At 37.5% G+C, this 72,089-nt stretch overlaps 1 protein-coding gene across 2 annotated transcripts; it reads left to right on the top strand.

Moving 5' to 3' along the window:
• The first annotated feature begins 19,527 nt into the window (after nucleotides 1-19,527).
• On the top strand, nucleotides 19,528-60,817 carry LOC121322035 (probable E3 ubiquitin-protein ligase HECTD2). 2 transcript variants are annotated; one of them, XM_041261477.1, is made up of 21 exons: nucleotides 19,528-20,178; nucleotides 27,048-27,174; nucleotides 29,243-29,381; nucleotides 30,321-30,423; nucleotides 30,820-30,909; nucleotides 31,497-31,561; nucleotides 32,601-32,646; nucleotides 34,541-34,650; nucleotides 36,511-36,659; nucleotides 37,925-38,048; nucleotides 43,245-43,341; nucleotides 43,966-44,073; nucleotides 45,084-45,216; nucleotides 45,557-45,645; nucleotides 48,217-48,375; nucleotides 49,701-49,775; nucleotides 51,238-51,325; nucleotides 51,753-51,859; nucleotides 55,461-55,576; nucleotides 56,335-56,478; nucleotides 58,691-60,817. In XM_041261477.1, exons 1-21 carry the CDS (start codon nucleotides 20,092-20,094, stop codon nucleotides 58,809-58,811), a joined length of 2,277 nt encoding a protein of 758 aa, XP_041117411.1. In that variant the 5' UTR covers nucleotides 19,528-20,091; the 3' UTR covers nucleotides 58,812-60,817. The 2 variants fall into 2 exon arrangements, with proteins under 2 accessions (XP_041117411.1, XP_041117409.1); XM_041261475.1 differs by having other exon boundaries at nucleotides 27,045-27,174.
• The last annotated feature ends 11,272 nt before the right edge of the window (nucleotides 60,818-72,089 follow it).

Genomic DNA, 72,089 nt, shown 5'->3' with positions numbered 1-72,089 from the left:
CATATTGTTTTCAGTGGATTTTTTGGTCTTCAAGACTTACTTTATCTCTAACAAAGTGTATAATTCCTATAACAACGCTTACTCATGTGTTACAGGGACTAGGCCAAAATGAGTCTTACACTGTAATTCTATGTTGTATATAAAACTATACTTACTGTGTTGTAGATGGAAAATCAGACCTAGTCAAAATCTACAAGAAAATAATATGGCACAGAAGGTTGCTATGGAATTTTTTTAAAAGCTGTGGTTTTACACTTTACCTTATTTTAAAGTGTATTGGTATGTTTTTCTGGTCTGGCCATCGAAACAAAGCTAAAAAAAAAAACTCCTCATTAACTTTGATATTATTGACCACCAGATTATCCTGAAGCATCTCAAAAAATCTGGTGAATGTAATGGGATGGCTCTGTTCATATTCATCAGATCCAATACATGTCCTATGATGGTCATAATTCTACCATTACTCGCTTTATTCATGGAGTTCAGGGTTCCGTCCTTGGTCCTCTTCTTTTTAACATTTATATGCTGCCACTGGGTGATATTATTCAAAAGCATGGGGTTCAGGTCCATTCTCTTGCAGATGATACACAGATCTGTTTTTAAAAAATCTAACACTGATATAGTCCTATCTGCTTGTTTGGCAGATAGTCAAACCTGGATGTCAAATAATTATTTGAAATTGAAAGCTAGTAAAACTGAACTATTGGTCACTGGATCTAATACCCAGCTTTGTTCTTTTGCTGGGTTTTCATGCTCTTTTGGTGATTGCTTTGAGAGTTCAACTTGACTCAAAGCTTTTATTTGAAAAACATTACTCTTCAGTGGTGAAGACAGGGTTTTATAACTTAAAGAAAATGTGTGATCTTTTCTGTCTCCTAGGGATGCTGAGATTCGCGTTCATGCATTTGTTGCGTCTCGTTAGGATTATTGCAATGCTCTTTTAGTTAATCTTCCTGTTCGCTCTTTACATCGATTGCAGATGGTGCAAAATGCAACAGCAAGGGTTCTTACTGGTACCAAGCAGACAGAACCTGGTCCTTAAGCGCTTGCATTGGCTTCCTATCCAGTCCCGTGTTTCCTTTAAAATATTGCTGCTGACCAACAATGCTTTGTACAGTCAGGGTCTTAGTTATATAATAGACCTTCTTAGCCCTTACATCCCTGGGAGTTAGCTAGACCCTCTAACTCTGGACCGTTAAAATGCATGGATCTAAAACGTGTTATGCTTGGATGGTGTAGTTTTAGTTGTGTTGCTCCTTTTCTTTTGAACACACTACCAACCTTTATTAGAGAATCCATAACAGTACCCACTGCTTTTATTAAACTCTTTCTTTACTGCAGTCTGCAATGCTTTTTTTTTTTTTTTTAATAATATATTGTACTTTGATAAATTGATTTTATTTTGATTTTATCTATTTTACTTTATTTTATTTATTTATGTATTTATATAATTTTTTTTAATGATTGCTATTTGATTGTTTTGTACAGCGCCTTGAGACACCTTGGTGTGAAAGGCAAAGCATACATTCAAATTATTATTATTATTATTATTATTATTATTATTATTATTTATTATTATTTATATTTATTTATTTATTTATTTATTTATTTATTTATTTTTTTTATTCCATCCTTATTAGTAGCATGACAGCTTCTAAGAATGTTGAACAACGGGATTCTTCAAAGAATCTCTATGGCTAAAAAATCTGTTTGTTTTTTTTAACTTTATTTAAAGTGTGAGCACCATAAATGTATAACATATTGTATAAATCATCTGTCTAAATTGAGGTCAGTGACTAATGCATCAGTATTTCTACAGCATGATCACAATGTTGGAGTGGTTCTTCCCTCCTATTGCAGGATCCTCAAATTCAAAGTCTAAAGAGCTGTGCCAACTTTAGTGTAACTAAAATGAGCAGAGCAAGTTGAGTAACAAGACGGTTATGGAGCTGCTGAGTTTATCACACAAGGGAAAACAAAAGTAAATCAGGCTATACCCATAGCCTGTAGGTAAGAATGAAATAACTTCTCACAATTAAACTTCCCAGCCCTTCCAGCTAACAAGAGGATTTTAAAAACAGGTAAAACTGTGCAAGTTCTACAGCCAGTGGAAATCGTTGCAAGATCTCTGCCTGTGTCGCCGCATGCGTCAGGTGCTGGAAAATTGTCTTCTGATTGGTTGCTATCCTCTGACTAAACAGTCAATTGAAATCTTATACCAGTATACACAGAGTGCTGTCCTGCTAGTACCACATAATAATAAAACCAGCATAAACTTGTATATTTAAGTTATCATGTTTAATATGTAGGCACATTTAGACTCAAGGTAGCATAGCAATCCTAATGATTTTGCTGTGTCTTGTGATAGCATTTTCAGTAGCTCTAGTATAATGTATTACATTAGGTTTTGTATACGTTTGTGGTTTTCAGGTTCAAACATAAATGGAGACTATATTCCATTATTGCAACCAATCTCATTTGAGTCTTATAACTATGAGCCTTAACCTTAGACTCTGCAATATAAAACAGCAGCTTTTTCAGTACAGAAACATGAGAACCAGTGCCAGAAATACGAAATTTCTCCAAATGAATGACTTTAAACATTTAGAGCCTAGAGATGCAAACATGTCTCTGACAACGTGAGGTACAAGTGGTTTTCAGTATTGTGTTTGATATTTTAATATTTTGAAGCTGATCATACCCTGTGAAATTCTCACAGTAAAGTAGGTAGTGACATCACACCCTTTTTTAAATGACATACCTGCTCTACTTTGAAGTTTCTTTCTCTCAGTATGTCTAGTAAATATGTCAGCTATTACTGCAGTCCTGGAATTTAATGGTGTGTAATCTGAGTTTTGAGATACAGAGGATTTATTTTACTATAAAGACCACCTGACACAGATACAAGCTTTGCATCAGCAGCAGGTGCATCTCTTTAAATAGCTGGTGACAGGAACTGACAAGGGGAGGGGATTTGTACTGTTTCTTTAAAGACTATCTGCCGTGGACAGCTGTTATAAACGTGTAACAAGATTTCATCATGCTGCTTGAAATAAAATGGACAGGCTGCTTGCTGTTTTAAATATGTTTTTGTTATACATTGGAAAAAGTCCACTGCTCTTTATGATGCAAAGAAAATATAATTTTACATTTCTTTATGCAAAAAAAAAATAAAATACACCTGTTATTTAAATTACCAGTGCTAGACTGGAATGTTGTGTGTATACAGTAACCTATACAAAAAAAAAACAAACTTGGTTGGTTTGTATACCACTTTAGGTTGAGCTGTTTATTAAATATTAAACCAATTAAAAAATAAAAATCTTGAGGTTCTATGGGAAAAATAAATGCTTTATTATACAAAAATCCATTCCCATGTAATTACCTTTTTGAGAGGCATTTCTAGTAAGTTAATTGTTTTTAGATTAGCCTCCATTTAACCTTTCTATTACCGGAGTGAAAATGCATGGTTAACGTTTAATTGAATCTGTATTCTTGAATTGATAAATGTTTATGGGTATTATTGGACCAAACTGTGGAGCAGTTTATATGCATAAGCTATAATGTAAGCAGAGGTGCACAAGTTGGTGATGTCACAAAGGAGCAGCTACCTGCACAGCTGGGCTTACAGTTGCTCTGAGTAGCTGTCACTGCATAACCAATGACCTCTAATGGAAAACAAACAAACTAACAATACAGTGTTGTTTGTTAGTTCTCAGAATTTAAAGAAAGGCCTGCAAATGTTAAAATAAGTTACATTGACCGTCCAGTTTTTACAAGTGTGGACCACTTTTAATATCAGACTATCTGGTTGATTCTAGATAAACTTTTGAATTCCATTTAAATTAAATACTAGTATCATCATACTTGTAAAATCAGATTACTGTACAGAAACAGGTTCCATTTATCACAATTTACCAGACAGAAGTTCTTCACTGTTCTAATTTTAAATGTACCGTTTTTAATATGGACAGTAGGTACTTATTGATATGATTTATAATAAAGTGTGCAGGTTTGTATTGATCTTATGTTACTCACCATTGTTTATTATAGCTGGGTTGAATTCATATTGTTTGTTGTCAGATAAGAAATGGAATGGATTGGTATCCATTTCTTGTGTATTAAAATGTTTCCTGCTACCTCCCTAACTACTAAACACGTTAAAGGGTAATAAGTTTTCAAGTACCTAATATATCCCATTGATAAATGAATTATTTTATTCATAACTTCAGCACTTATTGATACATTTAGAGGTAAGACTTTGAGTAGAAGTTAGCTAATGTTTTTTTGTGCCCCTGCGCTGTTGTTTATATCTTAGAGTAATAGAGCATGACATGCAGCTCTTGATTCTTGCAGCATTAAGTAGCATAGCCAGCTGATAGACAAGAACTCACTCTACATTCTAAACTTGGGTCTGCGTGTACAGAACAGCGGTGGTATGTCATTACAGCATGTATGTACAGCATCTGGTGAATCAGGCGTAGGGATAATATTTCATTGTATAAATGACTCTGTGTGTGTGTGTGTGTGTGTGTGTGTGTGTGCTGGCAGTGGTAGTAAATTCAGCACCACCTGAAGCAAAATAACTAGAAAAAAATGGAAATGAAGATATGATGCGACTAAAAGTCTTTTATGAATCTATTTTGTTTGGTTTCTTTTAGTATTTCAAAATGGTATTTTATAGTGATGGAAATATAAAATATATATCAGCTGTACAAATCTAATCAAACTATGTTTTGGTTTTTTGTTTTTTTAATATACTTTATAAGAACGATGCTATCTAATTAAGTGGTCTTTTACCTGGTAAAGTATTTGTAAATGATATACAAGATATATAGGTCACCTGGGGTATATCCACACAAGCTGCATTGTGCTTCATTTCTGACAGTTTAGGTACTGTATATCTAACTGACATCAGATTGTGTCTGCTTTCACTATTACTAAATCAAAAACAAAAAATGTAAGCTTTAGCAATGAGTGGAATTCTGTTATAATACCAGTGTGTCTATTCAGAGTGTTACTTTTAGCTGAGTAACTTTTTAGATAAACTGAATACAGCTCGGCAGATCAAAGTCTCCTCTTATAAACATGGTCTGCTGGTCATGTCAAAGTTATTTCCATTGTAGTTTCTTTGGAGTTGTTGCTCCACCTGCAACTCAAAGCTGTTTCCACAGCCTTCTTGGTACAATGCCAAGTCCTGTTCACAGCCACAGATTGAATCTGAAGTTGGGAGGCAGCCATGATTTTTTTTAATGGTAGCCTCTGCCTCTTCTCAGGGGTATCCTTCAGACTGACCTCATCTATCTTGTTGACAGTTCTGAGGTGTTTTGTCACCTACACAGCTGACCAAAATGAGCACATATCAGGTAGCTTAAAAAAGACACTTTGGAGGACTGTGATAAAGCTGTGGAGAAAGTAAGACAGACTTGCATAACCTTTAGCAGCAGCCATATAAAACACAACCATGCCAACTACAATATTTCAGATATTACAAATGATTTATTTCTTTTGGAGACCATGCTTCCTATTCTCCCTCCCAGGTCTTATTTATCCCCAGACTTCATTTCAAATTCCAGCTCTCAGAAGTAGCCTTCTTTACCCACAAAATATTCAGTTAGTGCATAAAGAAACAAATTATGATTAAGTACATAGATAATCAATACAAAATTGTAAGTTGAATATATAATAGGACACAAGACACACCGCTATGAAATGGCTCCTTTCAGAATATCTCCCAGAAAAATCATTAATTTATTCCGTTTAGTTTCTTGCAGAATATTTGAACTCTGTGGGATCATGTTGCCTTGGATGCGCCATTTCCATGATTACTTACAACTGTCAGTAAAAATTTAAGTCCAATATCACTGTTCTGTTTGCAGTGCCAACCACGTCCCCCTCTTCCTAGTGGTCTACTGCTGCTACCTGCCAAGTGTTACTGCTCTTTGGCGCACAGCCCTGGCATCTCTGTGCACTGGTCCAGTAAAGACATGGATGAGTAATGTTTTATGGCCATGTGTGTGCTATTTGCATGAAACGGACAAGCGGAAGTAACAGTGCCAATTAAACTTTCCGATGTTTCTCCAGGATTTTTTCCAAGAGAATTATTTTACAGTATTTTGGAATCACAATTGCTTTTCCATTTCTGCAATGAGTGGGACAATTTAGAAAAAATAAATCCAACATTTTAAACCATCATTGTGTGTTGCAGGATAATGATGTATGCGAGATTAACGATAAAGATTAGGGTTTTATTTCATCGATTGAAAAAAAAAGGACAATACACTATTCTCCCTATTTGTTTTGATGGCTGCAGTGGAAATGCCAGTCCTATTGGCTTAAGAACGGAATTGAAACTTTAAATGGTAAACTAGCCATTGAGTCTGTTCTAAGACTTGGAAAAACAGTGTTAAGGGATACTCTGTAGGCGTTTGTTGGAAAGAGTTCAATTTTTTATTTTATTTTTGGGAAACTGGTAAACCGTTTGTATTGTGAGTCTGTTCCTGTGAATGTACCCTTGCACGCTAGTTTTTTAAAATTATTTAAATGAAAAAAATTTCAAAAAATTAAAAAACCCTCATTTTTTGTATTCTTTAATGAAATTGGAGTCATTGCAAATTTAAGAAATTGTTGATGACATAAAGTATCCCATTAAGGTTAACACAGCTTACTGTTGTATCACATTAGCTCACAGTTTAGTTACCTAACACTATTGACATATTAACCCTAAGTAGCTAAGAAGTGCTGACAGGGTAATAGAAGGACATGGTAGCAGATTGAACTTTACTCTTTAAGCGTCAAGCTGTTGAAATCAGTTCTAAATAGTTTGTAGCTCTGTCATTGCTAGAACCTGCAGCCTTGTTCTATCTATAGCGTCTCTGTATCTCAGATTACCAGGCGGGGGTCTGTAAAGTGAATGTCGTGATTATATATGGGGGGTGCTGTGCATATTCATAAACCTGTTCCCGTAAACCTGCTTACCGATGTGAAATGAAAATAACTGGTAAAAATATGAAAACAATCACAATTATGTTGAACAAGATATTGCAGGAATACATACAATAAAGCAGGAAACTAGGAAAAGTAATGCGTTGGTTTTAAACCCTACAGGCTGTTCAGTAACACTTTAATCCAGTTGCTTTCCTAAGAATTTCATAGCAAGACGAAAATGAATTACAGAACGAAGGTATAAATGTACTGTTACTGGTAAATGAAAGTTGGACTTCCTTGTAAATGCATTGCTTTAAATTAACCATTCTCTTTTATTTCTTTTGACACTTTAAAACCTGGAAATAAAAACAATGTGGTGGTGGATAGCCACTGTTAAATTAATACATTGAAAGAGGAATCCAAACATATGTATTTGTATTTACAAGTACATAATATAAGAGGGAACAGCTGCTCAATTGTTTTTGTTTCACTAACCCCTTCCTCTCGAAACGCTATCCACCCACAAAAAAAAAAGTATCAAAATGAGTGCATGCCACTCAGAAGAATAATATTGAAAGGTGAGCATGTCAGTGCTTATGTGCTTACTGTAATAACTGTGTCCTGGAAACAGGTATATGAGCTGTCTTCTGGGAAAAGTCTAAAGGCTAGAAATTCAGCCCAAGCCGGAAGCCTGGCTGCTTCTTGATGTGGAGCAACCTGGCAGACAGTCCATTATTTTGGGAAACTAGTTGTGCTACAGTACATTCACTTATGATCTAGTTCTAGGGCAAAATGACATGAATCCAGTTCAAGTCAGGCTTAAAGGTTATAAAAGCAATGCATATTCCTTGTTAGTTAGGTATTCCAGTCAATAGCATTTACAGCATCCATCTTAAACACTGTTACATTTTTACTTCATAATTGCCTTTGCCTTTTTCAGTTGGTACTTTGAAAGGGGAAATACTGACTTTTACAGTATGTCAAAAATCCTCTATAAAGTCATTGGCTCAGGCATGATGTATAGTTTCTGTTCAGACCCTACCAGTTTGTTGAAATTCCTCCACTGATTGTCAATGATTGGTCTCACATTGGTACCGGTCATTCTCATTAGTGCAGTCTTTCTGACTCAAAGTTGTGCTTTTTATCCACTATTTTAAACACACAACCATGAAATATTCAGTAAAGTTTTCTTCAAATAATACTTTCCACAATTACATTTGACAGCCGATATATTATAAGTAGCACAGAACATCATACAGCTGAAATATAACTAGATATATACACAGTATTTAATACAACTTTAGATATATACCACTGTCTATTGATCATGTGCATTTGGAATTGTAAAAGAGAACAATGGTAAGTAGCTTGAAATGTGAAACTAAAAGTGTCTGATATAGAACAACAGATTCGCTGCGCCATATAAGATGAGTTCGTTTACAACTGGGAGTCTTTCGTGTGCCATTGAACCACATTTACAATAAACAAATGCTGAGACATTAATAGGTGCTCAAATGCCAAATTGGGTTTACAGGATGTCAAATTGAAAGACAGTAGGAAACAAATGTTCCAGATACCAAAAAAACCCCCAAAAAACTAAAAAACATTCACTGTCTGAGACTGGTGTATAAGGTAATGATTACCCTCTATAACATACTTTCAGAATTAGTCAGGACTGATGTGTTTCCCATTGTGAACTGGTGCGCACCAGGGAAATGTAGCTTTTAAATATTATATCATAAAAGGATGGCTCTGCATATAAAATAATTAGACTTGTGAGGGACAGTTACACAAGTCCCCTATAATAACCAAATAATGATTATAAATATAAATACATTTTATTATTTTATTCTGCATTCTTCCCCAGTAAAGAGTATATTTGTGCATTTATAACAAATTCCCCAGTTGTAATAATTACTAATGATTTTTTTCTTTGTACACAGTTTCATGTTCTCTCAGTCACCTCAGTATTGCTGTTACACTAGAGTGTAAGAATGCCTTAGTTCAACAGTAAGAGGCTTTAAAATACATACGTTCTTATTTTTTATTTGTGTGTTAAGGTGCTTTGACTATTTCAGGAGCAGCTTTTCAGTTCCCATTGCCTGCCATAGACAAATGTACAGTAATGTGGGTTAGATGAATCCAAGTGTCTTTCTATTAGTAAGTAAGCACCAGTACCTAAATTAAACTAAAATTGTTTTGGAAGTGATGCTCACTTCTATAAAGGCAGCTAACCTACCTAGGTACCATGGGTAATACTTTAAATTAAGTGTATGTAATTCCAATGTAACAAACACATGATTTCCTACTGATTTCAAATGAAATTCCTATTGAATTCAAAAGTTACATGCATTCAGTTCATGGCATACTTTTCATGACTTCATAACATTTCCCTTAATACACATGAAATAATCATGAACAGACACTTATTTTTAAGTGTTAGCATTACATGTATCTGTGGCAGACAAATATAACTGAAGAGACACTCCTGAACTTAGGTGGAAGTTACTCTACTCAGATTTATCAAAAATAAATAAATACATATTTGGGCAATTAGAACCAGTTACAATAATTGCAAACAGCATGAAAAGTTTAGGAGGAGTAAGACTAAATATATTTCAGTACTCAAAGAACATTTGCATGTGTGCGGCACACTCATTAAATAGTTTTACTGCAATTTAACAGGTAATTCTCATGAAAACAGTTATGAGCAAATGCTTCTCTTTTGTATTATGGAACTGAGAAAATTCTAAGCAACTTTTAAAAAGCATTGCTTTGTTTTGTAACAGTTAAGAGGGATTAATGTAGCTTTCATAAGAGTTTTCTTTAAATTGTACTTTTCTAATCAGTTTTTTTAAATGTACTAAATAAATTCAAGTGCCATAGAACAGATACATTTATCTCATGAAGCTTTGAAGTTAGTCTTTTGAAATAATATCAGCAGTAAAGCATAAATTATCAAATCAGCATTCTTATGTCTTTCTATCTGTAAACATTTCAAACTGTATCTGTGAAAAATACCCCTGACCTCAGTAGAAACCCACTATGCCATTTATTTGTTCTTCTATTCACTGAATAAATCCTTTTGTTCATTCCTGCTCCCAGTGGGAGTGAATATTGTATTGTGTGTGTGTGTGTGTGTGTGTGTGTGTGTGTGTGTGTGTGTGTGTGTGTGTGTGTGTATCTGTCTGTGTGTGTATAAATTAACAAATTTAAAAATAATTTGATCGCAGAGAACATTCTAAGAGCACACGTGAGATAGCACCACCTGTTGGTTATTGCCATGTATTATTGTCATCTTGAGATATTAATCTTCTTGTGTATCTATTTTAAAAACACAGATGACAAAACCTACCAGGATCCTTTCTGTTTGTTTTTATTTATTACAACTGTTAGCATAGCTTAAAGATGAATGCCCTTATAAATGTATATTAATCTTGGGTACAAAAGCCAGTTTACTTTTTTAATGCTCTTTTGTGATGTATGTGCTGTAAATAAAGTTGGGAGGAAAAAAACCCCAACGTACTTACTGCCTTTCAATCTCTCCTCAGACTTTGATTGGCTTAGCATAACTGTTTACTATCGTAACCAAAGCAACAGATTTTAGAGCCAGTGCCAAAAAGAAGAACACATTGCTATCTAATAAGATTGATTTTCCTTTGGAATGTAGTTGTTTAAAATGTTTGTTTATTTAGAAGTATGCAGACAAAGAAGGGACATCAGAAAACTAAAACTAAAGGTAAATGTGGTGAAGAAAAAAAAGGATATTTGAGCAATGTAATAATGCAATTGTGACTCACTGTAGGAAATACAGCTTTATGTGACAAAAGTAAGAAATCTATTGCTTTATTCTCACCATTCCCTCTCATTCTTTTACTGTTCTTTTTATCGTGTTTTCCCTACATTTTAATTTGATTCACACAGAACACTCCCTAGATGCTCAGGCACCCACATTTGTTGTCATCTTAGGCCTAACAGATTGCAGTTTTGACTACGGGACGAATGCATTTTCAATTTTACAGACCACTTAGAATCTCAACAGTAGGACAGTGAGGATACCCAGCTGACTTGTGAAAACACCCAATAAACAGTTGTATTAATGACTTCCTTTTCAATTAACTAACTTTGTGTGCTCAATACCTGTTGCTGTCAGAAAATGTGTAAAGAGCAAAATGGAAAAGCATTGTTCTAATCAAGCTCTGCTGAATAACATTGTATTTCCTGCAGGGTGACTCAAAACGAAAACCATCACAAAGTGATAATCCATTGCAATAAATAAACCTGGTTGTAAATTTCCAAGAAACCATCTACAGCTAGGCTTAATTTAATGTTGACAGCATGAGCTATTTCACAGTGGATCATATCCTGAGCTGGAAGGTGCCATTGCCACCTGAGACTTCTCCTGAGCTGGAGCCTTTGCCTAAGACTAAAGCTTCCGTTACTGTCAGGAATCCTCCTGCTACTTACTGGATTCCCTGAAGAGACCTGATATGGTAAAAGCAAACGCTCACAATGCACCCAGTGCCCTGTCAAGCCTGTCCTCAAATTAATCAATCATGATGTCAGGATTCGGAACATGAAGTCACATGTAACAGAAACACTGAATCATACTTATTGTCAGCTCAGAAATGTCCTTGTGACATCATTATTTTTAACTGCATGTCAGGTGGTGAAATGTATTTATTAGACACAGACTCGAGACACCAGACCCAGCATTGGGTAACTTTTTACTGAGGTTGTTATTATATAGTCCATTTTTAACCCACCAGCCTGTGTGGATAGGTTTTAATACTATAATTGGCTGTTACCTTTTCAATGCTAACTCAAAGTCATGGCTTCATGAAAGCCATCAGTATGGGGGGGTAACTCTTTGCTGCAATATATCAATTGAGTGATGCATTACTAAGGTTGGACAAATACTAAAATAATTTAAAAAAAAACACCTGCAATTAGTAACACACTTTTTGTATAGTTGGGCTTTCCTTTGCAGCATATATAGCTACAACTGTTATATAAACAGTTGTTTTAACTCCCTTTACATTTTTGCTTTTTCTTTTTCTGTAATATTGAAGGGATTTTTTTGTTTGTTTTTTTAAAATATATTAACATCTGCTTCAGGGTAAAGCACAGTATCAGGTGGAGTCAGTACAACAGAGCTGAGAGTTATTTCAAACATGAAAAGTTAAGGGAAGGGTAAAACTTTGCCTTTGCAGCTATTGGTCTTTTAAAACAACTTGCTTCCTAGCCAGGTAGACATTTATTTTGTAATATATAGAAGGTCCAGGCTGGAAGACAATTGAAGTGATTTAGACAGCAGATAGGACAGGCTGATAAGTAGGCTTATGGAGATAAACAATTACTATGCATGTTTCACAGGGGAACCGCCTATCTATGTGAAATTCTGTAGAACAGACTTTATTACCCACATCCAACTTCCATTTAAGCAATTCCTGAGGAATGATATTGTCACTCTAAAGCATTTTAAACCCCTTGAAAACTTGTTAGGCCAAACAGTATAGTCCTGGCTGCCAATGATGGCCCTACACTCTATAGCTTTGCTGGTAATCTTTTGTATATTTTTGGTAAACTTTTATTTTATTTTTTAAATCATTACCCCTTTTTACTTCCAAACTTAGTGCTCAGAACTTATTGCAATTGTATGCAAAAAATGTATCAAATGGTGTGTGTGAAATGTTTGTAAAATGAATTACATTTAAAATTAAAGTAATATTTTATGGAAATCTTAGAAGGGGGCATTATAGATTATTTCCATTGTCATGGCTTACCAAGTCCAGTTGACACCTGTACAGTTTATTACAGGGTCTAGGACCTTTGCTGAAACCAGACACTTGTGTTTTCGTTTTGTTTTTTTTTTAACCACAGTTAGGGTGTTTATACTCATGTGCTGACCACTATCGCCATCTGTTGGCATTTAATGCAATTAATTGTCATTGGACAAGGCAATGTTTTAAGTCAAAGGGGGATAATTCGTGCATTATCTTTGCTTGCAAACCCCCATAATGTGGCCGTAAATTGTGTTTAACAGCCATAAAGTCTGATTTTAGTGGCAGCTAAAAATCTGCGTATGTAAAGAATGGTGTTCACATGGCGTTCTGCCCAGCTATCAAATGTGCACTTTGTCATCATTAATCCATTCAAATCATATTGAAATGCATTCAAATGAAGAAACGAGCATGGAATTGGGTGGGATTGTACTATTGTAAAGTACAATAAAATCAGTAGCAAACGATCAACTTCAAATAAGAGTCAAAAATAGAGAATACAGTAAATAAGTACATGTAAGAGTGGGTTCAATGAAGAGCAGTTAACTTATGTTAAAACTGTTTACTTATACGAGTAAAGTCCAGTATGAGCATGTAAGTACCATGGATGGGTGAGAATGATTTAAAATACAAAAAACATGAATACAGATATCTCTAAGAGTAAAGTCAAGTACAAGATACAGGAAGTACTTATAATTAAGAGCAGTAGTAGAATTGAAGCAAGGTAGGGAGCAAGAGGGGGTGTAGGAGGAATGATAGTCTGGTCAAGACAGCGATAGGCGGGTATAAGAATTTTGAATTAGGTGTGAGCAGCTATAGGGAGCCAGTGCAGAGAGCGGAGCAGTGGTGTAGTGTGGGAGAAATGAGGAAGGGAAAAGACAAGGCGAGCAGAGGAGTTTTGGATGAGCTGGAGCAGATGGATGGCAAAGGCATGGAGGCCGGTCAGGAAGGAGTTGCAGTTATCAAGACGGGACAGTACCAGCGCCTGAACTAGGAACTGCGTAGCGTAGTCATTGAGGAAAGGGAGAATTCTGTGTATGTTGCTGAGGAAGAAGCGACAGGATCGTGTCAGAGTAGAGATGTGTTGAGAGTAAGAGAGGAAGGGGTCGAGGGTGAGGAAGAGTGGGGAAGAAAAGGAGGTCTGACTTGGGGAGGTTGAGTTTGAGATGATGAAAGTGCATCCAGCAAAAGATGGCCGAGAGGCAGGTCGAGTTTCAGGAGGAAATGTCGGGGTCGGGGGGGGGGGGGGGGGGGGAAGATCCTGCCCTCATGAGAACTACCACAGTGTAGACTACCTGCCCTTTGGTGATAAGGCCCTCTGGTGAGCTGGTTGAGAGCTGGGTGCTGCAGACAACTGATTGCAAATTATTCTAAATCCAGTCAGCTGCGCACTGTGCAAGCTAGTCGATTTTTACACCTACACAACTCGCTCATGCTGCAACCTCAACTGATCATCATTCACTTTACAAATTAAATAATATTTACTTACAGAGCGTTCTGATCTGTCGACTGCTAGCCTTCTTGCAGTGTTGCTATCATACACCTAATAGCTGAATTGAGGGATAACCTAGACCCCAGTGTCAAGCTAGGGTCCACTATCCCTACACATGTGAAACTGCTGTATTCTCTGCACTACCTAACCTCTGGTTCCTTTCAGACCACCGTTGGAATGTCTGAAGGGATCGCCCAATATACCTTTTCCAGAGTTCTAGGCAAATTTCATATCATTTCCATAGGATACTGGCATAACTGATGTTGACTGAGGCTTCTCCAGACAAGTTCGTTTCATGCTGAGTGACATCAGCCATAAGGACTCCTCTCAGAAAGCTATTATTTTCTTTGTCATGAGCCAAAAGGACTTTGCTGCCGTTCATCTGACATACTTTTCTTTTGGTTTCTATTATTGTGCTCCACAAATGTCACAACGCCTTCACCTCTGGGCTGCAAGTGTGGCCGCTAAATAGATCGATGCGCTCATTGAGACCCTCGTTGTCATAATTTGCTTTAATTTTCTCTCTCTCTCTCTCTCTCTCTCTCTCTCTCTCTCTCTCTCTCTCTCTCTCTCTCTCTCTCTCTCTCTCTCTCTCTCTCTCTCATTTGTTTGTTCGTTCGTTCCCTCTCGTTCTCATCTCCAAAGCACTCCACCTCGAACAGGGAGAGTGGCAGGCTTTTATAATGGTGATCATCTCCTATTTAGCAAAAAAATAATCAATTAATTACAATTGGTCGACAGCAGCTCTGTTTATAATTAATCCGCTGCCGACCATGCATTGTCACTGAGACGTCTGGCAGGAAAAAACTTCTAACAATCTGCCCTGTCAGACCACATCCAAACCAACAATAACAAAAAATTGTGTTGTAAATAAACCACACACACTAACTTCCCCAGTTTAAATAACCCACCAGACAATACATTAGTTTTAAATAATAATACAATACACCACAGTCATTAATTAAATCACCCGTTCTAAAATAAGCAAACAATACATTTAAACAGCAGGGCTTTTCTCTGCCCCCTCTTGTATGTGCAGGGCTCTCTCCTACTGCCCTGTCACACTCCTTTTTTGTGGAATGGTATTACGTTTGCAATTCTCCAGTCTGTCGGTACAACCCCTGTCTCAGGTGACTATTGCATGATCTTAGTTAGCGGTTTGTAAATAACTTCTTTCATTTCTTTGAGTAATATTGGGAGGATCTCATCCAGCCCAGGGGATTTGTTTATTTTAAGAGCTCCTAGACCCTTTAACACTTCGGCCTCGGTTATGGTAAAGTTATTTAAAACTGTTTAGGAACTGGATGACATGTGAGGTATGCTGTCCATATACCCCTTTGTAAAAACTTGTGAAAAGTAATTATTTAATATATTTGCTATTTTTTTCTCTTCATCTATGATGCTGCCATTTGTATCTCTTAGACATTTTACTTCCTGCTTGAATGTCATTTTGCTGTTATGATATTGGAAAAACTTTGTGAAATTAGATTTAGCCCCCTTGGCAATGTTTATTTCTATCTCTCTCATGACCTTTCTAACTTCCTTTTTGATTTGTGCTTGCAATTTCAAGTACTCTTTCTGTGTACTTTGTTCTTGGTCCCTTTTAAAGGCTCTGTAAAGTGCCTTTTTCTGTGAGTATTTTTTAATTGATCTATTAAACCATTTTGGCCATTTTGTTTTAGATTTCGATTTGTCTACTTTTGGGATGTATTTGTTTTGCGCCTCTAGTACTTCATTTTTGAAAAACATTCCTTTTTCCATGGATGTTTTCTTTATTTCACTCCAATCTAATTCTTTTAGTTTCTGTTTCATTCCTTCATAGTTTGCCTTTTTAAAATTGTAAACCTTAGCTTTAATAGTTGCTTTTTGGGTGTAAAAAGCACTTCAAATGAGACTTCAAAAAAAACTAAATCAAAGCATGCCCTCCCCTCTAGTTGATGCCTTGAAAAATTATGTTAGGAAGTAGTCAACCATTTCAATTTTGGCTGTCATACTCCCCACCGGGTTTTCCCATTTTATATGGGTGAAGTTGAAATCCCCCATTAGTATGGCTTCTCCTTTGCTACAAGCATTTCTAATGTCATTGTATAACAGATTATTTTGCTTGGTGTCTGAATTTGGCGGTCTATAGCATGCCCCTATTATTATGCCCTTTTAATTTTTGTGCATTATTCTGACCCATATTGATTCTGTGTTGTTTTTTTCTTCCAGATTTAACACCTGGGCTTTAAAACTATTTTTATAGTATAGAAATTAGAGCAAGTTCCGAAATGAGAAATCTCTGTGTTATTTTTGATCCTCGCCTAACTTTCGAAGCTCAAGCTCAAACTGTTACAAAGGTGTCTTCCATCTGTGTAACACAGCCCGCTTAAGACCTGTTCTCTTTTTACCTGATGCAGAGAGACTCGTGCATGCCTTCGTCTCCTCCCAACTCGACTACTGTAATGCATTGTTTGCTGGCGCCTCTAGACGTGTTATTAATAGGCTACAATACGTTCATAACTCGGCTGCTCAAGTCCTAACAAGGTCTAAATCTTTTGAACATATTACACCTGTCCTGGCATCTCTGCATTGGCTTCCTGTTAAGTCCAGGATTGTGTTTAAATTACTACTGTTAACATATAAGGGCTTGAATGGTTTGGCTGCTAGCTATATCTCTGATTTGTTAACTGTATATTCTCCTGTGCGAAACCTGAGATCTGCAGATGCTGGGCTCTTAACAGTGTCAAAATCCAGGCTTCGGTCTATGGCAGAGAGGGCCTTCAGTTGCTATGAACCCAAGCTCTGGAATTCTCTCCCACAGAAAATAAAAGATTCAAATACTGTTGATATTTTTAAAAAGCAACTAAAAACACTTTTTTTTTTTTAAATGGCATTTGAGTCTGTGTAGGGCTGGCTGTTTATGTGTTGTACAGTACTGGTGCTGTGTGTCCTCTGTTTCTGGGCTAAACTTTTTGTGTGTCCTTGTTTTAGTGGGTAACCTGCTCTGTGTCCATTTTTAATATCACTGTGTATTGTTTTAAACTGTAAAGCACTTTGAGATGTGCTGTATGAATTGCACTAGAAAAATAAAAATAATTATTATATTATTATTATTATAGCGCTACCCCTCCGCCTCTTATGTCCTGCCTGTCTTTCCTATACAGTGCATACCCACTACTATTATATTTGTCTCCATCACTCTCGGATAACCAAGTTTCTGTAACACATATCACATCGTAGTTACTGATTAGTGCAGTAGCTTCAAGTTCTAACATTTTGTTTTTTGAGACTTCTAGCATTTAATTAAATACATTTAATGGCTATCTTAACTAAGTTGTTGCCCATGTTTTGATGTAGTCTTCCTTTCTTGTTAAAATGCTTCTGAACCTCCTTGAGAATCCTTTCTTCAAGTAGGTTGGTTCCCTTTTTATTTAAGTGCAGTCCGTCCCTCCTTTATAGATAGTCCTTGTTGTAGTGTGCGGTCCAACGTTCAAGGAATTTGAAGCCTTCCTGTGTGCACCACAATTTCAGCCATGCATTTAGATTATTTATTTCCAGCTGTACGTATGGTCCTTTGCAAGGTGCCGGCATTATCCCAGAAAATCTGACAGTTTTGGTCTTTTAATTTCCTTCCTATCTCTCTGAATTAGTTTTGCAGGGATCTTGGTCTGTCTCTTCCAATGTTGTTTGTACCGATGTGGATGACTACTACCGGGTTGTTCTAGCAGCCTGTCCATGTTCTCAGTGATGTGTGTGGCAAAGGCTCCCGGAAGGTTCCACACAACAATACCAATCCATGGTGTGGTACAGAACAGAAAAGCCAGAGCACTTGTTTTTATGCATTTCTTTTTTTTTTTTGTTTTATCGCTTTTCCTGCAGTGATTTAGAGGACAGATCTCAAACCCCAGTGCAGTGGAGCAGCCAGTTTGAAAAGAGCTTTGAAACAGTTTAAAGTTTTAAGTGTAAAAAGTTGTTGGGATGTTAACAATGAAAAGAAAAATTACAGGTACATTATTTAAACAGTCGTAGCAACACATGGGAATGTATAACGCTATATTTTTCGGAACCCTGTATTATAAGTGTTGTACCCCTTACAGTTTTTAATAAATAACTTTCTAATAGTGTGTAATGGCAGGCTGTTGTTATCCAATGAATTCACAGTTAAAAAACATTATCTGCCCCCAGGCTCTGCCTAAACCTCTTAGCACAATAAGCAGTAATTGTGGCTTTTAACACCACACAGTTGTTAGTGCCCTGGCTTAAATTAAAGTACAGTAGTGAATCAAGGGGTTAAACAAACTATTATTAATAGATACCCATTAATCGTATATTTTGTGTAAAACAACATAATGATGGACCTAGGAATTTAAGTCAATTTTAGGAATCATGTGTGTGTGTGTGTGTGTGTGTGTGTGTGTGTGTGTGTGTGTGTGTGTGTGTGTGTGTGTGTGTGTATATATAATTTATAATATATTATATATATATATATATAATTATTATTATTATTAAACACAATGGCTCTCTTCAAAGGCAGGTGTAGGTCCCCTGAGCTACAGTCTGTGTAATGCAAATTATAAAGTCTGTGTAATGCAAATATACACATCACTCATTTTTTATCTGCAAAAGCCATATGCGGCTAATGCGATAATAATTTAAAAGAAAATAAAAAAATCAATATAACGGTTCCGGTAAGAGCTAATTCGGGATAGTTCATAATATTGTGCTGTCATATGATTTATTTAATTTATTTGTTTATTGTCATTACAGTGAAGTAAAATAGTAGAGAATATGAGCTAATTGATTTGTCTTTTCCAAAATGAGCCTGCCCTAAGTAAGTGGATGCCCCCCACAGCGTTATTAAACACAATGGCTCTCTGCAAAGGCAGGTGTAGGTCCCCTGAGCTACAGTCTGTGTAATGCAAATTATAATTGTTGGTATGTTTTCAAGCCTCTTTGGTTTAATGTTGGTCGCTTTAATATTAAGGCTAAACCAAGCAGATGTATAAAGCCTACACAAACGGCACTGAAAGAGCATTATATTTAGTTTTGTTCGTTAGGCATATAGATATAATTGGTTTCATTATTGTAATATAGGTGAAAATTATTCAGATAGAAATGATGTTCTCTTCTCATGAACAAAGACATGAAAGCAACGGCAACTACAAAGCAAACACAGCTGCAAACGTAATGCATGTACCAAAGAAGTCCCGTGTACTCTAATAACAAATCACATTATCACTGGCGGCGCAACGATGTCTACTGATATTCACGAAACACTGGTAGGCAAAGTGGTTAAAATTCACTCTACAGAAACACCCCAGTTACCGTTTGCGCACAAACATCTTGCCTTATGTGAGATCGTTTCTCTGAACCTTCTGTAATCAACATGGCGCCACAGTTTGCAGCTGTAGGGGGATAGAGACTAGAAAAACACACATTGAGCAGTAGTTTCTTTATTATTATTTTTTTTTATTTAATTACTATTTCAGACTGCAATGAGAGAGAACCGGGCATTCTGCATAGCATTTTTTTCTGCAAGCATTCTAGGTTGTAGTAAGTATTACCGCGTCGGTGCAGTCGAATCTTTAGAATAGAGCTACCAGACTTGCGATGACAGGTTACTCACCTGTTATGACGAGGAAGTTATTCTGATGATAGAGCTGTCTGCGATGACAGGTTACTCACCTGTTATGACGAGGAAGTTATTCTGATGATAGAGCTGTCTGAAGTGACTCCTAGGAAAAATAAAGAACAGCTTGATGTCTAGAGAGGAAACCAACTCCAGATACAACAAGTGTTATGGAGAACAGCATGTGCATTACCATTAGGCATAGTTTCATATAACGCTTGTCCTCGGGGACACATGAAGCAAGATATCTAATTTATTATTAAGAAATAAGTTCCAAAATGAACGAAGACAATTTTTCTTCCCATCCGCAAGAAGAGAAAGAAAGAGAAAAACTTCCTCCAATATCGACAACTTCTGCATCTGGGGTAAGTGAAAAAAAATGATTTCTTTATTGGGTTATTTATTCTTTCTACTAGTTTAAGTAACTTAACAATGTGTTAAATGTAAGTTGTGTGTAATATTTGGAAGGCTGCAGAGTACAACCTATGTTAATTTATGAGGAATTAAAAAGAAGTCATAGAGGTTTTTGTTTGTTTGTTTGTTTGCAGATTAGCAGATGGTAGTTAATTAATTAAATAATATTATACTTTACATTTATAAACAATTATTTTATTTATTTATGTATTTTTTTTATTTATTTAAAAAGATGATTGACAGGGGGAAATGTTAATTTATCATGCCGTTGTCTGGAGGGAGACAAACAGGATGTAAAATATAAAAATTGCAAAGTACAAGTTGTTTCAGACTGTGAAGAGTTACACTAACTGTGCCATGTGTGTATTCCATATGCTTTTCAAATTCTGACCTGAAAGCGGACACTTTCCGTCGCCAGATCTTTCCTTCAGATCTGTTTACAGCATGCGTTGTTTTTCACGTTCACCGTTATGAGAAAGCCATTTTCCACCAGACCCATTTTGTCCTAGAGCAGTTTATCACATCACACAAAGAACGGCCACTGCTTCAGCTGGGAAAACCAGTTTGAATTTCTGTTTTGAAGTTTTGAAGTTCTGTGCGCTCAACACCCACAGGCACGCTTAAAAAACAGATATATCACTGGCAGGAGTGTCTGAACCAGGGGGATCTGGGTCTCTGGCCCAGAGGTATGGAGTTAAATAAAAATAAACACAGGAGGGTTGTCTAACTTTTTTGTATTTAAGCCTTTTTAAGGTTTCTACAAGCCAATAATGGTTCAATATTTATAGCATTATTTTGTCAGATGTTGAATGTGCAAAGGAAATTTAAAACCATTTTAGCCCAGAGAGCAACCTGTTTACTGTATATGAACCATTTTATGTAGCTAGCTGCAATGTCCAGATTTCTTGCATTTACCAGTACTGTCTGTATTATGCAATTCAGATTCTCAAAGGTTTTCACAGAAGCCTGCAAAGATAATTGTTGGCACTCAGCTGCAAACAGATGGTGGTAGATACACCTTCAGTTTCTCAGCTTTTTTGTACATGGGTTGGTCACCATTATTCGATAGACCTGCTGAAGTAACTCATTTATCGATTCGGTGGATTGTTTAAAAAAACAGGACTGATTCACTAATCTATTGTGTTGAGTAATGCTTTTTTTACCCAAACCTCTTTAGAGGTAAGAAATATTGAGTTAAAAAAAAAAAAAAAAAACATTTTTCTGAACTAATTATCATTGTTTTGTACTTTAATTTCCCATCTAATTAAAATGAAAACCCAAGGATAAAAGCATCACTAATTTCCAGTGGAGCTTGCTGTTATTTTTAAACAAATCCTTTGCTTGTGGTACAGTAATAAGTTATCAGCTGCCAATCATTCAGTTATAAATATTAACATTCTAAATATTGAAGCCTTTTCTGACTCTTAATTGAATGTTGTTTACTTTGTAAAGGCTGATAACTGACTTGTGGCAGATGAGGCTGATTTTTTTTGAAAACCTCTAGTCAATGAAAAACGTTATTGCCTATTTTGGAATATACCTTACACTCTGTAAAAGAACAATTTATGTATGTCTTTTCTGTTTGCCTGCATCACATCATATTTGAAGTACAGTAGACTTGTATTATATAATAACAGTTACCCAATAACATTAGGGTACCATACTTGTATGTGTAAAAGGCTGGAGCGCAAACCATTAATTTTGTGGTTCTCAAAAAAGTGTCTTGCACAAAAAGAATCACTCTCCCATGAGAAGTGTTTATTTTATTTTATTTTGAACTTGTATAATTTTGGAGATATCTCTCAGAATCTATTTTAAAAAGGAAAGTGTAAACTACTTGTTTTCCAAGAATAGAGGCAAGCAGTTACATGTAAGAAAATTGCTAGTTTTGGCAAACATTTGACCTTTTACAAGATAATGAAAAAGAGAGTTGCATTGCTGATTTGAGCCAACAGAAAGGCAATTATGTAATCCAGAGCCTAATAGCCACATCAAACCCAGTAATTCAGAACACTGACAAACCAAGGAGACAGTGTGGAGCAGTACAGTGCAGTGCAGAAAATCAGAGCAGAAGACATATGTTTTTTAATGAATTGAAGATGCTTTTTCTGACGAGAACAGATCATTAGTATTGTTAGTCAACTCATTGCAGCAACCAGAAATGTTACACACAGATTAAGTAAAGAATGTGGGGAAATACAGTTTTAATATGCTGTGCAAAAACACACCCCTTGAAAATGACAGATGTATTATGAATTTCTCAGTAGTCCTTGGGTGCTAGGTTGTCTGTATCTTGAAGTAGCAGTTTAAGTGTCCTTACTGTATACAGTGCCTATAGAAAGTCTACACCTCCTTTAAACATTTTCACATTGTGTTGCCTTATAGCCTGGAATTAAAATGCATTAAAATAGTGTTTTTTTTTTTCATTTATCTACACATCCTACCCCACAACTTCCAAGTGAAAAAAATATTCTAGAAATTTGTAGAAAATTAATTAAAAATAAAAACTGAAATAGCTTGGTTCGATAAGTGTCCACCCCCCTTGTCATAGCAATCCTAAATTAGTTCAGGTGTAACCAATCACCTTCAAAATCACACACCAAGTTAAGTGGCCTCCACCTGTGTTAAATTGTAATGATTCACATGATTTCAGGATAAGTTCAGCAGTTCCTGTAGGTTCCCTCTGCTGGGTAATGCATTTCAAAGCAAAGACTCAACCATGAGCACCAAGGCATTTTCAAAAGAATTCTGGCACAAAGTTGTTGAAAGACACAGATCAGGGGATGGGTATAAAAAATATCAAAGGCCTTGAATATTCCTTGGAGCACGGTCAAGACGATTATTAAGAAGTGGAAGGTGTATGGCACCACCAAGACCCTGCCTAGATCAGGCTGTCCCTCCAAACTGGATAGCAAGCGAGAAGGAGACTGATCAGAGAGGCTACCAAGAGGCCAATGGCAACTTTGCAAGAGCTACAGGCTTTTACGACCAAGACTTGTCAAAGTGTGTATGTCATAACAATATGCCAAGGACTCCACAAATCTGGCCTGTATGGTAGGGTGGCAAGAAGGAAGCCATTATTCAAAAAAGCCCACCTTGAATTCCGTTTGAAGTACGCAAAAAAACACTTGGGATATTCTGTAGCCATGTGGCAAAAAGTTTAGTGGTCTGACGAAACTAAAATGTAACTTTTTGGCCTAAATACAAAATGTTATGTTTGGCGCAAACCCAACACAGCTATTCACCCAAAGAACACCATCCCTGCTATGAAGAATTGTGGTGGCAGCATCATGTTATGGGGATGTTTCTCATCGGCAGGGACTGGGGCACTTGTCAGGATAGAAGGGAAAATGAATGGAGCAAAGTACAGAGAAGTCCTTGAGGAAAACCTGCTGCCCTCTGCAAAAAAGCTGAAACTGGGATGGAAGTTCACCTTTCAGCATGACAACGACTCAAAGCACACAACCAAAGCTACACTGGAGTGGCTAAGGAACAAAAAGGTAAATGTCCTTGAGTGGCCCAGGCAGAGCCCCGACCTAGGTGTGCAAGAGTTGCTAGAGATCTATCCCAACAGACTCACAGCTGTAATTGATGCAAAATGTGCTTACACCAAGTATTGACTCAGGGGTGTGGAGACTTATCCAATTTCAGTTTTGTATTTTTAATATATACTTATTTTCTCAATAAAAACTTTTTTTCCCCTTGACAATATGGAATATGGTGTGTGGATAAGTGGAAAATGCATGAAACTCCGAGGCACTGACACAACAAAATGTGAAAAGCTCAAGGGGGTGTAGACTTTCTACAGGCCCTGTAATTGTCAAAATGATGCTTTGTAACCAGTTCTGGCATCTTATAATATGCAATAAAAGGCCAGTTTAAATTGTCTAGATTTTCATGTATTAATACCTGTTTAATATTGTATTATTAGTTGTGTAAAATTCTGTTTCTGTTTTAAATAGCAGGTAATTAAACTATGTGTATGATACAGTATGTATTTGTACCAGATCGCATTAGATTACTATAACTGTTCAAAGTTAAGGAGTCCTTTTATCTTTCAGGGCATTTTCCATTGGACAATGACCATTATGCTTGGATTCTGAGTGGCTAAGACATCTCACAGGTTCATGAAATAGTAAAGAAATAAAGCCTTTTCTATTCATGTCAGCTGTTAAGCGTATGCTTACTTGAACTTTCCACTCACCTTTTCAGCTTCCTCTTGTCAAGGTGTCAAAGCCTGCAGTCTAAAATGTGGCACTCAGATTACAGTCTACAGTGGTTCAGAAAGCCTTTTCTGGACAACCACTGAAAAAAAAAAAAATTACATTGTTACCATTGAACACACACCAGGGCAATATCGGAAAGCTTTCAAGCTGCAGTTCTTTGTTTGGCATTCTTGTAATTGGCCAGTGTTTGTTATCCCAGTAACCTGTCACTCACATTTGTAAGTCCTTTGGGCTGACATGTCTTAGCCTTTATATATTGTACTGCATTGCAAAAATAATAATATTTTGCAGTTTTATAGATCTTGAATAATGAATTACAGCACCAGGAAGCCATCAAAGAAAGAAATCTTTGAAGCTATTTTGGAAAATTGCAGGGTTGGAAATTGTAGGATTTATAGGTTTTAAATTTTTTTTTAAAAGCATTTGGTACGTTCTGACTCTTAAGACTGTGCTATACTAGGTTGAAGGCTTACAGCAAAATATAGCAAAAGTGTGGTCAGGTATAGGCAAGCAAGGTTACTTGGTCAAGCAAGTCCTGTACATATGCTGTGGTAAACTTACTTGTATCAATTTAAAATCATTGGCTCTAATAGTTGAATACTATTAGTAACTGAGTCTGGGACATCCCAAATTAAGTACCACTACAGCTTTAAACCCTATGGCAGTGGTTCTCAATCTGTGGTCCGTGGAAAGGTTACATAGTGTATCAATCCCATTGCAAACCAAAAATCTGAGACCTTAAAAACTCAGCTACAGAAGCAGGAAGAAAATGCATGCATGGTGAATATCTCCAAGTTAAAAAAAAAGATCTAAACTCTGTCATATATAGTTTTGGAGTGTCTAAAATGTATTCGTTGCTAGGGAGTTTTTGTGTATTGCGCTCACATACACGTTGTGTTGTGTTGCATTAACATACAGCTGCAGTTTGCTGAGTGCCTTCAACAAAGTGGATACAAAATGGATACCATTAAAACAAATTTATTATATATTTAAAAAAAAAAAAAACCGAACAATTTTATTATATACCCTTGAGCTTTGCTGAAAAAATAGCATCTCTAACAAGGTTCTAATTGTGGTAAACATTAAACTGGAGGTTTTCAACGTTTCCATTTATTGTAATTAATTAAAATGGATGAACCCTCCGCTCTTTTCTCAATTGCTCAATAAACAGAGCTGACATTGCCCGCAATGTTAGCCTTGTTAGTGACCAAGCATTTGAAAATGGCAGTCATGTATTTTTGTTGATAATGAAAAGACACTGAAAGGAGGCAAAGACAAAGTTCACTATCCACACACATTACAAAAATACATTATTGGCATTCCAGTCTATGTCCCCACTGTTTAGCGGTTGAGACCAGCACAGAGGCAAACATAACTAACAAGCCTACTCATGACCAGCCGAATTATGCACTGAAACATAGAATCCGTTTTTTTTTTTCCTTTCAGTAAATTTGTGTTATGAAAAGTAAACTAAAATCGTTCTTAAAACTCCACTTTTAAAATAACTTTGCTCACATAAACAGGCCCACTCATCGCATTAAAACAAAGAAAGGTAAGTCTACAGTTATTCTTAATATTATAGTGATTTTTTAATGTGCTTATTTTTCAGGAAGCTACTATACTGATTATTGTGTGGTCTGCCAAGATTAATTAATTAAAAAATAATTCAGGTGGACTGCAAACAAAAAAAAATGAGAACCACTGCCCTGTGGCATTGATGCCATGGAAGCTTTCTGCATTGCTCAGCTATCACAACAAAACAATGACATATCTATTTACTGTAGCTGTGCTGGGTGTACTAAAATAGAATGTGTTACTTCATTCACATGACATGTTTCTCATGTAGGTGCATATTAGAAGAACAGTATAGAATATCTTATAACCTGAAATGTAAACTTTAGTAGAATGATCTTTATTGACAATAGACTGCTGATGGTTTTTAACACAGGCCCTCTCAGGCAAAAATTGCTGAGCAAATACATTATTAAACAAAATTGTAATTCATATTTACCCAGAGAAGACTGAAGTAGCCAGATACCTTTGTTTTAGACTAATACATCATCCACAATGTGTGGAACAATGGTATAAGCTTAAGTTGGTTTTATTGTTGTAGACCCCAGTGACCTGGTGATGTAATTGTATTTGTTAAGAAAGAGCCTGGGGAAAGTCTCTCTTGACTACATTATCAACTCGTCTTGAGGTTAATGACTTCTGTGTGTAGAAAAAAAGTAGCATAAATATCAACTATATTTAATAGAGTCTAAGTAGTATTTTTCACTCATGTAAAAAGCTATCCAAATGTGCAAGGTGCATTAACAGTAATATTTACCTAGGTGCAATGCTAACATTTAATACTTGTATATTATACACTTCGTGACCAGTGTTGAACAGGTCTTGGAGTTTTATTTATTTATTTATTTATTTATTTTTAATAAAAGCCAACCTCAATATCCTGCAATATTTGATGCATGTGATCAAGGAATGTTTGTTCAAAGGGTTTTCTAGGTGTGTTGGATAAAGCTATTCCTCATTGCATTTACAAAAACAGTAAATTGTGCATGTTTGAAGTAAAATGTTTGATCTTTGCACAGCAGGGCACAGACAGATCGACAAAAAGCCACTTCACCTTCAGTAGTTTCATCTCAGCCATCAACCAGAAGAAAGAAGCAGCTAGCAGGCGGAATCTGGCAGCACAGCTTGCCAAACAAAATGGCAAAAGTGGTAAGAAAATATACCTTGTTGTTTTACATTTATTGGACGGGTGCTGACTCTTATTCCGATGAAACCAGGGTCAACTACTGATGATGTGTATATCTTTGTTAATTTTATTGTGAGCACTACTGTTTTTGTGATGTGCTGGATTGTCAACACTGGAAACTGAAGTCTGTTTAATGTAAAACTTATAACAAACATTTCAGCTGATTATCTCCAGCATAATTAAGCTGAAGATCACCCCCTTCTTGAGGATGAAGGAGTCGTGCTGGATTATTTTCTCACGGATTCAGTGCTTATCATTGTTTGTGCCACTTAAAACATTTCAATAATTATTCGATAATGAGATTGAATTCATTCTTAATTTGGTAATTATTTGTTTTTTGTTTTTTTGTTACACTTAATTCAAACAGTTACATGTTTGTCTCTCATAGTGTGAGAATGTTGTCATGAATTTCTCTGAGTACTATGTTTTAGATGAAGAACATGAAAGTGGCATTAGAAAATTAAAAATGCAAAAAAAAAAAAAAAAAAAACAAAGGTATGTGAACCAGGAACGGAGAAGAAAGTTATTGATCGTTTTTCCAGACCTAAAACAGATGAAGACCTTAATATCATTGCCAGTGATTGGTTTTCAAGAAGTACTTAGGCAAAATGTAAGTGGACAGGAAGCTTGTTTGAACAATGGTTGATCAAAAGAAATGCAAAAGCTGGGTTTAAATCAAACGTCCGTGTAATCGATGGAGATTTACTAAGAGATAATTAAATTGCTGTTGTTCTTGAACTTTTCCAGAAGATATGTGAAATAAAAATAAGAAGGGGGGTGTTCATGTGGAAATTAATTTGTAATTATGAAAACTTTTTTTTTTTTTTAACATTATGTTAAGTATAATTGTATTACTTTTAGAAAACAATATGACGTGCTGAACTGAAATCGCAAGCCCTTTTCTAAGTGTTACATTTGAAATGTGTAATACTATAATTAACTAATTGTTGAAATGATTGTTGCACAGCAAAATGGTATTCACTTTTCTGTTGAATTTATCTGACTGTGGCACGATCTGTGGATTCGTTAATCAGCAGTATATCTGCCCTGCACTCCTCTTCTCTTCAAAGCCACACAGCCACTTTGTTAGAAGAGTAATATATTTAATTAATCAAAAGATCACAGGGGGGCGTCACAGAAATGTTTTAAACATTGAAAGACATCCTGCCCAGACGTGTACAAAAGCCAGTAGTATACCGAATTATATCAAGCAGTAAAAAAAAAATGTAAATGCTCAGCCCTTAAAAAAAGACTTGCATTACTTCCCTTTCAAGAACTTGAAAGCAAGACTTTTTAGCAACTTATTTGAATTTCAAACTGACACCGTTCAGCTTCTTTGAATTCATTAGGCTCTCTTTATACACCAAAGTGTTTTGCTTTTCTCTACAGACAAAAGGAAACGCTATTAATGAACATACTGCAATAAAACTGGCATAAGTCTGTTCGGGTCGCAGGCTTCAATCCTTTCCAAAGGACCCCTCGGATCTTTAGTATTTACTAACACATCTGTGTGGTTTAAAGATGCCCTAAATGTTTTCATTTTAAAACCCCCAGTGCGTTATACATTACTAGTATAAACTTGTATAGTACTGAGAGGTCGCTGGGGTTCTTCTTTCAAGCCAGTCTTAATTGTCCTGCGATATTTGCTAAGTGTATTTAAAGGATTGTTTTCAGAAGGGTTTTAATCAGGTGGTTTAGTTTGTGTTGGACGCAGATGTTCCAGACTGCATTGAAGAGCTGGAGTTTCCATGGCAACATATGTGTGTCATTCTTATAGGAACTATAATTTGAAAAGCATGTGATATGTTTGTATTTGTTTATGCATGCTATACATTTGTATGGCATAATCTAAACACTGCTTTATTATTAAATATAATCTGGTAAAGACATCTGTAAAGAATCCCTAACTTAATATATATATATATAATCTATATATATATAATATATATATATATATATATATATATATATATATATATATACAGATTATTATTCATGCTGTGCTTTTTGTTTTGTTTGTTCTAATGCCAGTGACAGAGCTGCCTCCCATCTGTCCTGATGTCCGACAAAAACAACGGCTCTCCATCGAGACTCTCCCCCCAGAGATGAAGGCTCCTATCCCCCCAGAGCCTGTCATTCCAATCCGCACAAAGACAGTCAAAGAGTTTCAGTAAGCCCAGCTATGCTCAATTCCTCTTTCGCTAATAAGGTATTGCAGGTTGTGTACCATTGTACAACTTAGAGTCATGCAACTTGAAGCAATAACTCTTATCATAAGTGTCAGTTTATATTGTTAATTATAGTAGCCTGGATTTACTAATATTACTGGGTTTTTTTTTCAGTTATTGCCACAGATGTTATAATCTCTGACATGGTGTGCTGTTTATTACACTGCATCTCACATTTTTTGACAAGCAACATCTTGACACTGGTCACCGCTGGACTCTGCACTAAAGCTTAATCTCTGAACACATAGAGCTATGCCCAGGCTTTGAAACGTACTACCCAAAGACATAAGAGACACTAACTTACTTTTGTTTAAGTTTTTAGCTTAAAACCTATTTATTCATGCCTATGATTAACGGTGTTGAGATTGTGTGCAGAGCTTCTTTTGCATCAAAGTTGCTATATAAGTCTGATCTGGGTTTGTTGTAATATTAACTTCTTGGACAACATTTTTTTTTTTTTTTTAACTTAGGCCCTAACATCACTCACTGATAAAACAAGTTACCCAACACTTTCTACCATCTGCATGTCACATTTTGTTCAGGAGAATTCCCTGAAGAGTTTTAGTTCAGTGTAGTCATAATGGCGTAATTGCTGAACAGACAGGAAATTGTATTTTTGTTATTTTTTATATATGCTAAAAAGACAATATTAAAAACAAAACTAAACATTGCTATTTTGTTTGGGGGACACTAGATTCACTGTAGTTGTATAACAAAAAAAATCTTTTGAAGTCATTTCCTTCTCTGAATAGTGATGATGATGATGATGTCACCACAACAGATGTGACAAACTTAAGTACTGTAATTATAAACTAAAAATAAGGCTTGTTTTATAAACTGTAATAATCTAAATATTCAATTCAATATATGCTGTGTTCCAGGGAGGATATGGAAAAAGCAAAGACATCAGGGGACTGGACATACGTGCATGATTTCTACCTCACTACATTCAACTCTTTTCTGGAATTGAACGCAGCTTTTAAGGTATGGAAAAGTGTTTTCTAGTCTTCATTTTGGTCTTCTACTTGATTGAATATTTACATTTGATCGGATGATAATTTACAAATAATTACACGTTTGAGGTACTCTGTATACTGCATACCATTTAAAACCAATGTCAGGCATATTTAAAGCCAACTTGCTTTAAAATCTAAACAAAGCCATATAAGCAGCTAAATCTAGAGGTTGAATAGCTGCCCACAGAATATGACCTAATGACTGGCAATGATTTACTGTTAATTCCACAGTCTGCTCCAATTAAAAAAAAAAAAAAAAAAAAAAAATCAAATAGGATATATCAGTCGAAAGTAAGCCTACAGAAAATAGCTTTTATCATTCATCAGCACATGTATTAAAAATAAAAATAAAAATTTCTTTCAGAAAGATGCAAGTGCTCCATTTAACACCATTGAAGATTCAGGGATTAATACCAGATATCTAAATGCTGTTTATGACTCCTTACTCAGTACCGTAAGTAAAGAAAAAAATCAACATATGCCATATATTTCATGCGAACTTACGGCAATGTGCTATATTTGTATGTACAGAGTGATATTGTATTGCTTCATTATTGCTGTATGGATTGTGTTTTTAATTATAATGTATTAGAGGTTTTCTCTCTAAAGGATGGTTTTTAAAATCACTAAGCAAAGTAATTGGTTACTTTGGTCAGTAGATATTTCCATGTGTATTTAAATAAATATGTAATGGAACAGGGAAACAGTCATATGTATTTGAATAGTATATTTTATGAAGCTATACCAAACAATGTAATTAAGCAAAGGTGAAATTCCATAGAGGAATGCAATTATTTTATAAAATAACATAAAACTAGCAAGAAAATAAAATCGTTTAGCCACCTGCAACTAAATACTTTCTTGATATTATTCCTCTCAGAAATGTTGCCCTTACATTGCTGCCCTTTGAAATATGAATCGCTTAATTTGATGAATCGCTATATATAAATATATATATATATATATATATATATATATATATATATATATATATATATATATATATATATATATATAATTTTTTTTTTTTTCCATTTGTAGCCACCAGACACACAAAAAGCTGTGCTGAAGGGTGTCATTAACAGTTTGTTAAGAGAATGGAAAGGGTATGTGTTAAACCTTCTGAATATTTACCTGTCGTTGTTAAGTTAGTGCTCTGGTATAAAATAGAAAATAGTAAAGATTCAGCAACAGTAACATCACCAACCATTTTTTTATATTCAACCACACTGCTCATGCTTAAGCCATCATATGTTGTGTGCGATAAACAAACTGGACAGGCAATGTGATGTTTTGTATTCTGTCTTTAAGCTATACGTTATTGAAATACAGTTGTCTTGATGTTTTCTGTGGATGTGTCCCCTTACAGGCACTGTTTGTACAGTATATCTAAGACCCAGTACGTAATATAAAGCCAAAGCTTGGCACTTCGGCTTGTATTGTTTACTGAGACTAAAATAGCTAATAAGTAATGTCTCAGGGGCATGACTCAGCCCAGACAGACCTTAATGAGTAACTTTCCCTGTTTTCCAATCTGTCAGAGCAGGCAGGAGGGAAGTCAAAAAGGGGAATAGCTGTGACAGAAGCTAGGTGCCATAATGGGTAAATTCAGTTGATTTTATGCCACTAGAAACATGGGTTCAAATCTGGCAACAAGTTCTTTTACAGTAGCTGGGGAGAGCGCTCCATAATCACAGAGCAAAGGTGCCATTTAATTTAACTCAATTATAAAGCCTCTTTATTGTTTTTCTTTTCAAACGCATGTTGTCACTTTAAAAGAAGTTCATATTTTATTTAAACGTGTTTGTTTTGGAAAGTGTAAAGAATTCCTTACTTATTAATCAGCAGATTTAAAAGGCCTATACAGCTTGGCACAAGGTTGGACGAATGATGTCAGACCCCGTTTTGATAACATAAACAGTAATACTGCCAGTCTTTAACCCTAGACATGCAGACTCCCACTGGTGTCTTCTCCCTGTATTCTAAGCATTGTAACAGACATGGTGAATCCGGTTAAACCATGCCCACTGCATGGAATAAAACAGGGATCAGAGTAAACTACAAAGCTACTGCAGTAAGCTTTAGGTCATCGTTTGTTATCTAATTCTACCATATTGTATATTTTAATTTTTTTAATTTTTTCAGGGCTCGGACTAAAGATGACCTTAGAGCTTACTTTACCCTTGTACAGGTAATGAGAAATAGTTTATGTATGAAATGTTCTGTGGAGATAGTACCTGGGGTACATTGGTGGAGGATGGTAAAATGGATGCCAGTTGCCTCTTACTTTAAAGTCATGTCAGCCAGAAAACCTTGCTTTTCAAATCACAGCTTTAATGCTAAGTAGTTAACATTGGAATATTATTTCTGTGTACCCTTTCTAAAAGGAGATACGTACTACTTCTATAAGCCTATAACCAGAAGACAGGTCTTGTGTTAGACAGCGCCAATGTAAGAAAAATATATTTAATATTTAAAAAATACTAGATTTATTATTATTATTATTAGTCTTTCATGCCACAATGGCTGAGAAGCCTGTTGTTGTTAGGATTTTTCTTATTATTATTCTTCTTCCATCAACTCCTATTCCCCCGCGGTGAGCCAACCAACATGAAACTTGGTAGGTATCATCCCATGTAGATTACAGTTCAGATGCAAAAAAAATTGCACTCTTGCTTCAACCAAGATGGCAGCTTGACACATTTTTTTGGAAAATCCTTTCAAAATCTTCTTGGGAACCAGTGAACCGATTGATCTGAAACATTGCATATGTCACCAGCAACCAAACCCGCTTCAAGTTTTGTGAAGCAGAAGTTGCTGCGATAAATTTAAATATCAAAATGGCTGCCACAAAGTTTACTGAAACGCGCCCCTAACAGCAAACTGCTTTTATTTGAAAGCCGTTTGACTAACAAACTCCAAACTTGGTTAGGTATCGTGCCAATAACAGTTGCATATAAATATGTCAAAATTGTGACATATTGTGACAGCAGAATTCACAAAATGGTGTTGCTTTGTTGAATAAGATGGCCGCTGGCCCCACATTTTCTTCTTCATATTTAAAACTGCTTCAGTTTAAAAACGGTTTACTTGATTAACTCCAAACCTGAAAACCATCACGATAAAGTAGCATACTGATGTTTTTTAATCCCTGGTGAATGATGACAGCAGTGGAAGTTTTCTACACAAGGCCAAAGTTTAGCGAGTTTTATAGCAATTCCTAACTAGCCAAGCTCTGCTGATTATTTTCTATGTCAGCCTGGTAACTCAATTCTTCTGTCTGAGACTCTTATGTTAAATCAACTCAGAGTGCCTAGTGTGGAATTATAAGCTGACCCTGTTAGCATAGTGGTACACATATCTGCATACACAAAGCATTTAAAGTTCACAAAGTATACATTTTTATCTAATATGTGATAATTTTCAGCAGTAGTCCTCTGATTAATGCAATAGATATAGACTAATGTAAAGCCTTAATTTAAGTAAATGCATAAAACGCAAGTCTGGAAATTATGTATCTGAGTTTCTAGTGGAAAAATTTCCAGGGTTGTTATTACAAAGGACAGTAATTTAGTAGAACAGTATTTTGTCTGAACACAGTGATTTATTATAGTCCTATCCAAAAGGTTCAGGGGTTTACTGTCCAGTCACAGCAATCCCACCTAGTGGTTTCAATGTTATTGTCACAGACAAAAACATAGTACTGTAAAAACAAATGACAGGTTTTATCAGCTTCAAAAGCAAGAAGTAGTGTAATAAAAGGACATGTGTAGTTTTGGTTGCTTTACAAAAAAATAACTACTTTCCATATAACATGTTGTGAATTACACACAAACAGTCATTTTCTCAGACTGTGGGACAGTAAACAACAGGTAATCATTATGTGAAAAAACTAGCTTTACCTTATACAGTATATAGAGGGCATTTTCCAAGAAATGAAACAAATACAGATTGTATAAGTTAAATAAAATGCTGAGACAAGCAGTTTTAAATTCATCTGTATGTCTCAACTGTGCTTGACATTGCTTCACTTGTGACTGTCCAGACTGAGTATTTTAACTAAACGCTGTGCATTCATTTTGTAGAATCCTCAGTACACAAGCACGTCTACGTATGTCATCTTCGCACACTTGCTGAGACAAATAGCGACCTTGGCTGAAGCTGACCACCATTTCTTAGTTTACTGGTTTAAAAAGTAAGTTGTTTTTAAACTGTTCGCATCTCCAGTACTATAGTAATGTCTGAATCATACTCATTGTCAAACTAAATTAATGACCCTATTTAAAAAGTCAAATTTGCAGTTCATGAAACCTCTTTCAGTTGTTTTACAGAGGGTCTGAAGTGTATTCTCATTTTATTCAAAGCACTGTTTAATACAAGAGACTGTTTTTATGAATGCCGTTTTGATCATGAATACCTAAACTTAAATGCGGTTGACAATGGCTGGGTTTACATACACTTGAAAATTGACTCTACGTTGTCGGGGGGTATCTCATCAACTTCAGTCTCCAATTAATTTCATGAGTCTTCCTCTCCTTTCTCAAATGCACAAACCCACTACATTGAAATAAACAGTTCCCAACAACAACATGGAAGGCTTGTTGCTAGGGAGCTGACGTCACTGTCTTGTGTTTTTTGCTAGTGCATTTTTTTTAAACATCATCAATATTAAAATGAAAGACAATCTATAAGATACAACTCAAAAGTTTTATTCAAGCACATCATATGAAACATAAAAAGGGTTTATTTTCTAACTTACCACATATCAAAAAAAGAAAAACTATAACAAAATAAACATTTCAAAAGAAACTAGTGTGTAAACAGGTTTATGTACATACAAAACTGTAAAACAAAAGTAGCTTTTAATATAAACAAAAGTAAAAAAGATTTGTCTTGTGTGTCTGTCACTGGCAGCACAGAATCCAGGTTGAGCTGCTGCAGCCTGCAGCTTTGCAGTTTTCAAAATGAAATCTCTCCTACTGATATTTTCCCCGGTGCAGTTCTTGTACAAAATGAAGGAATTGATGGTTGCTAGGTCCAGTAGAGATAACAACATTATATATATATATATATATATATATATATATATATATATATATATATATATATATATATATATATATATATATGTTATCTCTACATGGTCCGGATATTAAAATTACTTTGAATATTGTAGGTTATATTAAAATAAAAAATTTATTGTAAAATCAGATTCTAGTCTTAATGAAATTTAACTTTTAGATATTCCGCAAACACACACACAGATATAAATTCTAAGTAGTAAAACTTGAACTTAGTAGAAATTCTATTTTATATAATTGTGTGTGTACGTGTGTTGGAAAGGTAACCAGAAAAACAGCTAATGCATGGTGTAATTCAGAATGTGCCCGATAACACGTGAATTCATTTGTCTTGTTAAATGTTTTTATCTTCATGGCAATTCATGAAGCTCTCCTCACGATATTCCGAGTCGTTCTTATCGTACTTACTAGGTAGACAAGGGCATTTCAATATCCCCTTCCCTCAGTGACTGTGAATTGAGTAATCTGCATTGGCACGGTCAATTCTTTCTTTTTTGCATCGCTGTCGACTGTCATAACTTGTGCATGTAAACGCCACCAATGTTAATTAAAATATACCAGTATTCCCACACTTTTTAGTAATATATGTAACAGTTGGTTTTTTTGTTAAAATAAGTTGAACTAAATGTAAAAATTACTTTTATAATGATGTATTTGATTATGTGAACATAGAAAAAAAACGATGTGGCTTTTACATCAGCTTTAGTAAAATGTCTGTTTTGTATTGAACTTTTACATTTGGCTTCTTTTTTTTTTTTTTTGTATTCCTGCTAGCTAGGCACCAGAAAATTTATCTTTGATTCATTCCTCAACATTCTGAGATGTTTTTTTGTGCACAGTAATGGTTTGTTTCCACTGGTTCTCTCAATATCTTTTGTATATAAAAAAGAAAGGAGAACTTTTATAATACAGTATATCTTGCCTGTTTGTCAGGTGGGCTGAGCAATTGCATTGCTGACTGCTTTGTTTCCTAGGCTTTCTCAGAGGAGGTTCAAACAGCTGGTTGACAGATTGCTTCAGTTCATATCCCTGCGACTCTTTCCAGCAAAATCTGAGGAGCTTCCACCAATAGTGAAATGCACCTGGTGGAATCCTTCAGCAACCAAAGTTCTTGCTTTACTCAGTGAGTGTTGTTTACCTTGTTAATACTTTGAAATTAATGGTTTTTATTGCATTTTCAATTTAGAAAATAACCATGTTCATTTACAGATGTCTGTACAGTTAACATTTAGCTGTAAGTAACATTTAGGGCCATATTATTAAGTATTTAGTCATTTACAGTCCCAAGTGTTCGCACACTTGGGAGAGCTATCTTTCACTTATCAGCTCTGACAAATGTGGAACTCTTATTTAGAACATGATGGAATTTGCCAATCTCTCCTTTTCTGGCTGTAAAGATTGGGAATTGCTTAGTGCTTCTTGCCATTGTTTAGTCCATATTAACATATGATTGTGTCTTACTTATCAGTTCTTTTTTGTCAGCTGCTGACTCAGTTTGACGCAAACAATGTATTTATTGTGCTGCTTGTAACTGTTGTATTGTCTAATAGAACCCCCTTGTAAATGAGGCCTCGGTCTTAATGGGTAAATCTTCTGTATAAATAAATACATTTAAAATAAATAAAATGTACCATGCTAAGTTAGCATCCCTTTTTTGTTAAACAAAAAAAACAACAATCAATGTGCCAGAAATAGTAAAAAACAACAAATATGTATTGAGTACCTCTTAAATTGACCCAGTGAGCTATTCATTTGAGGATATTTAGCATCAGCGTGTTCTTTTAAAAAAGAAATGGTATTAAGTTATCACATTGATAAATGCTTTGTGAATGTGGTCCTTAACATTGTGACCTCCGTGGGAAAAAAATTAAAAATAAAAATTGCGTGCCTTCTGTCCTCAGTAATAATGGCACTTTAACACCCTTCTGTATATCAGTACAGTATTGGGACATGAAGTGGAAATGTGAACGGCTTACAGCTGATCAATACAATGACGGGTAACGCATTTTAAGACATCTGCAAACATGTTTGGAGCCTTCATCATATTCTTTTAATAGACATTTAACTCATCGTACATTTCCTGACTAAACATTATTAATCAGATGCATTTCTTCTGCATCGTACAGAATACAGAATATTATGCTGATGTTCTGAAAGAAAGGTGATATAATTAATCACACAGATAAAATATTTGACAAGCTCCAAGTAATTCAGAAAGGACATATCCACCAATGATTTGAGTTCACAATTCTTAATGCTTAGTTACTTAATTCGAAATGCATAGAGTAACAAAGATTACATTAAAAAAAAAAATCCCCAAAACACTAAATCTGGATAACAGGCACACTTCAATTGTCAGTTGTTTTTTTTTTTTTTTTTTTTTTGCAGATGCAGCCAATAACATTTCAAATCCTCCAATTATCCCTTTCACGGATTTCTATAACTTAACACTGGATCACATTGACATCATGGAAGAGTATAACACCTGGCATTCCTATGGGAATTCACACAGGTAAGGGACTAACAGGTGTGTCACAGACTCTCTCATCCTGAAAAGAATGTATACGTGTTTTCCGTTCTGAAATGGATTAGCACTCCAAGAAGGCTGTTGGTTAGTCCAGTGAGAAGACCATCATTCAGTGAGATGCCCTGGAACTGAGCACTTGAATCAAATACCACTCTGATTTGACCCGGTTTCTGTGGGTGGTACACGCCAAAGGTCGTCAGATACCAGCACTCTTCACCTTTCTTCAGGGGCGGAGCTGGCTCTGCATGACCGTTGTCGAATATCTTTTTCAGGAAGGCCTCAGAGGAAGGTCTCTGGTTTCTTCTCCAAGGTACAACATAGCGAAGCGAGTCAGGTTAGGGCCTGTTCTTTGTTGTTAGGAAGTTGATGTGTAAGTGGGAGTGTAGCTACCCAGCTGTTCAATTCGTCTTTGAATAATTCTTTGTTCATTATTTTCAGGAACTCTTTGACCTCAATCGAAGGGGCTGGTTTATCATCATCTCCTTGTAGGTCTGGGTAGTACAGCTTTGTTGCTCTTTGCTTCATGGTCTCTCTTTCACGAAGAAGTGGTTACGACATGGCTTAAAAAAGGACATGCACCCGTTCTCTAGCACACTTGTAGCGAAGATGCTGAAGTTGTCCAGTTTGTGAGCTTTGCCAATGTAGACGTCACCTACTATCACCCATCCAAGGTCAAGTCTTTGAGCGTAGGGAGCATTGTGGGGACCATTGTGCTGCTGTTGAACCTTGTGTGCTCTCAAACTGTCCGACAATGACATGTGATGTCATGCTGCATCAGGTGTAGGAATCTCGCTCCTATTATCTGCCGTCTGGTTACATTCTATAAGTGTAGGGAGGGATAGCTTAATGCCGTCTACAATCTCTACCACATAGCTATTTGCTCTTCTCTCTGTTGTCTCCATCAGTCCTGCACACGTTCTGAGTGTGTATGGCAAAGCGTTCCCACTTACGCCTAATAAATCAAAGAACTCTGGCCTGGCCAATGATCTATTGCTTTGATCGTCCAGGATAGTGTACATCCTTGCTGCTTTCTCAGGCTGTCCTTTGGGATACTGTGACAGGCTGGGTGTAATGGTGGTGACGTCAGCACCAGGAAATGAAACATAGTGTGGTGAGTGAGTTGAATTTGCGCTGTTGCGTGGTTTATTAATAAATGGTTTGAACAAAACAGAACACGGCACTTGATGCCAAAATAAACAAACAAACAAAACGAACAAACACTAGCAAACAGCATGAACACTAAACACAAAACAAGTACGATGCTGGTGCTTCCAGCACTTCTAGCAGTTGTTATTTATTATTATTATTATTATTATTATTATTATTATTATTATTATTATTACTTTTACCTCCCCACTCTCTCCTGTTCTTTTGCCCTGAACACACAACCACGAATGAGTGAAAACGCGCCCCTTTTATGGAGCTGTACCGAGACTCGATTGCTAATCAATCATTCAGTTGGAATCTCGGTACATCTGACATGTGAACTAATTTGTGTCCTTCCCGCGCTTCCATACAAATACCCCTTTTAATTTGCATGTGAAGTGATTTGTGCCATTCTCGTGTCTAACTACAAATTACACCTTATCACCTGTGCTCATAACCCACATAACCCATGCACTTTATACATAAACACCAACATTTCCACACTATGTACAACATAAAACACAAACACACACAGGGGCAGGGCATTTTGCCACAGATACATTCTAACTAGGCATATTTTTTAGCAGGATCTTCCACTGAATTTTTCTCCACAAACCTTTGGAGGCGATTAAAGTTGATGACGTGTTCTCTTCCTTCTCTTCACCGCCGTACCTTGAGTTGTGCATGGAAGCCTTATGAGGGTTAGATTCAGGGGTATCGGGATGCAGATCGGTAACATGTTTGTTGCTGTCGCATTCTGTATATTTAGCAGCTGATTTACAGTTTCTAGTGCAGTGATTTGTAGAAGCGCAGCATTGGAAACAAACTCTCTATTCCTTAAGTATGATTTTACATTGTTCTAGAGTTTTATCTCTAAAGCCACGGCACTTGAGGGGTGAGGTTTCTTGTGCAAAGGAAATTCTCTGTCTGAGTCCTCTACCTTCTTAATTGTGTTGTTGCATGGGTAGAAGGCTCGGACATTGTAGAAGACACTTCTTTCTTATGTACGGAGATAGGTGTTCTTGTGCTACCGTATCGCACAGCTGGTTTCTCATTTAAACTGGACGCGCCTGATGCACCGAATACGAAGGTAGGATCGTTTCTAGTCTTAGATAGACCACAGATAAACTTTGAAAAGAATGAGAAAGGAGAAAAGGTGACTTGATTCTCCTCATTATATCTTGAGGCTTGCAAGATCCTTTTCTCTTGTAAGCCATGTGGTAGTTTCTCCACAATGGTGTTTTCTCCACGAGCGGTGTCTAAATAATTGAGGCCTGCTAGGTGTGGATTCGCTTTGGTCATCTCGAGTTCCAGTAGCAGATTTTAGGAAAGTTTTCAGCTTTCTTGGAGTGCATTATCGATGGCTTCTGGGCAGCCATAGCACTCCTCTAGCCTTTCCCACACTATTTTCAGTCCTGCTTGGGGGTTATTCACATGTACTAACCTGATCCTCTTCACATACTCAGAGGTCTCATTTCCCAACCATTTTGCCATCAGGTCAAGATCTTCAGCTGCAGTGATGTCCAAATCTCTGGTAGCGTTCCTGAATGTGGACTTCCGTACTCTGTAGTTTTCAGGACGATCGCCAAACTTGACGAGCCCGGAGTTGACTAGTTCATGATGAACCAGGTATTTGGCCATGTCCGCCATACCTGATGCTTCGGTATGCGAGCGTTGAGGTGCGTGCATAGTGCTATAGTTGGGTGTGGTAGCATTGAATGGTATGGAAAAGTGAGTTTGGTCAGTTGTATTTGGTCTGTACGAGGGGTGTGTGTTGTGAACAACGACCCTTGCCAAAGGCGACCTCGCAGCTGAACCCTGCGTCCAGTTGATGTGAGGGGTTCTGTGTGATCATGAAGTAGTGTGTCTCTCTGTGCATGCATGCCTGGATTGCGAGCGTGATGCGGTGCAGCCGTATGCATGTGAACGTAAGGATCACCATGGTGGTGACTGGCATCCATGGTAGAGCGTGCGTTCGACTGGTTTTCATTGAGAGGAGCTGTGTATATTTCATGTGGAAGTGGTGGCCTTTCAGCATGTTATTCCCTCATCATCATGTATAGAAAGTAAGCTGGCATACGTGCTGGAGTGGTCTAGTACATAGTCTCTGGTATGCCGGCCAGGATCTTCTGAGAGCACTTGACGTGCACTTGACAATCCTACTCCAGTGCTCCCTGCCATCTTGTTCTGCAGCTGCTTCAAAGACCTCGGCCTAGGCTTCGGCCGTGGCCGCTTCCTTTTTCTGGCATAGGACATTTAAACTGGCTTCCAACTTGGCCTACCTACGTCCAGCGGTCAACTTGACTCTCAGCCTCTGTTATTGTTGTTCGTACGAGGCTGACGCATTTCTGGTCAATGATTTTCTGAAGGTGTCGTTCCTGCAGGCTTTCCTCTGCATTGGTCCTTGTCAAGTAAGTGAAATATTTTCCTGGCAGCAGTTGATAAGGTCCATAGCTAGATCTCAGTTGGTTTACAGCCAGCTGGATAGTCTTGTCAGCATTTGCAGCATTCGTTATGTTAAACATATCATCTTCCGTCTTATCTCATGCTCCTTCTAATTTTCTACGATAGTCATGTCTTTCAGTTTCATATTTTTCCCAGGCCTTTTGTGTTAACTGTCCGTTGAGGTCTAGTGCACTCCTGTATCTGCTGAGGTTCAGTTGGAGCCTCAGTGCCAGTTGTCTCAGTAGGCTGAGTAACTTCCTTTGCAGGTCCAGGTTCTGCCATAATGCAATGCTTGAAGGCCTATAAAAATGAAGATTTACAGTCTGTTACCTGCAGCAGAGAAGAAAGACGACAGACCTCGCAGCGTGCTGGCCTATGTCCTATTTTCTTTTTCGCCAGGGCAGTTGTAACGTTTACTGCGGGTCAGTGTGATGATGGCTGGTACTTGCTGTTGCGGTCGTAGGCTTGCAGCGGGCCTTGAGTCCGTGTTCTGATCCTTGCCATGGTCGTATATCTGGAGCCTAGCTGTAGTGATAGGCATAGCAGTAGAGATGTAGCCGTAGGAACATGGATCTGTCGTGGTTTAGCCCGCTGGGTAGCTATCTTTTCACTTTTCTGTGACACTGTACACAGAGCTAAACACCATTCCAACAATTGACATGAAGACAGGATGAACTTGTGTTTATTGAAAACATAACAGTTTGTATGGTAATGGTGTGAAACTAAAAGGAAATAGAGAAATGCAATATTCCTTAAGTCTTGAATACTTGAGAATACACAGGTTTAAACACACAAGCAATGCATAGTCAGTCTTTCTCAAATAGGACATAAAAATGTACTAAATTACATCTGACATCCTAAAACTAGCATTTACTTCTACAAAATGTTTCGCGAGAATCTTACATCATCATAGCGCATATTACAATACACTGAAATTAACCAAATGTAATAAACAAATGATCTTATCTACAGGGAGGGCTAATAAGGCCACTCTCATTGCTGTTTGTAATGTAAAGCCACAGTATTAGCACACATTCACAATAAATCTCTACAATACTGCCATAAAATACAAGCTTGCATTGTTAATAATTACATCTATGCAGTCTACAGTAATCACATTAATCGTACTTACAGATATTGCATTCCAGGGCTACAACGAGAGCAGATAGAAATGGAATGATTTCAGAACGTAACTGAGTTCCTAGTTATTACAGCAATGCAGTATTGAACTCTCCCCTTTGACCGTAACATGACTGCCCAGCTCCTAGTCAAAAGCTGTAGAAACAGATGACCCCAAGGGGGCGATACAACTTAAGAAAAGAAATGAATCGCTGTGGATACAGAACAATAATATTAAGCCTTAGGCTTATTTGACTATTTGTGAATAGGGCTGTTGTCCTAAATTGAAAAGGGTGCAATTTATGAAGTATGCCAGCACCATGTAATGAGGTATTTATGTTCAAAACACTTCAGAGTTACTGCCTTGAAACCAAGATGTTTGGCTTTCTACAGAAGTGAAATGTGATGATATAATAAATAATGTGTTTTCATCACCTAGTTTAGCTAATGACTTTCTGTTATTGTTTTCAGGTTCTCTTTCTGCCAGTTCCCTTTTATTCTTTCAATTGCAGCAAAGAAAACCATAACCCAAAGAGACTCGGAGCAGCAGATGATCAGTATTGCCAGAGTGAGTGATCTCTCTCATCATGTGTGAATGGCAATACATCTCAACAGTGTTGTCTCCCTAAAAACACTGACTCTTGTCGTCACGTGGGGTCACATTTTGATCTTGTTTGTCTTGTTGGTCTTGAATGCTTAAACAAAGATTTGAATGTAACAATGTACTATTTCCATTTTTACAGTACTCTAATTTCGCCTGGCAGCAAAAAGATGAACACTTTTATGCATGGGGACCTCATATAGGAATGGATTTAAAACTTATTTAAAAAAAACCTCTCTTAGTCTCAACCTCATGCCATTTTTTCCCCCATATAAAGCAATGGAAAAATAACTCCATTGAAAAATATATTCGTCTGTTCAAAACTACTTTTTTTCCAGCTATTTTTAATATTTAATGCATGAAAGGGCTAAGAATTACGAGTGCTTTGAGCTGGTGGTAATGAGCTGAACAGAAGGAGCTACTTGTCTGTATAATATGCATGTCCTACAGGTTCTGCTACAGTAAGGGCACTCGTTAAGGTCTCCCGGGTACTATGAAGTCCAAAAATAAAATCCTAGATTCCTGCTGCGTGCACTTTTGAATGAATAAACAACATAAACATGCTATTAAGACGTTTTCAATGTATTTTAGCAAAGCCTTGTGGACAAAGTGTCTCGCAGACAGAGACCCGACATGACCCTGCTGTTCCTCAACATTCAAGTACAAAGGCTGCATCTTGTTAGAGACTCCCTGGATGAGGTACCTTCTGGTTTTGAACAGTGGCTCTGAATATCAAAGCTTTTCCAACTGCTGGGGAGGGCTTTTGTGGCATGGTTTTCATTTTCAGACTGTTTTTTATTCATGTTCCGAGAAAACATAAAAAAAATGTCCAGGAAGGGTGAGAATAGTCGCAAAACCCCAATTCGGACAGTGTGAGGAATGTTATACAAATCATGTGGGTACCTAATTAACTGGAAATGGTTCCACCTGTTTTGAAGAGTCTTAATGGTGATGGGACCCTATTTCAAAGAGACTCTGTGCTTTAAAAGAAACCAAAAATTGATGAAGCCCAATGTGCTGCTAGAGATTGCTGTGATTTTAGAGGATGAAAGGAGGGTTTAGGTCATGCATTGTCAGCATCACTCACAGCTTTGTCATTTTTTGCCACCAGTTGTTGTTCATTTTCATAAAGTGCAACAGGTTCATGAAACGGTAGTTTAATTAATACAAAACATACATTTACAGAATGATATTAAAATTTGCTCACTAACTTTAATTTTTTCTTCATTCTCGTTGTCCTGATGTACTTGCTATATATGTTCTATTGTATCTTCTCTTCTTTCTCCATACCTCCTGAAAAGCCTGTTTTGTTTTTTTCCGCCTTTACCAACTTTCAATCCCACCTGTCCATTGATTGAAATCCTGAAATTATGTGAAAACTGCCATTTGCATAATTTAACATATAAGTTTCTCATTTAAACCCTGAATAGTTATTCCACCACCTTTTATGTAGGTTGCACCCATTCCACCTGTCAGAAAACACCAGAAAAGTGTTTCATTTTATGATGGAAACAATGTTCGTGATAAGAGTCGGGTTAAATCAGACGGAGACAGTTTCGGACTGTCAGAAGACACTTGATATTCTGGGTCTGTATCTGTGCTGTTAGTGCTCACATTATACAGCAGGGGGAGCCACACTGAAACTGTTATACTAAACGTAACAGCTATCTCACTGTAGGCTGTTACAATTCTGCATTGTCCATTTTCAGTTGACAAGAAAGAGAGCAGATCTAAAGAAGAAACTGAAGGTCACCTTTGTTGGGGAAGCAGGGTTAGACATGGGCGGCCTGACAAAGGAGTGGTTTCTACTCCTGATTCGACAGATTTTTCACACTGACTACGGTGAGGCATCTAAGTAAATAGTTATTAACACATGAATTAAACAGCAACACTGTTTAGATCCACTGTCATTCAGATCGATTGAATTGATCCACATATTACATTATTGGAACAAAGTACACTGGACTGACAGCTGGAATATCAGATTCATTACATTTCAGTCTCCAGTGCTACACCTGAGTAAAACTGCATAATAGAGCAACACCAATGAATGAGTATACTTACTTTTCTTTTTTTGGTATCATTTTCACTAGCCATTTCTGTGTTATTATTATTTAATTAAGTTTAAGTTTGTTTCTCACTGTAGAAATAAATGTTTGTTTCATAATGTGTCATTTTGCAGGTATGTTTGCATATCAGACGGATTCACATTGCCATTGGTTTAGTAGCTTGAAATGTGACAACTACTCTGAATTTCGACTGGTTGGAACTGTATCCTTTTTAATACAAAATCAGTGGCTTGATGTTGTTGAACTTGAGAGAGTAGCTGACCATTGTTTTCATTGGCTGGCTGAAGTTATGTGGGTGGGTCTTGGATGATGAGAACTCTACGACCGCTTCCACAAAATATAGCTTTTTTGGTATAAAGTAAATTCTCTTTCTCTTGTGTAAAAGCACAGTACTATGAACACTGTCAGATTCACACACTCAGTAGTCATTTTGTAAATCTATTATTCAGACATGTCGGCAAACTCTTGAAAATAACAACTATAATAATAATAATAATACTAGTAATAATAATAATAATAACATTTGTTAAATCCATGTTAAAATGATGGCAGAGAATAGGAAACAGAACTGCGACAGAGTGAAGCAATGCACATTCACTCTCTAAAATTCTTCAGAGGAACAGATGGACACAACGCCAAAGGCAAAGGTGATTTGAACAGGAGTCAAATAAGACAAGTCAGCTCCAATGAAGCTTGGCAACAGGGAGAAATGTGGAACAGTTTTGACTACGCTTTGCAATACACTGCCAGTCCTACAGAGTGCATAAACAGGGCTTGCCACAACTAAGTAGACCATGATTAACAAAAGCAGCAACTTAGTGAAGCATCCCCACTAGGAGAGCAAGTATGAATTTGCAATTCAACAATTTGTTATATTTCATAAACTATGTATAACCCTAAAGGCTAAGCCTCTCCAAAACCGTATACAAATGGATTATTTTACTACGAACTTGATTTAATTAATCAAAATAAGCTTTTTAAAAAACAGTCCTTAGCAAAACATTTCTTAAGAGCCTTTACATTTTGACAATAGGGCACATTGACATCACACAGCTGTATTCTGTGGTTTTCTCAGTGAAGTATGACTGTGTAAGAAAAATGAACCCTTTTCATGACAGTTATTTACAGAAGCTGGTTTCAGTTTGTGCAATTTGTATATGTACTGTACATATGGTAGATGCAGGCCATGAAGATGTACTTTCTCATCATTTTTTTTTGCCTCTCAATTAGCAGGGTATGTTACTGACATACTGTACACTGTGGTGAGTGATGAGACAGCAGTGCACCGTTTTGGGCAGGATGTCCTTCGATGCCCCATAGTAATTGCTTTGCAAGTCACTGCAGTTTATTTCACCCTCCCGTCAAATCACGAGAGACACTTAACAAATTAATCTGACAGTCTGTATATTAGGTGTCACATAACATCAAAGACACGCTGCTGTTAACAACGACTTACTTGACAAATTCCAACAGATTTTTATAAATGATTATTGACGTGCTATTAGTAGGTCTTTCTTTTTATACCTGCTCCTGTGGATTTTCCCCGCTGAGTGCACCATCACAGTGCACCACTGTTTTAAAAAAGGTTGAAGCAGCGGCACATCTGAAGCATTCGCCTGTTAGATTATGAATGGTTCCATAAGGAACTGTATGTCGGTCACAGCGGCTGTTTGCATTTACGGAATGGGAACCATGTAAGTAGTTATGTAACTAAGCAAAATACACCTGCTGTGTGCAAGATGCCTTTTCATTTTTATAATCCAGATCGAGCCTAATAAGAAATAAGATTAATGTTGTCACCATGGCAGTGTTTATTAAACAGAATACATTGCTTTGTGTAACCTAATCTAAAGCAGATGCCTCAAAGGTTTGTATACAGTAGGGAACATCAGAGTTATTTCAGCTTTTCTGATTGTTTAAGATTCACTTGGTATTATTTTCTGTTTTAGTCATCACAGCCAGGGAACCTTTTAAAAAGAAGTTTAAGGCACCCTTGTTGCATCAATAGAGTTCTCAGAATCATGTCTAAACGCTAAGTACACCAGGCACACTAGAGTGTAACCATTAACATGTACCACTTCAGCATTCTGCCCCTAGTGGATGTAAGAAATACCGCATTTGCTCGACTTGGATTATCTTAGTTCTAGAGTAATTGTGGTAAAAAAAAAAAAAAAAAATGATACAATGTAATTCTAAACAACAATACATTATTTTAAATAAACTAGATATTTTCCTTGCTATACCAAGTTGCCGTTTAATATGTAGATACGTCTATAGACTTTATTTATAAAATACCCTGGACAAACCAAGCACACTCATTGGATCATGCCACATCTGTTGGTTAATAATGCTGAGAAGGCAATCTGAGATGCTTTTGCAATGTGAAACAACATTGCACAATGAGGCTATTCCTATGCAGCAGTGCAGCTCAGATCTGCTAGACACAGGAAGGGAGATTTTATCTTACTTTTGTATTTGTTTTTGTATGAGAAATGTAACCTCTGTTTGTTTTACCAGAATGGTGAGTTGTGTATATGAAGTAGGGTTGCCAACTTGGTGTTTGCTCCACAATGAACCTCATGGTGCAGAAGTTTCTCTTATGAAAGTTTACCACAGTTCATTTGTTTTGCATTCATGTGATGCTTTCATGTGCTTACCATGATTCCACATGTTCTTACTACAATCCGATATGCTTGTTTACCATGGTAGACCACAGTTAACATTAATAGGGCTGTTCCGTTCGTCGCCTTGCACTGTACTTAACTAGCTGTAGCTGATGGGCCTGGCTGTGTATAATAGCATCACCCTGGACATTCGGTTTCCACCTTGCTGCTATAAGAAGCTGTTGAGTCCCCCCATAGTTCCATGTGACCAGAGCACTCCTGTTGGGATCGCAGCTGTCAGCCTGGATGACTTGCAGCTAGTTATGCCTGTAAGTATAGAAACAAAAACTCCAGCCTTTCACCACACACTCTGTATAACAACCATTTCCCATCATACCGGAAGTCTTTGTCAATGCAGGAGGCAACCAATCACAATGACATTTAAAATATAAAAAAACTGTACTATACAGTGCTTTGCCATACTTAATTTGTTTTTTCTAAAGGGAGCTTATTTGGTTTGCAGTGACTAAAACATGTAATGCTATATTTGTAAAGCTGTAGCATGTTGATCAATGCATACAGTATGACTGAAGTGTACTTTGTAGTATGGTTCCGTTTTGTCCAGGTCTTCACCCCAAAGAGCAATTTGGACTGTTACAAAACTAACAACATGACTTTTGAGGTGTTAAATGTTTTATAACATTAGCCTTTACACATGGTGCTCTTTACTGTATTTGTGTTTGTTTCAATGCTTTTTTTCTGAAAGTTAAGATATGAAACACAATATTTTATATTGACATCCCATTAGAATAATTGTATTTCAAAATGCAGTCACTTCTTGTCTTTTACATACATCTTCACACGTTTAATATAAATCTAATTGGTTGCTTAGTTTTTTAAAACAGTATCATATTGGACCACCAGGGGTCCCACTGGTTTACCCTTTTTCTTGGCAGATCAGATTGCGTTGGGGCAGCGGATGTTGTCAAAACTGCCTACTTATGGAAACTTAACTTGCAGTTCTTATTTTAGCATCCATTTTTGTAATGGTACAACAAAATTGTGAAATGTTGCTCATATTTTGATACCAACATCGTCATACATACTGTAGTTGAAGTAGGTTACCAAACTTAAAATCTAGAATCAGGCTTAAAAAGGCCTATAAACCACTCATAAACCATTCATAAAAATGAAGAGAACTCATATTAGTAGAGCATCTCTTCATACAGCAGTTAAAAACTGTGAATTCTTTACAGAGCAGATATGAGAACTCAGGCTATTTCTGTCTGGGAAATATTCTAGCTGAACATCAAAGTATCTCAATGACTGAAAGGGAGAATTTATAGACAGATAATTCAAGTGTAGAAAAAATATATTGCTATTCTTTAACTTTACTCACAAGTTCATTAAGGGTGTTCCATTATTACCTCATAAAAATCTACAGCAATGCCATTATTGAGTAATAACAGAATGGCTGACCCCCATAGAAAATAATGGGGTTGCAGTCCAGTTGTTGTAAAATGTATGTAAATGTGGAATTTGAGCCCACACCACAGCGCCCATTTCAGAACTGTTTCTAACACTGTAGTCCTTTTCCTAAAAAGCCCCCTGCACTGCTCTTTATATTCCACCAGTTGTGTTCTTGAATCTACAGGAACTGGCACACGGGCTCAATGAACTCTTATCTTACGAAGGCAACGTGGAAGAAGACTTTTATTCAACTTTTCAGGTGAGAAAAAAAAACATTTTATTGAACAACACACGTAACTATCTAAGATTTTAATTTTTACAAAATCATTTGTAAATTTGTAAATAAAAATAACAGACATACTGCAGGCAGTCGTTGTTCCAGTCTTTGTGACTATCACAAATGTGCAACAACTATTTAATATGAAAAAATAAATATTATTAACCACTAAAACTCCAGATGTAAAAATGAAACCCCTTCCCAGGAACCAGATTTTGATGATAATAATAATAGTAATAATAATAATAATTAATAATGTTTTTCAAACCTGTAATTGCTATAAAATGTTAACATATGGTGAATAAAACACAAATAAATGACCTAAACTGTGCTTTTCATTCACCAGTCCCCCAGTACTACAGTCCCCTGATTTATTGCCTTATACCCAGTGCTGTGTTTTGATAGTATTTCGTCACAGCACTGCCATTCTAAACCAAACAGCTTCCCATTTGCAGCTGGTTTGCCTGTAAAGTAGCTGCATGCTCTTTTGTTTGTACAGTTTGCACTGTTCTTGGCTCTGCATCCTCTTCTTTCTCATCGCTGAGTAATAAGTCAGCATCACTGTCGCTGGTATCAAAATCCTCCGAACCAACTTCAATCCCTTTGTCGCTCTACACATTTGTTGCCATGTTTAACTTTTGCTAAAAACTATATAAACTACAACTAAGCAAGTAAAACTAATTTATATATATATATATATATATATATATATATATATATATATATATATATATATATATATATATATATATATATATATATTTAAAACACACACACTTGTAAAAGTTGAATGGCTTCCCGCAATATATCTCAGTCTTCTAATCGCCCACAGCTAGATTGGACATGACCCCTGACTTTCATTGCATATTCCGTAGTACTAGCATACCTTAGTGAATGAAACCTGAAACGCTAGACGGAGAAACTGCTAATGGAATAGACTGGGAAACTTGACGTACGCACGTACGGCATGGTACTGTAAGTGGGTTTTCATTTGACGTACATGCGTACAGCATGGTATTGAAGCGGTTAAATGTAAACAGGTGTTCTGTTGAATTAAAGTGTGTTTAGTATGTGAGGTACTGAATAATAATACATCATTGTTGGAAGTCTCCCTTCTGTACTTAAGTCCATTAATTCATTCTTCATCACTGTGATTATCATGCTCCACCAACCATTAAAAAAAAAAAAAAAAAAAAAAAAAAAAACTATTGAACGGGCCAGTGCCACACAGTGTTAATTGTCACATTTCTCAAAAAGGAGTTAGGACATAATTTTCACTTGGCTGCACCCTGTGTTAGCCTGTGTTCCATGTTTAGCACTATGGTTCACAGATAGAATGCTGTCACAGTCTTGAACTAGCCAAGGGTCCTAGAGCTGTGCCCATCTTCATCTTCACTTATCTCAAAATCACAAAGCAACCTTTACAATTCTGTCCTCATTTCAGGTTTTCCGGGAGGAATTTGGAATCATAAAATCTTATAACCTCAAACCAGGTGGTGACAGAATCCCTGTTACCAATCAGAACAGAAAAGGTAAGTGTGTTACCTGCTAGTACAAGTGCAGCCAGTCAACTTGGCAAAGAACTGCTTCAGTGCTAGTATCATGGATGTACTTCTTACATAGAATAGTTCTTTTAGATTACCAGTTTGTTTGGTTGTGTGGTTGTTTCTCCCTCCTGTAGTTTCACTTCAATGAAAGATTCAGTCAGAACTACAGATAGAGTAGTACCCTTGAACCAATGGGTGTTTATGCAGTGAACAGATTGACACCCTTTTATATAATAGTAATAAGTGTTTTTTTTAATTATTTATTTATTTATTTATTTACTTTTATAGTATAATAATGCTTCCAAGTCAACAGAGGAGTTTCTGAACTTAAAATATGTCTTAATAAATGTTATTTAAAAATGAGTAATTCTTTGTTCTTGATTAACTGTTATGGTCTCATCTTTCTTTGCAGAATATGTTCAACTCTACGTAGACTTCCTTCTCAACAAATCCATGTACAAACAGTTTGCAGCTTTCTATTATGGATTCCATAGTGTCTGTGCCTCAAATGCACTGATGGTAAGCATCATTTAAATATCTGAAAAAGAAAAGCATCAGCATTTGGAACAGAAAGCAACAGGGATATTATGTCATTAATCCAGAATTTCTAAACAAAATGGGCGACACATTAAACCAGCTGTCCTAGCTAGCTACTGTACATCTCACCAAAAGCTAACAATTCTGCTTCACCTTTTGAACACTCACAGTTATAATACAAATGCTTAAATATCCCTTAGTCATGTTCAGTAAATCCGAATAGTTTTTTCAAAGTATAGTGATGTTAAAAAAAGCACATACTGTATAGTTATCTAGTCTAGTTCAGGTAAGTAAGAACATACTGTATAGTTATCTAGTCTAGTTCAGGTAAGTAAGAACATACTGTATAGTTATCTAGTCTAGTTCAGGTAAGTAAGAAATGCATATAAATAAGAATATATAAAGCACTGATCAATTACATGATTGCATTGAATTAATGTTGTTGTGGCCAATGGAAGACATGAAGGAGAGTTCTGTTGATTTTATGTCAGTAGTTAAATACTGTAAATCACATTCCAGATCCCCAATATAATCATACACACCCACAACACTGAGCTGGTAATCAAGTTAAATTAAAATAAAATTGAAATTGCTGGAAATATATATTAAGTTGTGTGCTAAGACCACTAAGGGTTAATTGTTCTGTTAATTACAGAATAGATTGCAGAAAGTTCAAGATAGTGAAGGCAAATAGTCAGTAGAGAGAATATCTAAAGTAAACAGTGAGGCTGGATGAAAAGTAAACAGTGAGGCTGAAGAAACGTTTCTGCTGTGCATTTGGAAGCTTTGTGACTGAGCACTGAAGAGCTGTTTCTCTGTGTAGACCTAACTTCAGTACAGGTTTGTATGCCTACTGCAGCTTGCTTTTGGCCATGTTTCATGTAAACATCTAGGTTGGAGGCCTGAATTTGTTTCAGACACCTAGAAATAGTAGGCTTCATTCCAAAGAAATACTTAGGCAGAACCCCTCTTGAATTTTAAGCAGCCTTTACAAAAATATTTCACAGTGTGCATATCAGTCTAAATTGTGATTGGATTTGCTGGATTACTGTTTTGTTTTGTTTTTTGTCTGCATTTAATAGCATTGTTTCTACCTCGCTCAATAATGATAATTCTGCTTCTTCAGTCACTTGGTAGTTCTCAGTCATTCTTTAGCCATAACAAATCATGGTCTGTTGCCATTCCTTTTGTCCATAGAAACAGATCATGTAAAAAAAAAAAAAACTTTATGGATCAGGCCTCTGATGCAGTCTTGGATCGTTAACACATTGATTTCAAGTTACAGTAGCGTTTTGTTCTGTTTTAAATATATCTACATGTTATTGCATATTTGTTTTTACGTATGCATTTAAAAAGAAAACATTTGCTGCTTTAATTTTTACTGCGGAAGTTTGCGTCACATTGCAGTACTGTTAGTGTCAAATGCCATTTTTTATATGGGTTTCAGAACACTTAACTGGGTTAATCAATGGCTTACGTATTCTGTATAATGGCTCGCTTCAGATCTTGTCTCTTTCAAAATTCCCTTTCTGACTATCACCAATTGGTCTAACAGTGGAACCTGTCTGCCGTAAGATTTGTGAAATGTTAGGGAAGTGCAGGTGTTGTGCAGTAGAAAAGTGAGTGTAAAATTGCCTCAGGCACTTGTTATTCTTCTGAAAAGTTCTAGAAAGGTTAACACAGGCTATTTGCCAAATGCTTTATTTTTCTTAAAACACATTTAAATGATTGGAAACTCCAGAAAATATCAAAAGGGACTAAAGATATATGGACGTTCACATTAAGTGTGTCCAAACCCAAAGAATTTCGGATGATTAAACCATTAGGCAGCAGCTGTTGAACTGTTTGTACAGTAACAGAGGGGAGCTGAGTCTCTGAAATAGCAGCACATCTTTATTGAAGTAACTTAGTGTTCATTGGACTGCTTCACGTGGGCTGGGATTTTTAAGGCCCAAGTCATGTGCTTTAGAAGGATAAACTCTGGGTAAATGGGATGCTGTGATAGGCTGTAACTATTCTGCTGGGTATAAATGTACTAACAGGGCTTGCATTCTCAATAAATGTGTCTTCTGAAGATAAAATACTATAAGAGTTACTTTAGATACAGAATCTGGTATTTCAGGAAAAAAGCATTGCTCATTAAGAACCACCTTGTGGTTTTGTTTATGGGGAACTGAGGAAGAGTCCTCATTGTAATTGCATGCAACTTATAATTTTAAGCTGAGTGATTTTGAGAGAATCTCTTATATTTAACAGCAACCTACAGCAACTAGTGTCTAAATAGTATTATAGCATTTGTTTGAGGGATAGACAAATACAACCTGGTAATTAAAGAGTATCTATCTGGACTAAACTTAGAAGACAACACACAGCAAAAAAATGGCCTTTACCGATTGATCTTTCTGCAATGCAATTCAGTGATAGCACAAAAGCAGTTACAGTAATATTTAGTAGTATCACACAATGATAAACCATTGTCGTACCATTATCCCGTTGTTTACTTTATTAGATGCATTGTACAATGGTACACTGTGTAAGGTATAACTCCATAAAAAAAGGTGGCAACACAGAGGTACATTTCTTAAAGGTGTAGATAACTCAGATAGTTAAAATGTTACCAAAGTAAAAGGGGACATTAGGGGAATTTACAGATTATCCCAATAAAGGCAAATTGCAGGTTACCTAGGTTATGGGAAACACATCTTTACCAAGTCATTTTCATTATTGCTCCAAAACCGATGTGTTTCCATTGCTGATGATGTTTCAGTCTACTAGTTGCAAAAAGTGATCTAACCATCTGTAACAGGGAGAGATCTGTGCTGACTCTGCTGGCGTGTTCACGGGCTGCAGGAAGAGGGCGGCAGTCGCCCAACAACCGCCTGTGAGTCATGGCAGTGACACGGGGAGGTGGGAAAGTGTGAGTGTGGACTTTCCCCCTCTCTGAATGGCCGAGAGGCGGGTCTTGGGTGATTGTCGGTCCTATAAAGTAACGCTCTGTTGTTTCCTCAGGTCTGCCCACTTAGACGCACTAAGGGTGCGGACACTTTGATTCAGGACCGGGAATCAGCGAGACAGAGAGAGAGAGCGGGGAACCCTTGGGCAGACCCCGGCGTATTGTGGAAGAGCAGGCGAGATAGCCGAGAGAGTAGGACGGTGATCCGGGTCGTGCGGGTAGCGGCGACCGGGATAACGCTGCCGAGTGCAGCACCTTTTATTTGTAGTTTTATTACTGTTTTATTTTCCCTTGTTCTTTTCGCCTTCTGTTTTCATTATTATTTCTTTGAGCACCTGCGAGTGCATTTGAAGGTCGTGTACCAGCTGTGGTATTTCCGTGGTGCTGTCTATCATCGTTGATAGGCAGCCCACGGTCAACAGTGCCCTCTACCGGAGGGAAAAATTACAGGGAAAGGAAAAGAGCCGGCTTAAAATAAAACTGGGCACCTGTGTGGTGTTTTCCAAATACACCTGTCTGTCTCCTTGTCAGTGAATTACCCACACCCCTTCCACACCATCACATACACATTCTCCCTTAACAGCTTGATAGTGTTTGTTTTGTACAAAAGCATTGTCGTTTTCCTCACAGCTGCTCAGGCCAGAGGAGATTGAGATCCTGGTGTGTGGCTGTCCTGAACTTGACATGCATGCGTTACAGAAAGTAACCCAGTATGAAGGATACACCAAGACAGACCCAACCATCCGGTAAGCATGCTTTCATCAGTATTCATGGAGGGGACCAATAATCTAATAACTTAAAACCTCTTTACAGTCAGCAGAACTAAACCAGCCAGTAAACCCACAAAAGAATGGGTACTAATCAAGATGCCCTCTGTTAAGCAGCCACAAATGTTTAATTCAGGTTGAACTTTATACTGTATGTAGTACTTTATATAAGGGAACAAGGTAGCACATTGGCTTAAAGAGATTGTGATATGAGGTGGGAAAAACAGTAATAACAAATAAAAAAACAGGTGTTAAGACAAATAACTAGAATTAGCAGTGATGTGTTGCACACACTTGTGTGAATAGGGTTTCCCCCCCTTGCATTACAGATTGTTATTCAGGTGGAATTCCTGACATGTATGCTGTGATGGCGAGACTGAGTGCCAGAAGAAAGCTAACTTGATTGTCATCCACTGCTGTGACCACGACTCCACACATTACTGATGGTTTTTTAAGGAGAAGCAGTCTCAAAAGTCATGTCAGATTTTCACCCCGAACTTCCTGTAATCATTGAGAAACTGTCCCATGTCCCTCCAAAAATGCCTAACACTAAATGTCAATTAGAAACCGGCCTATCCCAGCTGCCCATGGTGGCATTACACCCTACAGTATTGACAGTGTTATGGCAGGTGCTTATATTTGTTAGAAATGGCTAGACATTTCCAGTTAGATAGTCATTCTAAAGATTTAAGACATATACAGGAAAACTAATATATACATTTTTCATTTTCTTTCAGATATTTCTGGGATGTGGTTTTAGGATTCCCTCTAGAACTCCAGAAGAAGTTGTTACATTTTACCACAGGAAGTGACAGGGTACCAGTTGGGGGAATGGTAGACATGAACTTTAAAATTGCAAAGCATGAAGTCTCGACTGATTGGTATGTTATTTTATAAAATTGGCCCCTTACAATTATTTTAAAAACTCCTACAGAACCATACAGACATAAAATGTTATATGTAAAAGCGTATGAACATGTAGGAAATGAAATCTGTGTACTGGGTCTGCATACTGTACATGATTTGAGTGTATTTTAGTATTTTTGTAACTCTGGATAACGGTTTTTCCCAAGGCTATTTATGTTTAATTGGGACGTCACTTCTTAATTGGGATACAGTATTTTCAAATGAGGAACGGAGATTGCTTTTCAGAGCAAGACAGGTCACGTAGCAGAGTGCAGTGAGTACGTGATTACTCTGTGACGTGCTTAAATTGTGTAAACCACTTTGAAGTCTCCTGTGGTTTCTCAGGCTGCTGTTGCAAAGAAAGTTGCCGTGTCAACATCGCAGGTGCGATTAATATTGTTTAGGAATAAAAAAAGCATTGACTCATATTCTAAATGATGTATTTAACATTTAGTCATAATGTGATGTGATTTCATTCTTTTTCTTTTCAAAAAATCTAAAAAGTGTGACTAAGGTCATCTCAACTGCCTCTCGTTTAATTGGGGCAGCCACTTAGTCTGGATATTTTTTCTTCTCCCTAGGCATCCTGATAAAGCGGCGCCGACTGTAGTCTCTTTTTTAATGTTTTACCCGATTTGACCATCCATTACTACCAATACAGAACAATAAAATATTAGTAGGCTAATATTCAATTAGACTACTAAACAGACATTAAAGAGGGTACATTCATACTGCAATGCCTTATACAGACTTTGGTCATAAACACCTAGATAAGCCTTTAGCTTAGTCCTTATCGTATTGAGGTTGTGAGTGTTTGCCAACGTCTGTTCCATTAAGTTGGACCAAAAGTTTAAATTACATTACGTGTTAGCCTATATGCGTATATCGGGGGACAAGATCCGGGGCTCCACCCGGGTTTCCCTGTCAATATTCTCCTATTTCCTGAATCTCACACAGCTAGCTCTCTAGCTTTCTCAGTTCATTTTTTCATTGTGTTTTATAGCAATCGCTCAGACTCTGTCAAACATGCTTAAACATTCTCTCTTTACTAATGTCTAAACTTCGTCTTCTTGTTCTCTCTTCCGACTCAGATGATTTAGAGCAATTTTCCTTCCTGCTCCAAAGATTTTTCTCATCTTTCAGCTTCTTTCCTTCTCGCTGCAGCAGCTTGATCACCAGTTAAGCAGCAACAATCTCTCCAGCCGTAAAGCAAACCTCAGCATCTAATTAAGAGCCTAGGGTGCTGGTCCTCCTCAGCAGTAGTATCATGCATACGCACATCTCACCGCATGAGTCAGAGGGCCACACAATCGATCCTTTAGCGGCTCCTGCTCTTTCTTACTCAAGTTGAGACTGGGCTCTGTTTGCAGCTTCCTATTCTATCAAATCCTTTTCCAGGTTCTTCAGCGCAAGAGCCTATTCCTCCTACACGACTGCCGCTCTGCAGAGCCTGTTGTGGGCTCCGCCGAGCCAATCTATCTTATGTGTTTTCTGGATCCCGAGGCTGTTGAACAGCCTGCCTATGAGGCCGCTCTCTCTCCTCTGGCCAAGAAGGCTCCCGCCAGTCGGGAACCTCTTTCCTTTCCTGTCCTGTCCCCTGAGGCCACTCCTCAAACTACCTCTCCAAGTAACAACGTTTCACTACAGCCCTGCCTTTCGCCCCATGAAATAAAAAAAAAATGCTTTATCAAATTTTTATTTTCTCTCATTAATGTTTATCTGGTGTGTAATATTTAAACTGCAATAAAGCATATATTTGCTTGTTTCCCAGAAGTTGATAAAGAAATGACTAGATAGCTTGTATTTGATTAGCTGCTGGTTGTATAAATGTATAATAGAATCACTCATTACAGTGGGGAACCTTTAAAGATAAAAAAATCTGTGGTTTGTAACTTGTTATAAAATGCCTTATCAATACATAATCTATCAAGAATCTATAACTTGCTTGTAAGTGACGCATTGAGTGGAGATTGCAGGGGGGTTAAAGGGTTTGGGACACTGCATAGTTGCAATTTGCACAGCAAATGAATCCGTATCTGAGTGGCTGCCCATCTACATCAGAGTGCTACTGTGCATATTGCAGGTGTCTCCTGTAGTCTCATCAAAGCCTTATATGCTGGCTATTTGTTATCGTGATGGATTTGAACTGTAATGCATAAACTCTCATTCTTTCTACTTTTTTTGCAGGTTGCCAATATCCCACACCTGTTTCAACCAGCTTTACCTGCCTTTATACAAAAGCAAGAAAGAACTTAAGCAAAAGTTAACTATTGCCATTTCAAATGCAGAAGGGTTTGGTATGGAGTAGAGGCACAAACGAAATATTAAACTGTAGACTGATTTACTCTGTTTTTACTGAGCCACCCACTTGTATTGTAAATGTGTAACTGCTTGTGAATATAGGGCTGTAATGAAAAAATCACAACGGTCCTTTATGACCAAAATAAGGCTTTTGATCAGGGACACTGTTAAAAGGCAGATTATAATGGCAGCCTCCTCTCAGGATTACAAGAGTTAGTGGTAAGATTGTGTTATATATTTTCTGTTTTAATAAGGGGTTTTAGTATGGCTTTAGCAGATATCAAATATTAAGCAGTAAAAGTCATTTTTTGGTAAGAATGACAACAGGAGTGGAAGACTGGCATGGGCAGGAGGAGGTCAGCTGGCCAGTATTTTACCTGCAGATTCACTTTACATTTTGGATTTCTTGCATTATCCACAATGTAATATCAGTTCCTTCAGAAAACCAGTTCAAAATAGTTCAATGTGGCTTTTCGCTAACATGGTTTTAGTTCTGTATACATTACAGCTTGTTTGGCCTTGTTATTTGTATTCTGCTGCCTTCTCTGATGGATATACTGACAGATTGGAATAAACCCACCAACTTTCATTTGTAATGAAGTAGCATGAAGTTACAATAACTGTGTAATACTTTTTTTGTATATACAAAGGCACAAATTTCCAAGCAAAGAACGTATTATTTCCATTACAGCCCTACTGTAAGCTTTTGGGGTTATTGTTATTTTTATATAATATTGGTAATGCTTCATACAGGATTTTTTTTTTTTTTTTTTTAAATGATTTAATAGATGCAGATTTAACTCTATCTGCTGGTGTTTTCCTCAGGGGTGATTTATTGAAACAAGTTCTATTCAATAAATATACAGTTGAATGAAGTTCATGAAAGATCAGGTTTATAAATTGTGATGCAACTGTATGGATCTGATGTTTAGATCATTAAAAAGACCCCAATAACTTAAAAGCTTGCTCCTACAAGTGAAAGGCATATACCAAGTAAAGGCTTGTGTCATATAATCAGATCATTGATGCACAGTGGTACCTGTATCGTAGAGGTTTGAGAATTTGGCTCTTTGTAAAGGTTGCAATCGAATACTTACCTTAAAATGAAGCTGTCTTGGTGGAATCAAACAAAACACAAAAATTATAAAACAAAATGGAAAAAGCATGATGTCAGTAACCTTTTATATACATCTGTCCAAAATTGTTTGAAATAGCACAGTGAAGGTGTAAACATACTTGTAGACTTTACCATTTGTTGAATCAGATGGGAGCATCTCGGTCAAAGTAGCTTATGTTTGGTTCTTTGCTACAGTAGCTTGGCAGTCAGCTTGGCAGACCTTTGTACTGTAGTAACCTTTTACTTAGAACCATACCATTCAAGACTCTTGGATTGCAGAATAGTGATCCAGATTCTGCTGAAATACTGGGTGTAACCGTAGTATGACAGTTTTCTACAGTTGTTTTATAGTTGATGTGAATACAGTAAATCTCTTACTAGGAATTTCAGACAAACGGCCTTATGCCGAGATGTGTAACATTTTATAAACAGAATGTTTCAAACATGTATAAAGTGACTTTACCAACTGGTTTTACATGAAAGTTAACTTTAACTCTGCCCAGTCTTTACAGCGCTAGCCGCACCTCAAGCTGCCAGCTCTGCTCTCGTCATCACTCCAGCCCCGCCTGAAGCATCAGAGTCAGATCAGCTGCCAGTAGCCGAAGCAACCATGTCAGAACTCCAATCAAAAATCTTCCAGGACATAAAGCCAATAACCGATTCACTTCAGCAGAAACATCAGCTAGCGTGGCAGTTTTTTCTGTATCCGCCCCCTTCTTTCTCCTCAGGCATTGCAATCTCCCCCCCCCCCCCCCGTCATCATAGCAACCCTGCTTCAACTTCAATTCCAACAACCAGCATACCAGAATTCAACCTCACATCAGCTTTTCCTCTGTCTGCAGCAGCTATTCGCCGCCACGCTCTTTCCCCTCAAATACGCCATCAAATAATTGAAGGTAAGGGTGTCAGTCTCGTTGCCATTCTTATTGCTTCATCAGAATTCTTTGATCATAGAGTTGTTGATTGTGGAGACTTATCAGTCACATTAAAATCATGTGACCCCTGCCTTCTCAAAAATCTTTCTGTTGGTGAGTTTGTTCTTCTCTGTCTTCTGGGACATCATCTGCCCTGCTTATCCTCATTGCCTTTCTGAACTGGATCAGTATCTATATTACATTGTAGAGTTATCCGTGAGATGTGGGGGATCATGTTTTTTGACTATCAAAGCATTTTCAGCCAAAGCAGCAGCAATTCTCTTGACAGATAATTTTATTATTGATTGGTCTTCCCCAAAAAAGGATCTATTCAACCGCATTCCACCACAGTGGCCTTCAGACCAATGCGTGCAGAGTCTGTTCCTCTACTGCTCACTCAACAGCTCTGTGCCCAAAAACAGCAGTTGCCCATTCATCCTCCAGACCTCCAGCTACTCCTCCCAGATTCAGAGCCTGCATAGCGGCCCCAATTGTTTCTCTTCTTCCCATCAGCAGATCCCTCCAGCTTAAGCAATTTCCAGTCTTTGAACCCTATTTTCTTCTCTAGGAGTCCCTCTTTCAGAAGATAAAACCATTGGTACAGTTTCCCAACTCAGGTTTCTTGGAATCACTTTAGATACAGTTAAATTCAAAGCCAGCCTTCCTTCTGATAAAATAGTCCACATCTGCCATCTCGTCAATAAAGTTTAAGCAGCAAAATCAAGCTCAACCTTCTATCACTACTGGGCCATTTCAACTACGCAATCCGTATTATTTCCCAAGGCAGTACTTTCATTTCTGGCCTTCTCGCCTTTTCCTCAACAGCAAAAAACCTGGATTCCCATATAAAAATCTCCCCAGAAGCCAGAAAAGACATCAAAATGTGGTCTACCCTCCTGCAACACTGGAACGGTCTCTCACTGTTTTACGATGACTTCATTTCTGCCCCTCATGATTTATGTCTGTAAACTGATGCGTCTTCCCTAGGATTCGGAGGTGTCCAAGGCAGTGAATGGTTTTATGACAGCTGGCCTCATGAAATTCAAAATCTGTCCCCGCATCTCAAATCATCAGCTGTCCTCAATCTACCCTATAGTCACACCAGCGCACCTCTGGGGGCATTTCTAGTCTAGGAAATCAATTTTATTTTTCAGCGACAATCAAATATACATATCCTATCATATATCGTAGTCGCTTCCCCCGCCTCAACTCAGCCGCAGCTACTCATACCTTCATTCAAAGGGAGGTCCTCACCAGCCAATCAGAGGGGACCACTGGCCACACTGTTCTTTTGCAGCTCATGCACTTTTTCTTGTTTCACCCAGAGACTATTGTTTCTCTCTCACTACCAGTAAGAGCTGTAGTCATCTACAATCCTTAAATACTAAAAACCCATACTAACAAACTCAATCTTTCAGATACCCCTGTGGGCGCACTCCAGTGCCTGGCCTTGGAGGACTTGCCTCACCTCTTTAAGGGTGGCTCCTGGAGATAGGGATTCTCTTTCCTTCCTTCTTTCAAGGTTATGAATCTTTCCATTCTCTGGGGGCATGGCCCTGTCCACAAGGCAGCATCTCCAATGAGTCTCTGCAGAGTCTGAGGATTTCTGTGATTTCAGGGGATCACGGGGGCCCCGTGGGGCCAACCTCTGCAGAATGAGGTTCTTGCAGTATAAATTCCGGACCCCGTCCTTTGCCCTGGCCCACAGGCCACAAAAATTTCAAAACAAGCACTCCTGGCCTGCAGACGATCATCATTCCCTCGAAGCGAAGCCTCTAACTACTAACGCATATTCTTCACGCAGCCCTAGCTCCCGCCTATGAAACAAATGTTGATTTTGAAATTGGTTATTTAAATAGCATATTGAGAGCACATTGTTTGTTGTCTTGTTTAAGCATTTAGTGTGTAAGCTTGTTTTGTATATTTTGTTATTCAGGTCTAATTTAGTTGTAAATATGTATTGCCATGTTCTTGTGTGAGAAACATGAAATAGGATCATGAAACAGAAGACATTTTGTTTTACTATTTAGTCATACTACTGCACAAAACTGCCTAAAAGCTACCTACTAACAGTTAACCCCTCTGGTGACTCTGAACCATAACTACCAATAAAAGTACCTGGCCTGATTTACTGGCCATTTTGTAATGCATTTTCAAGTAATTAAGATGAAACAGCAATTTAAAGTTGTTTACTGGGTCAGGCTTGGGATCTCTTGTCTTTGACACCACAAGAGTTACCCTGCTCACCTCTAGAAAGCGATAGCAAGCTTTTTGTTAAGAAACTGCTACTGTGTGTGTGGATATTTTAGTGTTTAAATAAAACATTTTCGGGAGAACTACAGCCTGGACATTGTTTTTGTTACCACACCACTCAGACTCATTCTATTTGGTGATCAGGAGTCTGATCAAGATGGACCCCACCGCAATTGCAGCAATGTTGGAAAGGATGGCAGCGATGATGTAGAGGATGCACACCATGTTCTTGGAGGTCAGAGGAAAGAATTGATGGCAGAACCAGCAGTGCCCCTACCCAAAACACAGGTAGTAAAGATGTCGCTGGAGGATGATCCCGAGGCCTACCTGGTGGCAGGCAAAGGCAGCCCAGTGGCCTCGGGAATGGTGGGTTACCCAGTTGGGCCCCAATTAATCGAGGAGGCCCAAGCAAACTACCAAGCCTTGACTCACAAGGATGCTCTGAAATATGATCAAGTGAAGCAGGCTATTCTCCAGCAGCTCGACATAACAGGAGATGCACCATCACCGGTTCCGGGAACACCAGCGACCCTCATGATTGCGACACCACGTGGTGGTGCAACAACTTGTGGATTATGTGACCCGATGGCTTTGCCCTAGTACCAGTAGTGTTAAAGTGGCAGTGATGGTCGCCATTGAGCAATTTATTAAGGTGCTGGGGACAGACACTCTGTGTTATCCGACATCGACTTTTGCATCCAGCATGGTGGGACGAAGTATACGACTAGCTGAAGGATACAAGGATGGACTGCCTCCCACCCCACCGGTCACTACCTCCGGTCCTCCCTCCAACCGACCCAGACTGACGAGCCCAAGGATGGGACCCCCATTACACTCCACCCCCTCCTCCCCACAGATTGACACCTCATCAGTTCCCAATGGGCAGCCTTACTCCACATCAATGGAGAGCTAGGTCGACCCCCAGTAGGGTGAGAGCAGAGCACCCCTTCCCATTGCCAAACCAGCAATGGGACATGCAGGCTCCGTGGGCGCCCTTTCACCCCACATGTTACCACTGCCATGAGGTCAGCCACCTCGTCCGGAATTGTCCAGTGGCAGTGGAGTGTGGCGTGGCCTTCCACTGTGTATTATCAGCACCAGGTAAGTTTTGGGGTAATGATTGGGAGGGGACTTGGACTCAGGATGTGGGCAGACTTTAATTGAGCAAGCTGTTGATGCAGGTACCTTTGTGGTCACATGGGGTCATGGTCATTTCCTGTATTCATAGGAATAACAAAGTTTACCCCCTCACTAAATTAGATGTCCTATCCACCGTGTAATCATGGCAGTGGCTGCAATGTTGCCATATTCAGTAATTTTAGGTCGAGACTGCCCACATTTTGAAACAATGATTAATAAAATGGTAAAGCCAGTCTCTGGTAAGACCATAGGAGCATTAGGGGAAACTATTAGGAAAATTTTCCCGCTGCATGCTGATTTGTTCCATTCCCGATTTCGCCCAAAAAAGACAAAAAGAGAGTTTAGGTTTAAAATAAAAAGGGAAGGAATGTTGATGAAACAAGGTTGGGGTTTGTTGGGGGAAACTTCAAAGTCTATCAAATTGCAAGGGAATGGGGATCGGGACTCTGTGTGACCTGCGGGGGCGGGGGCTGAAGCTACTTTAGCTCCGCTCGATATCCCGAAATTCTGTGACCGAGATGTGGACCTAGCATTGATACAAAAAAATTATCCTTCATTGACTCTATCGTTCAGTCTATCAAGCTGCTTGCATATTGTCATCACATTATTGTCAGGCACTTAAGGTATAGAGTATCCCAAGCCACGAGCACAAGTCAGACTGTAGCACAATTACTCGTTCCCCAGTCTTTTCGACGTGAGATCATATGGTTGGTTCCCAGTGTCCCAAGTTCATGCTATTTAGGTAGAATATTGGCTTGGTTTTATTGGATGGGAGTTTTTAGTGAGATGACGAGATATGTAGCGGAATGTCCTGAATGCCAATAAGTAGCATTGGGACAGGTTTGCCCGGCCCTGCTGGTCCCACTGCCCCTGATCTTAGTTCCCTGTGAGTCTGACTCTGGATAAATGCACATTGTGATAGTGGTGGACTATGCGATAAGATATCCAGAGGCAGTACCATTGAAATCCACTAGTGCCACAGCAATTGCTTGAGAGTTAGTGCAGATTATAGCGAGAGTAGGGATTCCACAACTGTCTGGACATTGTCTTTGTTACCACATCACTCACACTCATTCACAGGGATGAATTCCTATATGGCATAAAAGAAATATACTCTACTGCATACAATGACTCTACTTGCAATAATGACATCGCCCTGTCAGTTCCTTTAAAAAGATATATATTTATTAGAGTTAAACCATTTAAATCTGTCCTTTTTATGGCTGTGATGGAGATTTCACTGTATTTTGAGAGATTTATGTCTTCCTGTGTGTTAAGAATAAGATTTTCCACATATTTTGAATCATAATGAGTTATGTTTATTTAGAAAAGAACATAAATACTTACACATTCTGGTTGAAAGTTTTTACAAAAAAAAGTTTCATGCATAAACTAGACTCTTGCTAAAAAAAAAGTTGGATCACGACGTTTTGGTTTGTTTGGTTTTAAAAGTGTGCAATAATTGTACACCATCTCAGCCTTGATTTTGCAAACGTGCATTTATCCATGTCTTTCCTGCCAGAGCTATTTCATCTTGAACTTGGCACCACTGCTGTTTGTCAGTTATAAATAAATGACTAGTTGAAACTTGTGCTCTGTTATACAGCATGCTAATACTGGCATCTGCATTGGATGTGGTAGTTTGGAAATCTAGTACAGTAATGTAGCAAACCCATTACAACTTATTCTCTGGAAAACAATACTGCATTGGAACAATTGCTCATAACTAAAATGTCATCAGTATATTAACTTACATTTTATTGTGGAAGTAACCGGTTTTACATATTCAATCAAATGGAGGACATAATAGCCATTTTTAGCCCTCCTTTTTATGATGTTTGTAACGATTCTGAATGGTTCTGGGTTATTTTGCTCTAATGTTAAGATTTTGTTTTCTCAATCTTACAGGTTACAATCTTGCCTTATTCTATGCCATGGTGCATGTGTTGTCAGGTCAAAATGTCACAATCACATGATTTCTAAAGAACTGGTAAGGAAAAAAATGATTAGTGGTGAACTGATGAATTCTTGAAATGATAGGGGTACAGAATGCTGACATTTTGGTGAGTCAGCGTTTACAATTATGGTATCAGGAGAATGATGTCTTGTACAGTTGTCTCAGAATCCATTCTGGTTTGCTTAACTGCCTCTTTGTCCATGAAACACAGCATGTGACTTAAATCAATCTTACAATGTCGTCCCTAGTCCTTGAATACTTAAAAAAAAAAAAAAAGATTTAATTAAACAATCCAGCAACTTTTTCTAGTGTCTAAATTCCTTGGGAGCACATTGAAGGGGCACACAAAAAAACAGTCCTATTTCCCTTTCCTACTGTTAATCAACATTGAAACACAAGCTAGTGAAATATGGATTCTATCTCTGCTGCTGCCCTTAACTTTTTAGAATATTGTTTAATCTAAAATACCGTCATTGAGAAGTAAAAAAAAGAACTCCAAAAAGAGCAAAATCTGCACGGTGCACAAACAGAATTCTTTATCTTCTTTCCACGAGAGGACATGGTGGCACTTTTTATGCAATAAAAATTTTGATGTAGAATTATGTACGTAAAACATTGAAACTTAGGTTGTGCTCACATTGGGTGCATTAAACAATCACAGTTCAGTTCCTTTTGTTTAAAATAATGAATAGGTTTCAAAGAGAAAGAGCACAATATCAGAAAATTTGATTTGTATGCAGATTGGTTCTGGGAAATCTGGGTTTGCCATTGGGAATTGCTAGGATCCAAAGAGTTTGGGGCAAACAATTCAGTGTTAGGGTTCATGAAGGGCTTGGGGTCCTGAATTAGCACTTTGCTACTCAAATGACTGGTGGTATACATCAGTCAGAATGACTAAAAACAAAACATGCAAGTAGTTAATGCATTCTTAATATCTAAAAGTAAGGAAGGAAAATAACTAAATAGGGAAAAAAATCAGTACAGTAATTGAGTTTATCTACTACCTTATTCTACTGTATTAAATAACATGTCCTGTTCAAACATTCTTTCTAGATTGGGTCAGCCCAGACAGAACGCGAAGAGATTTACAACAGCCAGGTTGCTCTGCACTACAATAAATGATCAAAATCAGTTCTAGAGCACAGTGAATGAACATGTATTTCGAGGCAAAGGTTTTTTTTTTTTTTTTTTTTGTTCTTCATCACTACCCGACAGAGCGCAAGTTAACTAATAATAGTCATAGTGGAACAATCTTTAAAGCACATTCTCTGGCTGCCTTTGTCAGAAATCCAATGCTTGTGGAAAGGCCATGGCCTAAATAGGAAGATTGATAGATGTGATGCAAGATTAGTGACGAAGCACAAACAGTCTGCAATTTCTATATTAAGATAGGGAGGATTTTTTGGCTGGTGTATGATACTCTGACATTACTGGCATTTGATATCAAAGTTATAAAATGGGCTAACATGTGAAGGTCACTGTTTTAAGGTGAGCTACCTTTCCAATAGAATGGCATATACATGTAGACCTGTGTTAATGTACAATACAAGTATTGGTAAAGTTTTCTCAAAATCCAGATCAGTTTTGGAGGTAAGATTTTAATCCCAAACACCAGAAACCTGAGGTAAAGTCAAATTATACTTTGTTGTTGTAGTTGGGACCCAGTAGTTTCATTCTAAGCTGGAAAGATGAGTTCTGGTGGGCTTTCCTTTTCTCCTGTTATCGCTCACCCTGTTGCATTCTGAACGCTAGTTTCATTATTCAGCTGTGAATTCTTTTAAAGTCAGCTCTTGCCAGATATACTGATGACCACATGGAAGTACAGGGGAATCACTGTAGATTGCTTTCAATGTTTTCTGGAAGAACTCCATCTCCCAACAGCTTTAAGACTTTACAAGTGCTGTGTCTCTGTGGCAAAGTGGTTTGCAGTGCGTCTGTGTAGTGATGATGCAGTGTAGTAGAATAATGACTCACAGTTCCACAGTAAAAGGAAGCTTTTATTTGTCCTTTAAATAATAAGACTGGCAATGCACACCAATGTGCAATGCCCAGTCAAAACCCACAGGGTTTAGTCCTGAAATATTATTAATAACAACCCACTTTATACACCCACACAATCACAAGTTCAATAGAGAGTGCTCCTAGTGCAAGTGGTGAATTGACAGAAAAACAGTGACAATAGTGCAGTGTAGCCCAGGGTTTGGTGCTGGCTTTGTAGCGACTGTTCCCAGATCCCATCTAGCAATGACAAACACAATAGTTAACAACAGATAAACACGAATCACTCACAGAACCAGTGAATAAAAAATACCCAATTCTAGCTGTTTTCAACAATTTACCACCATTAACATGTGGATGACATATTCTTCAAGAAAGTGAACTTTTTTTTTTTTTTTTGAGACTAAATATGAGTGAATAAAATTATCAATGCAAATGTGTGTATATATCTTGCCAGGCTGCAAACTTCAGCCTTTGTGAGTAGAGCTTCCAGGTAGTCCTGTTCCTTGTTGATATTATACATGTTGTTGAACTTCTGCAGCATTTGTGGAGTTGGCTGAAAGCTCCTGCAGTCCTGTCCCCTCCACTCCAGGCAGTATGTAACCTGTAGCAGTTTTGCACTGAAGTTGATTTCTCAGTTATCATTGTAACAGTGCTGAAAGTTCATTCCACTGCTGCATTTCATACTGGTAATGTCAACATGGTAAGGGCAAGCTGAGCCACATGACCAAACCACCCGTCCACCTGCAGAATCCCTCTCCTCATAGACCTCAAACCAGAAGAATGACCAATTAGCTGTTTTGTCCCATGTTTTTTGGGGTTAATTGGACCACTGCTTTTCAGTTTCTCCTGTGTCTTGACAAAGCACCTGGAATTCCTGAGCAATAGTTGTGATGGGTTTCTTGAATAGTGGTAATGCCTCTTTTGGGTGCAGCATGACCAGTTTCTCCAGTATGCTTATTTGCTGGAGGTTGAGCCCTCAATTGGATGTGCCATCTGCACTAGCATACCCTTGCACTTTTCCTTCAGTGACTCTACAGCCATTTTGTTTTTAATACCATCTGCATAGGAAGTAAAATCATAACCAAGGTACATGGTTGCTATTTAGACATGATATACATTTCAAAATTTAAAAAAGTGACTAGCTCAGAGTAAGGAATTTTCTATAGCTGATTTGGATGAACTAGAAGTTTCAACACTGACTGGTAGTATAGCATAAAATCATGAAAAAGCTTGAAGGGGTTCCCTGTCTCCAACTGAAATAAATTGTTCATGCTGTTCAGCTCACCAAGGGTATTTTTAAGAAAGATGAGGTACAGATATTGTATGGGTCAGGCATCATTTCACTGAAGTGACTTGTTGTATAGCACCTTTCTGAGTCCTTTGACATGCCAACATGACAATGTAACCTGAGACCATCCTGGAAATGCTTCCTCCTCTTCTGAGCCACTTGATTGCTGTTGGTTGAGTCATCCTTCTGGGGTCAACACCTTGGAGAGTGTTATACAATTCCTTGTATAAGTTTTTCTTGGGGCTGTGTGAGAATCAATAATAGCTCTCACGTACAGGAAAATCAAATGCCTTGGCAATGCAGAGGCTTTCCTGTCAACTAAGTTTAATGAATGACAGATGTACTTCACCAGTTACACCCTGTATTTGTGATAATGTTGCCCCTGGTAATGAGGAATTCATGTTTGGGTTTGGGGGTTTAATATGTGTGTGATGTGTGATAGCCAAAGCCCCTGTGATTCTGCAACCGCCATCATTGCTATGGAGCCTCTACTTGGTCACTGGCATTCTCTTTCTAAAAGTTAAACAATGGGCATGACCTTGACACAGAGGTTCCCATAGCAACAATCAAAGTTGGTCGTGACAATGCTAGTGATAATGAGCCATACTTGGCATGTTGTAGGGTATTTGCTCTCACATCCTTTATATTTTCCATGGCACACCACCGCCATTGAAGACAATGTTAGAGCCGAGTACTATATAATAAGAACACAATATCGACATTCTGCCTTTATTACGCTAATATTAGCCAGTGAATGCCCCCCTTTTTAGAGAAAACAAAAAGGGAATGCCAGCTGGCTGTTTCCTTGAATTTTTCCTGTAGTAAAAAACAACCCCTTGGGTCAAACAAGCAAGCTATTTACTCAACTGACTGCAGTGTGCTGCATAATAGCTCTATTCATAATAACCCAATTTTATCAATCTACCTGTCAAAACAGGGTTTACAGAAGTGCTGTCTAAGGCCTCCTTATTCTTCTGTTGGAGATCATTTGTTCCTTGGATGTTATATTTCAGTTTGGCATAAGTTAATATTTCAAGGACAACTCAATAGCTGAAAAGTTGCTGCTGCTTCTTGTGTTGTAATTCAAACTCACGCCACTGGTCTTGCTGCAATCAGTCCATGTGACCTACTAAAAACACTTAAAAATATTTGCCTTTTTGTAATTACTGTAAAAGGTGAACTAAAAGATTCTTAGCACAATTTTGAAACATTTCTATGCCCTGCTATAAAAGTAGTCCTACTTCTCATTCCAAAAAACACTCCCGAAGAAAGATTCCATGTCAAGCTCGAATTTCCTGTTTGGATAAACTAGATGGCAGAGATATTTGGTGATTTTTTTTTGGCCAGGCTTGAAACAGGATAATACTATATTAAAAGCAGGGACATACAGTGGCTTGTGAAAGTATTGACCCCCCTTGGCATTTTTCCTATTTTGTTGCCGTACAACCTGGAATTAAAATGGATTTTTATTTGGACTTCATGTAATGGACATACACAAAATAGTCCAAATTGGTGAAGTGAAATGAAAAAAATAACTTGTTTAAAAAAAAATTCTAAACAGTAAATAACCTCTAAATAAGATCTGGTGCAACCAAATTACCTTCAGAAGTCACATAATTAGTTAAATAAAGTCCACCTGTGTTTAATCTAAGTGTCACATGATCTGTCACATGATGATGTCACCACTAAGTAAGGGGCACCACCAAGCAAGCGGCACCATGAAGACCAAGGAGCTCTCCGAACAGGTCAGGGACAAAGTTGTGGAGAAGTACAGATCTGGGTTGGGTTATAAAAAAAAATATCCGAAACTTTGAACATCCCACGGAGCACCATTAAAGCCATTATTAAAAAATGGAAAGAATATGGCACCACAACAAACCTGGCAAGAGAGGGCTGCCCACCAAAACTCACGGACCAGGCAAGGAGGGCATTAATCAGAGAGGCAACACAGAGACCAAAGATAACCCTAAAGGAGCTGCAGAGCTCCACAGCGGAGATTGGAGTATCTGTCCATAGACCACTTTAAGCCGTACACTCCAGAGCTGGGCTTTACGGAAGAGTGGACAGAAAAAAGCCATTGCTTAAAGAAAAAAGTAAGCAAACACGTTTGGTGTTCGCCAAAAGGCATGTGGGAGACTCCCCAAACATATGGAAGAAGGTACTTTGGTCAGATGAGACTTTTGAGCTTTGAGAATTGAGAATTGAGCTTTTTGGCCATCAAGGAAAACGCTATGTCTGGCACAAACCCAACACCTCTTATCACCCCGAGAACACCATCCCCACAGTGAAGCATGGTGGTGGCAGCATCATGCTGTGGGGATGTTCGAGAGAAAGTCCAGTGCAGAGATAAACCCCTACCAAAAGGGTTAACAGTAAATTGAAATAGCTTCACCTAATTTTACCTTATGGAATCTGAAAGGCCCACTTTAAAAATGAGAATAAAATTACTTATTTAGCAATTGAACTGAGAATTAAATTAACCTGGCCAGGTATTCTGATACTCAATTAAGAGCAGCAGGCAGCAAATTACTTATGCTGTATTCATGGAGCTAGTGCTACAATATCCTATTCATGAAGTCTTGAGACTATTAATGCAAACTGCAATGCAATATAAG

The sequence above is a fragment of the Polyodon spathula genome, chromosome 10 (assembly GCF_017654505.1).
Source record: "Polyodon spathula isolate WHYD16114869_AA chromosome 10, ASM1765450v1, whole genome shotgun sequence".
NCBI lineage: Eukaryota > Metazoa > Chordata > Actinopteri > Acipenseriformes > Polyodontidae > Polyodon > Polyodon spathula.
Note: the sequence above shows the minus strand (reverse complement) of the source record. Positions and strands in the feature narration are given on the sequence as shown.

Bases quoted from the DNA above. Each gene is read 5' to 3' on its own strand.
- LOC121322035 (XM_041261475.1), top strand. From the start codon at position 20,092: ATGAACGAAGACAATTTTTCTTCCCATCCGCAAGAAGAGAAAGAAAGA. The intron at 45,646-48,216 runs GTATCCTTTTTA...AACTAGCTGTAG, and splicing joins AATTTCGACTGGTTGGAACT to CTGATGGGCCTGGCTGTGTA. The intron at 51,860-55,460 runs GTAAGCATCATT...TTTTCCTCACAG, and splicing joins GTGCCTCAAATGCACTGATG to CTGCTCAGGCCAGAGGAGAT.